Below are 71,802 nucleotides of genomic sequence, written 5' to 3'. Positions count from 1 at the left end.
TACATAATCCTCCTTCTCGACTCAATAAGTAGTCCAATGCAATTTTATGCTGGACCAAAACCTCTGCCAATGAGTTTACTTCTCTTTGTAGAGTCTCCAATCCTTCAGCAGATTGGTTGGCTAGACTTTCCATTTGGTATGACAATATTCTGAGCTGTTTTATATTCCAAGCTACCCCTAACCGGGGTGCCATAATGGCTGCAAATTTTTCTCCTCCAGTGAGGTAGGTATTATCAGGGTCATATCCATATTTTTCATCATATGCCCTTTTCCTTAATGTATGTCTATGCCAACCAAATTGTCGATCCCAGGCTTCTAGGGGTTGATCTTGTGGATGGAACCTTAGTTCACCAGCCATAAGGGTCCCAACAGTACAGGTACCATTCCACACAGGTGGTAATATTTTACCTGCCCATTGTCCACAGACCCAATACACACCCGGGGGCAGTCCTCCTATCCAATTACCTGGACCGGCAAGCGGTCCCATTTGTCTGGTCAGGGCCCCCAAAAGCGTACGACTTCCGATTTGTCCAAATAGAGTAGGTTTGCCTTGGCTAGAGCAATTCAAGGGATAGGACATTCCTGTGCAACTTTTGCTACTGTTTAAATGAACAGTGAGATTGCATTTATCATAATCTCCCAAGTTTGCACGCTTTAGTAGCATAGTGGAGCCATATCCCGAACTTAGGTTCCCTATCCACATTGTTTTTTCTACCATCTCTGATTGCTGATAATGGCGAACACATAAAGCTGCCTGGGGTCTGTCATTTTGTTCTAATAAAAATTGTGCCTTATCGAGTGTCGAGGGAGTTCCTACCCCAAAATATACCCTGGTTATATTCCATCCTGTCAAATTTAGAGTTGCTGAGACGGTAACTGGCCACCCCTGATCATGGTGTGAGGGGCCATGTGAACACATCCAACAACTGCTCTGGTTGAATTCCTTAGAGATGTTATTCACCATTTGATGAAATCTGTTTTGTCCCCATCCTCCATCACATCCTATGGGAAATACAAACATCATAACAATACATCCAATGAACCATATAATAATCATGTGCTGAACTGTGAGACATATGAGCTGTGATGATGGGGGACAAATTGTGAATGGGGGAATCTGTGGTTGACAAATATAGCTTGTGATTTGAGTATTTTTATAATGTCCCTTCATTCTTTCAGAACCATTCTCGGCCAATGGTTCCTCCCTTGCTTCAGGGCGGGGCATGGTCCCCTGACCCTGGAGAGGGGGCTCCCGTTGCGATGCTGCCCTCTCCTCCATCTGGAACCTGGAACCTTTTGAATTTTACCTTTAAGGGATTGTCCTTGTTGGGCTGCACCTGCCACTCAGGGTCTTTTGAAGTGTGGTCCTTTTTGATTCTGGTATAATGGATCCAGGGTTTTATTCCTTCAAGTTTAACAGCAGTTGGTGTGGTCAGCAGAATAACAAATGGTCCTTTCCACTTTGGTCCCAAAGTAGTGGTTTTCCAATCTTTTAGCCACACCGCCTCTCCTGGAGTAAAAGAATGTAAAGCAGTAAAGGGGAAAGGGAACTTCACTTCTCCCACATATTTATACAATTTTTGCATGATTAGGCCTAAGGCCTGAACTTCTTTTACCAATTGAGTTTTTCCCAACACCACTGGATCTGCATGCAATTGGCGGATGGCCAGTGGTGGTCTGCCATATACCAATTCATAAGGTGACAACCCAAGACGCTTAGTAGGTGAACACCGAATTTTTAACAAAGCTAATGGTAACATTTGAATCCAATTCATTCCAGTTTCCTGACACATTTTTGACAAGGTATCCTTTAAAGTTCTGTTCATTCTCTCTGTGACACCTGAAGACTGGGGTCTATAGGCGCAATGTAATTTCCAAGTAATTCCCAATAATTTGGCCAATGTTTGGACCACCCTATGGACAAAGGAAGGTCCATTGTCGGTTCCGATATGGAAGGGTATCCCACTTCTGGGAATCAGGTCTCTTAGGAGAGCCTTTGAGACCTGTTCAGCTTTTTCATTTGTAGTGGGCCAAGCATCTAACCATCCCGAATACGTACATACTGAGACCAACATGTATCTAAATTTTCCCACCTTTGGCATTTCTGTGAAATCTATCACTATGCTTTCCCATGGGCTACGTCCCACATATTGAACACCAGGGGGAAGCAAAGGGCCCTCCCGGGGGTTGTTCCTTGCACATGTTTGACATCTAAGTACAATTCTCCTGGCCAAAGCATGTAATCCATCAATGAAAACTTGTCTTTCTATTAATTTTATCAGGGCAGTGCTACCCATGTGAGTCTGTTGATGTAGAGAGTCTATCAGGGTTTCTGCTAGGGCACCAGGGACATATACTTTGTTATCTGGAAACACTAATACTCCTCCCTGTTTCCTAGCCCCATTTCCTATTGCCCAATTCACTTCTGAACTGGTATAAGTGACTTTTTCTGGAAGCATTTGTTGAGTATTTAGGACCATAATTTGTGGTTCTCCTTCCAATTTTGCTGCCTGTTTTGCTGTGGCATCTGCTAGTCGGTTTCCTCTTGTTACTGGGTCTTCTCCATGTTGATGCCCTCTACAATGCATTACTGCAACCTTTTTAGGTTTCCATACAGCATCCAATAGTTGCAATATCTCCTGATGGTTCTTTACTGGTTGTCCTGCTGAGGTAAGTAAACCTCTTTCTCGGTAGATAGCCCCATGAGCTTGTAAAGTCAAAAAGGCATATTTTGAGTCTGTGTAAATATTCACTTTCTGGTTTTGTCCCAATTCTAAAGCTCTAATTAGGGCTATCAATTCTGCTCGCTGTGCTGATGTTCCTTTTAACAGGGGTCTGGCTTCCAGTACTTCTCCTTTGTCAGTTACTACTGCATATCCAGCCCAACGCTCTCCATTTTCTATAAAGCTGCTACCATCTGTGAATAGGGTTTGATCTGGTCTGGAAAGTGGAACATCCTTCAAGTCTGGTCGACTGGAATAAACCTCCTCCATGATTTGCAAACAATCATGTTCTAGCCCTTCTTGTTCTTGTACTGGTAAAAGGGTAGCTGGATTTAAAGTGTTACAGGTGGACAAGGAGACATTAGGGTTGTCCACTAGGATACTCTCATATTTTAATAGCTTGGCATTGGTCATCCAGTGATGTCCTCTATGTTCCATTAAAGTTACTACCGCATGGGGAGACTTCAACATCACCGGCTGTCCTAGGGTCAATTTATTTGCCTCTTCAGCTAGTAGTGCGGCTGCTGCCACTGCCCTCAAGCATGGAGGCCATCCTCTCACGACGAAATCCATTTGCTTGGAGAAGTAGGCAACAGGACGTGGCCAAGATCCAACTATTTGAGTAAGTACTCCAACCGCAATTCCTTTCCTCTCTCCTACATAGAGGGTGAATGGTTTTTCTAAATCTGGAAGTCCTAATGCAGGGGCTTCCATTAGTGCTGTTTTCAATGTCTTAAAAGCATTCTCCTGTTCTTCTCCCCAAATGAAAGGGTCTGTTTTTGCACCTTTTGTAGCCTCATGTAGGGGTTTGGACATGACTGCAAAATTAGGAATCCATAATCTACAAAATCCTGCTGCACCCAGGAATTCTCGGACTTGTTTTCTATTTGTAGGTGTTGGAATAGAACAAACTGCTTCTTTTCTTCCAATGTCTAGTTTGCGCATCCCATCCTTTAGAATGAAGCCTAGATATCTCACCTCCTGTTGAACTAGTTGGGCTTTCTTTTTAGAAACTTTGTACCCCTTTTGATCTAGATGTGCCAACAGTCTTTGTGTTGCTTCAACACACTCTTCTCTAGTGGGGGCGGCCAACAGAATATCATCTACATATTGCAAGATCCCATAGGGGTTTCCTGCTTGTGTCAATGGAACCAGGTCTTGTGCTAAAGCCTGTCCAAAAATACTGGGAGAATTACAAAAACCCTGTGGAAGTCGGGACCAACTGACATGAATCCTTTGTCCTGTTTCCGGTTGTTCCCATTGGAAAGCAAAAATAGGGATACTGTCTTCATGTAACCTAATGCAAAAGAATGCATCTTTTAAATCCAAAACTGAATACCATTTTGCTTGCGGTGAGACAAGGCTTAACAATGTATAGGGGTTTGGTACCACCGGGTGGAGGGGCACCACTCTTTTATTTACAGCTCTTAAATCTTGTACTGGCCTATAACTTCCATCTGGTTTCTGTACAGGCAACAGTGGGGTATTCCATGGGGACTGACACCTCTGTATAATTCCATTTTTTTCTAATTTCTGTAAATGTCCATGTATACCTTTTATTGCTTGTCTCGGTAAAGGATATTGTGGTATTGATATGGGGGTGGCTGAAGCTTTTAATTGAATTACAACTGGCGTCACATCCACTGCCATTCCTGGAGGATTGTCCTCAGCCCAGATGGTGGGGATGTTAAAAGTAGTCCAATCTGTGCGTTCCTCAATAGTGGTAAATATCCTCCATTCCTCTTCTTGTGGAAATGTCAACATTATTTTAGTTTCTGTTGGCTTTGGCCCTCTGAAGTGTACTTCAAGGGTTCCATCTTCTTCAAATGTTAATTGTGCCCTTAATTTTGACAACATGTCTCTTCCCATTAAGGAGACTGGGCAGGATGGGATATAAATAAATTTGTGGGTTACTATATATTTATCCAATTGGCAGGTTCTTTCTTTCAAGAAGGGGTAAATTTGTCTTTTTCCTGTAGCTCCCACTATGGCAGTAGTCTGATCTGATGTGGTTGCTAATTTTTGATTTAATACGGACTTAGTTGCCCCTGAATCTACAAGAAACGGGGTTGGCTGACCACCTATTTTTACATTGACCATCGGCTCCTGGTGGCCAGCCACCATTAAAGTAGTTCCAGTGGGAGCCGGTCTGTCCTATTCACTTCCTTCTTCCCATCCATCCATAGCTGCCATGCCATATAGATCAGGTCCCAAGGCTTGTCCAACTCCCTGCGGGACCCATGAACTTGCATCTACATTCAATCCTTTTCCTCTGCCTCTTCCTCTCTCTGGTCCTCCACGTCCTCTTGTTCTTCCTCTATTTTGGGGACACTCCCGTCGCCAATGTCCTGATTCCTTGCAAATCGCACATTGGTCCCTTCCTAATCCTCCTCGTCCTCTTGATCCATCTCCTCTTCCTCTTCCTCTTCCTCCTCTGCCTCTCACTGGAGTTCCTTGGAACACTGCTGCCACTATGTGAGTCCTCTTTTTAAACTGTTCTTCCTGTTTCTTTTGTTGTTCTGCCTCTCGTCCCACGTAAACTCTTGTAGCTATTTCCATTATTCTTCCTAGGGTCATTCCTGGTAAACCTGTGTCTTTCTGCAGGCGGCGCCTGATGTCCGGGGCACACTGAGCAATAAAACTATTTTTCAAAAGTGTGGTCCCTTGTGAACCCTCTGTTTCATCATCCATATCATAAGGAGACCACTTACGGTAGCCATCCCTCAGTCTTTCCATAAAAGTTGAGGGACTCTCATCTTTTTCCTGACATATATCGGCCACCTTCTTCAGGTTTATTGCTTTTGGTGGACCTCTTTTTAATCCTTTTAAGATATAATTGTGATAATTTGTTAAAGATATTCTTCCTCCTGTAGTTCCATAATCCCACTCAGGGTCTCCAGTTATTGGTACTTCTGCTTCAATGGCTGCTAATTTTCCCCCTTCATCTCCCCGATATTCTTTTGTTGCTTCTTCTCTAGCTTGTGTTATGACCATATTTTTTTCTTCTACTGTTAATAGGGTCCCTAACAATTGGGCCATGTCTGCCCATGTAGGGCGATGGGTCCCTATGATTCCCTCAATTAGACTTGTCATTCCCTTTGAATCTTCTGTCCAACTTGGACGACTGGCTTTCCAATTCAATAAGTCACTACTGGTAAAAGGTACATGTTGATATGTATATTTAGTCTTGTATTTAGGGTCCCCCTTTGTGTCCACCCCATCATGAACTATTTGTGGCACCTGTCTCAGAGGAAAGAGACTGGCTGTGGGGAGATCAGCTACAGACATACTACGGGTTATCCTCTTCTCTGTCTCCTCAGGTCTTTTCTTTTCTTCTTCCTTCTTACTTGGCATTTTCTCCTCATATACTTCGGGGGCTGTTGGATATATTGGTATATAGGGAGGAGGCTGAGGTTGAGGTTCATCCTCAGGACTGCCTGAGTCTGGTAGTATGGTAATGTTTTTCTTTTCTGTCTCTTTATATTCCTTAATTTGAGTTACCATACATGAAACACATTTCTTAAGCCATGGGGGATTGTTATTTACCACATCTTGCCAGGCTGAGATGTAATAGAATTCATCTGGTTTATATCTGGCAGTAAATTGTACTATGTCACCTATGGTTCTGGGGTCTAGTGATCCTATGCCAGGCCAAGGATGTTGAACCGGATAAGTTGGCCAATTTATTTGACACAGAGTTTTTAAGGTACTTGACTTCTTCGGACCATGTCCTATATATGTTTTAAATTCATTCCAATTATTTAACATACAATCTAATGGGGCCTGCCCTTTAGATTCTTGTCCTCCCATTGCGGAAACTAGGGTCTTGGGCACCTCACCTAGTCCGACTTCCTACAATTGTATACTCTTACTGAGTTTTTCTAAGGCCTTTTCCTATTTATTCCAACCCACGTGATACAATTTCAACAATCACACAGGGTTAACAGGGATTCGTGGTCGTTTGAGGTAAAATGGGGAAACGACCACTTGAGGCACACAGACTGTTAGCCCAAACCTCCGGATGCACATACAGTAAGTTATGGGAAACGTAACAGCCTTATGGTTCACTTTCACACACCACACAAAAGCCTCCCAAACATTTAATAGAATTCCCTTTTTATACTTGCCTCCTCCTTGGTGCACCAATCCCTTGAAGCGGTTAATCTGGCCAGAAGTAGTCGGCACCTTCCACCGGGACGACTGCGTAGGACGGCACGAGGACTGCCAACGGTCTGAAGTCGGGGGCCCCCTCTCGTCGCACAGAAATCACTGTCGTCCGCCGAAGACGTGTCGGTGGGGTGAGGCTAAAACCTCCTCCTGAAATCTAGGCAAGGACAGCTCGGTTCCCGGTCAGGGAACCAATAAAATGTAGCGGGGACTCTAACCCCAAGAGACCGGGAGGGGTCCTTGAGCTATCCGGCACAAAAAGAAGTCAGGAGTCCGAGATGGTCCAGGTTAAAACGCTTTATTGCGCAAGACGGCAGCACGCTTGAATAGCGATACCAAGACTGCCGCAACCCCCCTTGTTTGAGTTACATACTTATACATTTTCTCTATCTATCTGTGCCTAGCATAAGCAAATTACAGAAGCAAAATAGCCAGTTCCTAATTTGGGTTATATTTCCTACTCAGTCATGCGGTGATCAAGAATTATTAAAAAAAGATTAGATTCAAAAGTTCATGAACAGGTTTCAAAGTTTGCTAGCTAGACAACCAGGTGTCTCTGCAGAAACTACTAACTGTCAAAAATAGCTTTGTGGTTAAGCTACATGAAACTAATAGGGGAGGGGGAGAGCAAAGAGCAGAATTGCCAATAGTCTTGCTGTTTAAGTGAAACATTGCTGTTCAAGCAGAGCTTGTCTACGTGGCACTTCTAGCCTCTATTCCTATTTCTTAGCATGAGCATAGCCATTTTATATTTATAAACTTCAAACCTCTCATTACCTTAGAATCAATATCAGACAGGAGATAATAAATCTTTTCGGAAATGGTATTAGATTGTAAATTGGACAGAATAGATCCCATAAATTTAGTTCTTGGACCAGTATATAGTGAGCAAGAAAACAAATAATGAGGCAAATCCTCGATTTCTGGGGCTCCACAAATTTTAATTTAATTTTTAAATATATACAACCCAGCCTTGATTTTTTATTTTATTTTATTTTTGTTATTAAATATATACAATCCATCCTTCTGGTGGTGATATTGATATTGATGGTGATATTGATATCAATCAGCCTCTGAGGCATGCGCTCACTCTTTCTGAAGCCGAAATGGTGTGACTATCCAAAATGCATTTGGGCACTTTGAATGCTAACAAGCCTGGCTTGCTTGGACAGTGATAGTGATGATGATGAGGATGGTGATACTGATATCAATCAGCTTCTGAGGCATGCGCGCAGTTTCTGAAGGCAAGACAGTGTCACCTTCCAAGGTGTGTTTTTGGTGTATTTTTTGTGCTTTCCCTTGACCAAGTACACACCTCTGAGAAATACAGTTGGTGCAAGAAATCTGAAACGGCAAATCCACTTCTTGTGAAACCACCTTGACATGTTCAATATGTTTAGCCATGTTAAACCATGCTAAGTGTTAAACCCAAGGGGTTTGGTTATGGAATAAGCCTCTGAAATATGCAAGAGGCCATCTTAAGTAAAGCCATGTTCAATGCCCAAATGTGCTGTTTGGAATGGGGGGAGGGGGGTTTGGCCAGAAAGGCAAGTACATTTCTGCCATCTGCCTAGGAATAATGCCAAAATGTCTTCCATTTTGATCATGCCTAATTTATATTAACATTTTAAAAAAATCATCCTTTTTTGCGTGTCCTCCATGTTTAAAAATGTGTCCTACATTTGAAAATCTTGTCCTACGTGTCTCCCAGTTTGGAGGTCCTGACTTATGGCAACCCTATTCTGATGCCTCATTTGGGGAAGAGTTTTGTGCCAAATAGAATGCATCACACAGTATAGGGTTCAATAACATTGGAAGCAACATTTTTTTTGGGGGGGGGGAGAAGGTTTCTGTGGAGTCCTGGGGGGAAGGGGCTCTGGGGGGGGGAGAGAAGAGCCAAAATCTAGGCCAAAGCCAAGAGGAGGGAGATGGAGGGACCTCAAAACTCTGGCAATCCCCTGGCAACCTGGGAACTAGGCTTAGAGGCCCACAGGATCCGAATTTGGCACCCTCCTTCCCTCCTTGACATACTTACCTTTTCCTTCACAACAATCCTGCAGAGGAGGACCAACAGAGAGACTCACATCCCGAGAAAGATTCCCCCCCCCCCCCCAGTTCTGAGAGCATACTGAAAGGGCCTTGGACCCCCTTGAAGGGATGTAATAATAATAATAATAATGATAATGATGATAATAATAATAATAATAATAATAATAATAATATTTATGTATATTCTGCCTTTTCTCAAAGGAATCAAAGCGGATTACAGAAATAAAATAACATACAATTTCAGAAATACAATTAAAATTCCAAAAACCCCAACCTTTCTCCTAATTATAAGAACATTAATCAACCCTTAAAAAGCTATTAATCAGCAACAAAATTTAAAACATCTAAAACACAACACAGTAAACAAGCTTTTTCGGGCAAGAAATGGATCATTTTCTGAAGGTGAGAGGGGAGGACAGGAACGACAGATAACAATTTCCATAACAGTAACAATGGCAAGGATAAAGGTCCGGAGGAGGAGGAGGCTAGTCAATAGATCTAATCTAGTCTGGAAAGAGATCCGTCTTAATAGCCTTCCTAAAGGCTTCCAAGGTGGAAATAGGACGGATCTCATCCGGAGGTCGTTCCAGAGCCTGGGAGCGGATGATGAGAAGGACCTCTGGGTCACTGCTTAAAGTCTGGTCTTCTTGAGTTGTAGCAGGTTCTTTCCAGAGGACCTGAGTCTGCGGATGGATTGTATGGGAGGAGGCGCTCCCACAAGTAGTCAGGACCCAAGCCATGGAGGGCTTGTATCTTGTATCTTGCCCAGAAACTAATGGGCATCCAGTGGGGGGGATTTAAGAACCGGTGTTAGTGTGGGCAGTTCTAGAAGTGCCCGTAACCAACCTGGCTGCCATATTCTGTTCCAACTGAAGTTTCCGAACTTGGCACAAGGGTAGCCCCATGTAGAGTGTGTTACAGAAGTCAAGCTGAGAGGTGACCTGCGCATGGACTACTCTTTCAAGGTCTCTCTGCTCCAGGAAGCGACACAGTTGGCGTATCAGCCGAAGCTGACTGCTCCTGACCTTTGCATCCACCTGAGCCGTCAGATGAAGTGATGAACCCAGGAGCACTCCCAAACTGCGGACAGAGTCTTTCAGGGGAAGTGTGACCCCATCCAGAACTGGCTGACATAACTCCATTCCCGGATTAGGGTTCCCTATTACAAGTACCTCCATTTTACCTGGATTCAATTTGAGTTTCTTTTCCCTCATCCAGTCCATTACTTCATTAAGATAGCCATTCAGAGGAGAGATGCCATCCTTAGTCACTGCCTCCGTCTGAGACATAGAGAAATATATTTGGGTGTCATCAGCATATTGATAACACCCCGCCCCATGTCTCCGGATGATCTCACCTAGCAGCTTCAGGTAAATTTTAAATATCATTGGGGACAGAATCGCGCCTTGAGGGACACTTGACTTGAGCTCCCTCTTGGCTGATCAACTGTCCCCAAGCAACACCATTGGGAATCTGCCCGAGATGTAAGACTTGAACCACTGCAAAGCAGTGCCCCCAATTTCCAACTCTCTCAGGCGTTCCAGAAGGATACCGTGGTCAATGCTATCGAAGGCTGCTGAGAGGTCCAAGAGCACCAGCAGGGTCACACTTCCCCTTTTCAAAGAACTATCAATGCTCAGATGGAGATTATCAACTAAGGCAACCGTGGTGGTCTCAACTCCGTATCCTGCCTTAAATCCAGTTTGAAATGGATCTAGAAAATCTGTTTTTTCCAAGACTGCTTGGAGTTGAATGGCAACTGTCTTCTTGATTACCTTGCCTAAGAATGGTAAGAGCCAAACTGGCCTGTAATTGTTTCTGTCCAGGGGGTCAAGGGTAGGCTTTTTTAGAAGTGCTTTAACCACCGTCTCTTTGAGGCAAGATGGAAGACAGCCTTCCCTGAAAGATGCATTAATTATGTTTTTATCAGCATCTTGATGGTATCTCCCCCTGGATGGCCAGCCAAGACGGGCAAGAATCGAGAGAGCAAGTCGTCTTTTTCATACTCCCAAGGAGCTTGGCCACATCATCTGTACTAACTGACTCAAATTGATCTAGAAGAACAGTATGGGCAGAGGTGCAAGATACCTTTCCTGTCACCTCTGTTGTAAGGTCGGCTTCGAAAGCGGCTCTTATCCGACAGATTTTGTCTGCAAAGTAGTTATTAAAAGCATCAGAGCAGGCTTTTGTAGGTTCTAATAAAGAGTTCAGGGTGGAGGGCATTTGAGTCAAGTCCCTTATCACCCTGAATAGCTCTGCTGGATGAGACTTTGCAGACGCAATAGATACAGAGTAGAAGAACTTCTTAGCTGCATCTATTGCCACTCCATAGGACTTAAGAAAAACCCTTATCAGGTATGAGTCAATATTTCTGCCAGCGGCGCTCTAGCCGTTGTCCAGCTCCCTTCATTATCTTGAGATCTTGAGTATACCACGAATTGCAATTTGAAGCGGGTTGAAAAGAGCGCTTGGGAGCGATAGTGTCTAATAACTCTGGTAAGACCGTTGTTCCAAGTATTTACCAGAGCTTCAACAGAATCGCCGGCATTACCAGCCATCAAACCCTCTAAAGCCTCTTGGACCACTCCCCCCTCGCCCACGACCCATTGCCTGCTCACTTCTGGAGAACCCGGCTGGTAAGGCCCGATCCCAGATGGCTGAGCTCTGATCACCAAGCCAGGTCTCCGTGAAACAAGCCAGGTCAGCCTCTTGGTCCAGTAGGAGATCATGGACTATGTGTGTTTTATTTTTGACTGACCTGGCATTACACAAGAGCAGGGGAAGGTTCTGTGTTTGGTTTGGTATGCTCTCCAGGTCTTTTGCGATAGCAGGGGGAATGGAAGGGGAGAGAGATATTTGTCAGGGTCCTAATTGCAGTCCCTCTTGCAACACAAAAGGCAGTACTTTGAAAAAGGAACAGCTCTTATTGAAGAAGATACATGCAATAGAAGTGACTTTTTTGTCAGGAATGAAAGAAAGTATAAACAAATCACTTTTTTAACCATATCAATTAACCCCACCCTATTAACCAATAAATCTAATTAATTAGATAGCTCTTCCTCCGGGATTCTGCCACCTTTTCTAAAGACAATTAAGCTCTCATGTGCCTTTTCTCAACCACTGCACCTGTGGCCTTGGACCACAGAACTCAGAGACACAACAGTTTTGATTAACATTATGGCTTAACTGTCTATTATCCCCTCTGTTGTAAACCGCTCGGATTCCCGGCGATTGGGCGGTATATAAATAAAACCTATTACATATATATATATATATATATATATATATATATATATATATAATGAAACCCCCTCAATCCCAATTTAATTTGGTACCATATGAAAATATAATAAGCATAAACCCATGACAATTTAATACAATATAAAAATACCAATAACTCTCTATGTTCCCCCTCCTTTTACAGAGACCAGTCTTTTAAACCCAAGCCTCTGTTGGGATGATTCCCACACATTCCAATCCTAGCAAACAATCACATTCTTTAGCCATGATCTCTCTACCTCTTTCTAGTATCTTCTATTAAAGCACATATTAAAACATATTATTTTAACTCACCATAAATCCCATCTATCTCAACTCTAATTTAAAGCTAAACCTATAACCCTTATGACATGAATCCCTAAATGAATAAATGCATGAATGAAGGGATTCATGACTTATTGTGACTTCAGGTTGGTGCTGCTTACCTGAATGGGACTGGCCCATTGTGATCTCAGGCCGATGCTTCTTGTCTGCTGCCATGAGATGGGACCAATGTGAATTTAGGCTAATGCTGCTTACCTGAAGGATTGAGATGTGACCATTTTAACCTTGGTCTGATGCTCCTTGGATGAAGGATTGAGAGGGTACTATTGTGACTTCAGGGTGGTGCTCTTTACCTGAAGGATTTAGACTGGCTCATTGCAACCTCAGGTTGATGCTCCTTGCCTGAAAGGTTGAGATGGGAGAATTGTCACTTCAGACTGGTGCTGTACACCTGAGGGATTGAGACTGGCCCATTGCGTGTCAGAAACAGTGTATAAGGGTTCTGTCATAAAGAATAAAAATATTAGGGTTTGATTATTAGAGTTAAAGTGGGAGTTACAGTTGTAGTTCATAGTAGGTAGTGTAGAGTGATGGGTTATAGAAAGCATGTGGTGGAAGATTTTAGAAAGACAGACGGAGTGGCTTTTAGATGAAGGAGGGCGTTTGGAGAGGGGCTGGGGCTGCAGCTGGAGACTGGTTATTAAGGAGGAGTGAAGCTGGCTTGGGAACACCGCTCTTCAAGGTGAGGCTGTCTGGGAGAAGGGAAGGGAAGTATACACAACCTTGGTATCTATGCAACAGAAGGAGATGACATTGTAGATCTTCTTTCCTATTTTTCTAGAAGTGAGAAAGAAAGGGAGAAAGATAGAGGTGGTAAAAAGAGAGTTAGGTATGTAGTTGAAGGTAGTTATAAGAATAGAAGGTAGAGGTTACAGTTGGGTAGAGTGGAATGAGGAGAAAGAGAGTAGTACAGTTATGAAGGAGAGAGAGAAAGGAGGAGAGAGGTGGAAAGAATGAGAAAGAAGGTAGTAGGAAGGTAGGATGACATGCAGTTTAAAGACTAGAGGGGGTAGGAAGGAGAAAGATGTGGATGGAAGAAGTAGATGGTAATGATAAGAACAAAAATGAGAACAAGTGTGATGTATGTTTGAATTGTAATTTTATTGATTGTATGGTTGTTTATTCTGAAAGTAAAAATAATTTGAACATTATTTACAGTTTGACCTCAGTATCTGCTGAGGTTTGGTTTCAGGACCCCACTTAGTAACCAAAATCCCTGGATGTTCAAGTCCTATTACAAACAATGGGGTTCTAGTATGATGTGCCTTACATAAAATGGCAAAATCAAGGTTGGCTTTTTGGGAATATATTGAGATGCAGAATCTGTGGATCCTGAGAGCGGACTGTGAAAGGTTAAAAAGCAGTTGAAATGAATCCTATTAAGAGAAAGGTAACCCATGTCATTGGACTCATGGAGAAGTGGTCAGATGGAACCAAGGAGAATGTGTTTCTTTGGTTGGTTTCCTTAGAAAGAACTGAGAATCTTGGCCAAGGTGGGAGTTGAGTCAGTTGAGGCTGAGAGAAGGAGGAGAGACCCCAGGACAAGAGCATTTCTCTGGGTTAGTTTGCCTGTTTCCTATTTTATGTTAGTGTTTTGAGTACTGTCTTTCTTACAGTGGAACCTACTCCTGCTTTGTGAAGGCATCACAAGTTGGACTGGTTGATCTCACCTGAAAGCATCCTTCTTATTCATTCCTTCCTATTGTACATTATTTGGACTGTATGGTTGTGTTATTTATTACATTTCATCCCACCTTTCTCCCATGGATGGGTCTCAAGGTGGCTTAGAATACAAAATGTAGAATGAACAAAAGCATCTTTGGGTCTCCATTAGTCAAAAATGACTTGCAGACACACCAGCACCACCACCAACAGCACCACAATGCAATGTCACACCTTCCTCCCCTCCTTTCTTTCAATGGTCAGATCCCTGATTTTGTCACATCCCTAATTTTGCTTTAGGACTAATCTGTCCAATTTTCTTCTTTCAGAGGCCAAAGACAGTGAGGCCAAAGTTGGAGATAAAGGGAACCCACCATAGGGCCCTGTCTACATTGCAGCTGGGAGTGAGCCCATAGCTATCGCGGAACAGGAGGAAGAAGAGGAGGAAGAGCAACTGGACCAGGAAACTTTTGACATTGTAAGTTTTCTGCCACTCCTAACATGCTGAAAACATGCAGAAAAGAGTATCCATTGAACTCTTCTGCAGCATCACATTTTAGATGAGCTGATTTTCCTCTTTCCTTAGCTGTCCAAAGCAATAGGCAAGTTTAAACAATACCTCCCACCTTCCCTCCCACCCTTCACTTTCACATGGCTAATGTATAGCCTCTCCTCTCTGTTTGTTCCCCTCTTCAGTGCGAAGAGAAGATGCAGCCAGTCAGGAAGGCCATACAAGATCTGGACAACCCAGGCAAGGGGCACTTGGTGGAAGAACTGGAGAATCTTATGCTCAGCTGTCTGTTGAGATAGGCGACCACATCGGCGAGTGCTTGAAAGCTTATTCCAACAAGCAGGAAACTATACTCTGGCAAAGGTAAGCCTCACTTACTTTCCTGCCAGGCCTTTTACCATGGAATCCATTGACCCCGACGGAAAACCCAGGACAAGGATATAGAAATGGAGCTTGTTTGGCTCTCGGTGGCTTCCCTTGAGGTCCAATGGACACAGCAGATTGCGGTCTGGAACATAGTTGAATGCAGGAGCAATGATGAACCTTAGCTTCCATGTCGAGGCTCATTCAACCTGTTCTCTGTTTTAATACCCTCTAAGATGCTGAGATTGAGGGATATGGTTCAGCACTGTCAATAGTTGCCTTAAAATCTGAAATATAACCCTGATTCAGCACTTCCATACACTAGTAATCCCTGGAGGGTGGGAATAGGATTGACACCTACTTCTTCATCGCACTTTGGGTAGAGGGGCTTATGCTCTGGCTGCATATACAGAAGTCTTTCTTTAGATCTCAGGAGTGTGGCCCCATTGGAGCTAGGAGCCAGAATTGGGATCTGCAATAACATTTTACAACAGGGAGTGATTATTTTGCTCATGGCACAAGCTAGCCAGGCCCTCTTCCAGAACACCCCATTCTACCATCATCAATCCTTTGGCAGCCATTACTTTCTATTCAGGATTGTTCCTCTAGGGCAGTGATGGCGAATCTATGGCACTTGGCGCCATTTCCTCGAGCACAGGGAGAGGGAGAAGGCGGATGAGACAGGCGTGTGCCCGTTCTTCCTCCTCCCTGCCTTTTCCTGGCCTCCAGCTGTCTCTCGGAGACAGCTGGAAGATAGAAAAGGGCACTCCGGAGAAGGAGCCAGAGGAGAGTGCCTCTGGCTCCTCTTCGCAGCCTTCTCCTGGTCTTCAGCTGCCTCTTCAAGAGAGGTAGAGGCTGGGAAAAGGGCGGTGAGGGGAGGAGCGACCGGCACGTACCGGTAGCGTTAGCTGGCCTCCAACTGTCTTAGAAGAGATAGATGGAGGCAGGGAAAGGACCGTGGGGAGGGAGCAGAGGGCCTGCCCAGCTCCTCTGCCCCACTTTCCAGGAGGGAGGGGGCTCCTCAAAGCCCTTTTTATATTTGCATCCTGATCCCCTCCATGGCCATGCCTCTTTCCAAGGGTCCCCCCCCACCATCTTTTCTCATAATAACCCCCCAAGTACCTGGGCCCCAAGGAATCCCCCAAGGAGGAGGCAGGGAAGGAAAGAGGGAGAGGAGGCCTGGCAGGCCCCCTGCCTTTCTTTGGGGGAGAAGAGGGCTTCTTAGAACCCCCCAAGGGGCCCCCAGAAGACCCTCCAGCCATTCCTCTGAAGGGCTCTCCCCACTTCCCTCCCTCCCTCCGAACAGACTGTGAAAGCAGCAATGGCTTCAGGTCTGAGACTGTGCATGTGCATATACTTCCAAAGGCCCCTTCTGATCATGCACAGAAATCACCAGGGCCTTACTGCTGCTGCTGCTTATTCCACTAGCGACCTTTGAGGGAAGGGAAGGAGCGCACCGGGGGTTCAGCAGCCTCCCCTTCCTTCCTTATTCCTCCCTCCTTTCCTTCTTTTGAGGAGATTTTGAAGAGGCCGCAATGGAGCCAAGGAAAGGAAGGCTCTGATTTGGAAATAGTATCTCTGTGTATACTGTATGTATGTAGATAGATAGATAGATAGATAGAGATGTATATTGTGTGTGTGTGTGTGTGTGTTTGCCTCTGCTGTTCTTATCGATGGAAATGGAGCTGAGGACTGAGGAGAGAAGAAAGTGTCAGTTTTGTGCAAATTCACAACGTCTCTGCATCAAAGAGTCCAGTGTGTTGAAATAACAAAGAACTTTATTGAAAACACATAGTGAGAAAATCAGTATTTAAGTCAGAACTGCCTCCCCAAGCCAAAAAATATATCGAAACCCCAAAACCTAAAACTCCACCTTCTATCAAACCTACCCCCCCCACCTACAATCCCCACCATCTATCCCCCACTATTAACCAGCCCCACTTTGCCATCCTTCTCACAGGCACAATCTCTCCCTGCCCCAGACATTTGAAGAAACTAGCTCCCTTTCTGTTACTACAGGTCCCCAACTTTCTTCAGCCAACATCCCACAAATTCTGAATGCTATCATTGCTATTCTAGCCAGCCACAACAAATCCCAGCCCCCCATCTAACTAAACTAAACCATGACCCATAACCCCAGCCAAATTTATAACCCAAAGCAATCATCTATACTAGTAGCAATTCAAACCTAAACTTAACAAAACATAACTTTAAAACATAAACAGACATATGGACAGAAAAACTGTACAAATAAATTCATAAGGGCTTTTTAGCACCACTGGATTGAAAAAAATATTTTTGTTTTCCATATTTACAAAAATACTGTTCGTTCACTTCTTGGATTTGTGTGGCTTCTCTCCTGTGTTGCCTTTCTGGTGACTGAATAGGCCTGACCTACAAGAAAAGCATTTTCCACACTGCTGGCATTTGTACGGCTTCTCTCTTGTGTGGATTCTCTGGTGTGTCACTAGGTGTGACTGCTGAGAAAAACATTTCCCACAATGCTGGCATTTGTATGGCTTCTCTCCTGTGTGGATTCTCTGATGTCTCACTAAGTCGCCCCTCAAATAAAAACATTTTCCACAATGCTGGCATTTGTATGGCTTCTCTCCTGTGTGGACTCTCTGATGCATGAGAAGGATCGACTTGTACACAAAATGTTTCTCACAATTCTGGCAGTTGTATGGCTTCTCTGATGTGTGGACTCTCTCATGACTGACAAGTTCTTCTGTAAGTAAGGAAAATAATACTGAATATCAGAGTTAAAAGAGGTTAGTCCAAGATTTAGCCCTACGTTCACACCTCCCTATTTGATATTAAATGAATAAAGTTGGAGTGGGTGTCCTGAGCATGACCCTGTTGCAGATGCCCCAAATCCATGAAACGATTACAGCCAGCCCTTCTTATACACTGATTTTTTATACACGGACTTAAGCATACATGGTTTGAAAATGTTCCAAAAAAGTATAAATTTACCTTGATTTTCCATTTTTATAAGGGACACCATCTTGCTTTGTCATTATATGTAATGCGACTTGAGCATACACGGATTTTGTTATACACGGGAGATCTTGGAACCAAACCCCAGTGTATAACAAGGGTCCACTGTATATCCTTACTCACAGGAGCTAGCAAAGAAGAGATTGTGGGGGAACTATCTTGAGGTAATCAGTAGAAGCAGATAGTCATACAGACTGTTGAAAAAAATATTCATTTAAACATGTGTAAAATATTTTGATTGAAAAGTGGCATCATATCCTGTGAGACTGCCATAGATTCTTAAGTCAGAGCACATGGCATGATGCAAGCTAACTGCAGAGGACGCTTCATGCTGTGTGGCACCAGATGGATCACAACCAGTACAGTATACAGGTCACATGTGGATTGCTGTGGATAGGATTGGATTGGAGTTGTGTATACAAGAAATGCTTAATGTGATGCAAGTCAGAGAGGAGAGTTTGCAAATATTTTTATTATTTTGCAACACAAGATAGAGAACCTCCAAAGATTCAGATGAAATCAACTGTGTCTGTGACTTATTTTTAAGTGTGAAATGTGGTCAGTGCATTGCCAATACCTGTATCTGGAAAGTTGTTTCCATATTGTGCTATGTTATTGTTGAGCTGCATCTGGGAGCATCGTGCTCATGTTGTGCTGTACATTGGCTTGTGAGCGGGACTGGAATTCAGAGCCAAGAAAGACCTGAGGACTGGTGTGCTAATCCCTTATGTCTGAGGTATTTGCACATAGCAGCCCTTGCCTTCAATTTGATTTTGGATCATATTTTCCCCACCCAGGAAACTTTCTAAAACAATTTAAACCTTATAGAAAACTTGGTTTCTGCCCACTAGCAACAATTTCAGTACAAATATACCAAGTGGCTGTTCTTCTGGATCAGTCCAGTTGCAGGCAGATGTTTTGTTGGTTTACATTGCTAAACCCCTCACTACACTCGCCAGCTCGACTTGCCTTGGGAGTTACTGACTTCTCTCTCGATTTTGGACCCTCAGCAATTGGAATCAAGTTCCGTCTAGGTTATGTATTACCATTAGCAAAGCCTAACATCTATTAATCACCCCTACCTTTGTTAGCTAGTTCTTGTGTGTGTGCGTGAACACCTATATGTGTGTGCATGCGTGTACAGTGCACCTGCGTCAACGCGGGCATGCCTTACGTGGATTTCAGCATATGCTAAAAGCCACACTGGGAAAAGGGGCGACGTGCCCCATAAGGGTTAATGGCGCCTGTGTCTGTGGCGGGAGTGGCCGCTCCACTGGGCAGAGTCCCATTCATTTAAATAGGGCCCAAGAATACACAAATGCCCCTGTCGCTGGGGGGGTGGGGGGGGGAGGCCGGAATGGGATGACTCCTAAGGTTGCTTGGGCCCAGAGTACTTGAGGGAATGCCTTCTTCCCTATTGTCCATCCCACACACTAAGGTCCTCTGGAAGAGATCTACTACAGCCAAAAAAATCTAGGCTAACATCAGTCTCCCAGAGGGCCTTTTCTATTACTGCTCCAAAACTATGGAACGACTGCCAGAGGAGATCCGGCACATTCCCACTCTGATAGCTTTTAAGAAAGCACTCAAGACGGATCTCTTCCATACTGAGTACCATTTGGGTGTAAAATGCATTAATATCCATGGCTTCTTCCCCTTTTTTACAAAACATTCAAAGAAGAATTAAGTGGACCCCTGCAAAAATTGTTAAATTCTATCATAAAAGAAGGTGTACCTGAAACATGGAAGGAGGCAGATATAACACTAATTCCGAAAGAAGGGAAAGATGCAAATTTAGTTAAAAATTATAGACCGATCTCACTTCTTAATATAGATTATAAAAATTTTTCGGCTATTTTGGCAACCAGATTAAAAAAATTTCTAAAGGACTGTACAGTGGTACCCCGGGATACGAATTGATCGCGTTACGAAATTTCCGGGGTACGAAAAAGTTAGATTGAAAAAAACTGTTCCGGGTAACGAAAGAATTTTCGGGTTACGAAATTCCTTTCGGCGCGTTTCGGCGCGAAATTCAAATCGCGGCTAGCGGCTAGCGGCGGCTAGCGGCTTTCCAGCGCCTTTTCGGGTTGCGAAATTTATCGGGTTACGAACGGCGCCGCGGAACGAATTAATTTCGTAACCCGAGGTAGCACTGTATTGATAAAGATCAAAAAGGATTCCTACCCCAAAGACAATTAAGGGACAACACAAGATTGGTTTTGAACGTAATTGAATTCTATGAAAAACATAATGAAAGAGAATTAGGCCTCCTTCTATTAGACCTGGAAAAAGCATTTGATACAGTAAATTGGAAAACAATCTTCGAAATTTTAGAAAAAATGAAATTGGGTGCAAATTTCATAGGATGGATTAAACAAATTTATAGTGAGCAAAAAGCCAAAATTATAATAAATGGGGAAAAAACAAACTTTATTAAAATTAACAGAGGAACTAGACAGGGCTGCCCGCTTTCCCCCCTATTATTTATTATCATGATCGAGAGACTGATTAAAAGGATCAAAAATAACAATGCCATACAAGGCGTAAGAATAAAGAGATGCACCTACAAAATCAGAGCCTTTGCTGACGACTTAGTTGTTTTCTTAAATGATCCCTGTAACAGTGCAAAAGACTTATTGGATACATTAGAAAAGTTTGGAGAAATATCAGGATGTAAATTGAATAAAGAAAAATCTACGATATTAACAAAAAATATGTCAATAAATAAAGAAAAAATACTGCAGAAAATGTTAGAAATAAAAGTGGAGAGGAAAGCGAAATATTTAGGAATAACAATTTCGAGTAATTTGGGTGAACTATTTGATAACAACTACAAAAAAGTATGGAAAGAAATCAAAGCAAAATTGGAAAAATGGAAAAAATGTAATCTGTCCCTATTAGGGAAAGTGGCAGCTATAAAAATGGTGGTTCTCCCCAAACTTCTATTTCTATTCCAGACTCTCCCAATTATAATCAAAGATAATTTTTTTAAATTATGGCAAAGGGATTTGAGTAATTTTATATGGCAAAAGAAAAGACCAAGAATTAGATTAAAAATTATGCAAGATTTGACGGAAAGAGGAGGATTGGGGTTACCAAATTTAAAACTATATTTTGAAGCATGCTGTCTAATGTGGCTAAAAGAATGGATACTATTAAAAGAGGAAGAGTTGTTGGAAATAGAAGGAGAGAACCTACCCTTTGGCTGGCACGCTTATCTGGGATATGATAAGATCAAAGCAAATAAAGACTTTAATTTACACTGTATAAGAAGAACACTTTTCAAAACCTGGAATAAATACAAATATAGAATTAGGACAAAATTCCCCTCATGGTTTTCCCCACAAGAAGCAATTCAAAGACGCGAAACAAGGCAAACTACAAAGTGGTTAACGTATGCTAAAATAATGAAGAAAGATGAAATGGGAAGGTTGGGACTTAAAACTCAAGAAGAACTAGCCAAAGAAGGAATCAATCTAGACTGGTTTAGCTATTGGCAAATTAGAGAAAGAGTTAAATTAGATTCCAAAACATTAGGTTTTGAGGAGGAAAAAAGTGAATTCGGAAAGATAATAGAAAAAGAAAACCCAAGATGGATAAAAGAATTTTACACACTATTATTAAATTGGCAACAAGAAGATGAAATAGTAAAAGGAAATATGATTCAATGGGCGAAAAATTTCGGGTATCCCTTAAATATGGACAGATGGGAAAAGGTTTGGAAAAAGAGATTAAAATATTCGGCATCCCAAAGCTTAAAAGAAAGTTATTATAAAACATTTTTTCGATGGTATCTGACCCCTGAAAGAATATCCAAAATTTACAAATCAACAAGTAACCTATGTTGGAAGTGTCAAAAAGAACCTGGAACCCTATATCATTGTTTGTGGACATGTAAATTGGTTAAAGAATACTGGAAAAAAGTGCACGAGACGATTAATTCAATTTTTCAAACTAATATAAAATTTTTACCAGAAACTTTTTTACTAAATATGTGGGAGGAGGAAGTGGATAGGAAATATGGAAAGATCTTATATTATTTAATTTCGACGGCAAGATTGGCTTTGACACAAAAGTGGAAAGGGAAAACAATTCCAAGTAGGAGAGATTGGCTAAGTAGGCTATACGAGGCAATCGAGATGGACAAAATGACATTAATACTTAGAGATCATGTAGTGGACGAAGTAAAAGACAAATGGAATATAGTTTTGAAATACCTAGAGAAGGAATGGGGAAAAATAGCAACAGTGGGTTTTAAAATACAATAATAATAAGTTAGAAGATAGAAACACGCACGTGTGAAAGATTGATCTAAAGTACAGTATGTACTTTGATCTGTGAATAAGTCGACTCAGATTTTTGGGGTCATTTTTTTAACTAAAATTTCTAGACTTATACATGAGTATATACTGTAATTCCTTTTTTAACTTTTGTAGATTAATGTTTTAGTTGGGTACTTTTAAAAATTATTCTAAGCCACCTTGGATCCCATTTGGGGAGAAAGGCAGGATATAAGTACAACCAATCAATCAATTATCTGGCTCTTAGAAGGTCTCAGCAGAAGGAAAGCACCCCCCGGACCAGCCCACATCTCCCAGGCCTAATCTATATTTTCCAGAAAGAGAGGCATCTACCTTCAGAGTCTTCCACATTCATGGATTTTGATGGTGAGGCTGCAGAAGGTCCACTGGTCGCAGGAGGGCTCTGGACAAGGTTGGCTTTTGCTTCTTCCAGAAGGGAAACATCGCTGTTGTTTGGGACAGGAGGGAAGGGGAACACCTGCAAATTGGGATTTCCCTCTGCGAGGGGAATGGGGGCCAAAGTTGCCTGGGAGTAAAAAAAGAGGCCTGTCTTGTCCTGGAAGGGGGCTGGCTGAACTGGAAAGTGTCTTGGAAGTTGGATCAGTACCAGCTGGAGTCTGGGTACGGGATAAAGGTGGCAAACATACAACTGCTCTATGATACGTCCAAATATTGGAAGCTTTTCACAGGGAAACATCCTAAGCATAGGCCTGGGAAGCCGGCGTCTTCTCCTTCTGTCCTGGAGGGAAAGATAAGGTGCAGCTTGGGTAGGAAAATGAAGCCCGAATGCTCCTTGCTGCTGAGGGTGAGGCATATAGTTAGAGCTGAAGGCTTCTTCAGAGTTCAGCGGAATGGACTCAACCTGGACAGAAGTGGCACTCAGTGATGGAGGTGAAGTTGCACTAATGCTCCAAAGAGCTTGCCCTCCGTTTGCTCTTGGCATGGTCATCACCACAAAGGAGATGCTCTGAGATGTTTGGGTTGAACCCTCGGCTGGCTGTGTGTTTGGCGACTCATCTGAAATACACACAAAGGAAGAAGACAGGCGCATCAATGGTGGCCCTTCCTGATCAGCCATAAGAAGACACATGACCTAAACTACACCAATTGATTATGCTATTGCATTTAGTGGGACTTGAGCATCCATGGATTTTGGTATGCACAAGGTATTCTGGAAACCAAACCTGAGTGGATGCCAAGGTCCCACTGTATTTCTATAGTGTAGACCCATCCTAAGAGAAAATAAACCAGGGGGATTGGGTCGATCCATCTTGCAACCAAGAGACCCCATAGAACTAGGACCACCTCATCATTCCAGAGTAACCCCCGGATCCTAGAAGGCCAGAGAATGTTTTGATGCAACATGGATTCCAGAGCAACAGTCAGTTGGCTAGAACTGAACTGAACTGAAAGTGCCTGGCGGTCTAATGTCTGTTATGCAACTCAAACCAAAACAAGAGTAAAAATCAGCATCTGAATTAAATAGTCTATTAGTTGACATCAGAACTACTCTTCAATGAGTCCGTTGTTGTGTGCTTTTCAAGACATTTCCAACTTACGGCAACCCTAAGGTAAACCTGCCATAGAGTTTCCTGGCAAGATTTGTTCATAGGAGGTTTGCCATTGCCTTCCTCTGAGGCTGAGAGCAAGTGACGTGCCCAAGCTCATCCAGTGGGTTTTATGACTGAACTGAGACTCGAACCCTGGTCTCCAGAGCCATAGTCAAACACTCAAACCACGACACAACACTGTCAGTCTTCTAAATTCAAGGGCCTCCAAACCTCCCGTCACCTTTCAAAGACACTTCAGTACTTCCCCTGTGCTATAAATAAATAAGATAACCCCCTTAGTTCTGCTGTGTCTTTGCTCCTCTTCCTCTCAATTCTTGGTGTTTTCACTCAAATTTCACATATAGAGATTCAGTACTTCTTGTCTTCTTGGTCAAGGCAAGGTCCTACTGAACCTGGAAGGTTTTGGTCAACCTAAGTCCTGCCAATCTTATTGGGGCAGCACTGTGTCCTCTAGTTCTGGATCTCCTTTACCCCCCCCCCCCCTTTTATTGAGTTACTGTCACCCTTTTCTCCTTCCGTTTCCAAGAGTTTCCCCCATCCCTAGGCTAGCCCTGTGACTTTATCCTTTCTCCAAACCTTTTTCCACCGCTAGGTTTTAACCGCAATAAATGAATTGATGGTCCATCTGAACATCTAGGTATCCTCATTGCCTACCTGCCATGCTGAAACCAAAGATCCTCTCAGTTTCTTTTATAAATGGTTGGAGACCTGGACTCCTGGCCTTCTCACTGTTGAAGTGTCCAGTAAGGAATGGCCAGTAGGAAGATGAAACATGGTTTAGTTCTGTTTCTATGGTAATTCTGGAGGTTGTGAAGGTGGGGGCATGGAGACAAAGAACCATCTAGGCTGCAAGATTCTACAATGGCCATAGGAGGAGGAAGAGGAGACCTAGGGCAACTTCCAAACACTGGGGGAAGAAGGTGAAATTGGGATCATATCACCCTTCCTGGCGGACAACTCCGTTTCACAAGCTTTTTAAAAAAATAAATACACACACACACACACACACAACAAATAATACATAGAAAAACAAACAAATCACTCATAAAGTACATTTGATACTTCCTAAAACTAACCTTTCACCGATTCATTTACTCACTGTTCATATTTGCATATCTTCTTTAAATAGTTCTTTTTCCATATTTTAATCAGCTTGCCTTTCCAATGTCTACATGATCGTCTTATCCTCTGGTACTCTGATTTCTGCTCACTTTCTTTCTTTTCCCCCCAGATACTTATAAATGGGATATCCTCCCCACTTCTTCTTTATGTAACATAGACTTCATCCCACTTTTCCAAATAAATGGGCTCCTTGAGGACACAATGCAAATGTTGGAAGGGTTCCCCCTCCTTAACTTCAGCATAAGGGACAGATGAAAGGAATAATTTAAATATAGATCCAGCAAGAGGTTGTTGCTAGTAAAGTATGACTTTAAGCATTTGCCTTGCTCAGAGTTCTATAGGTATATTGCAAGCCAACAAGGCATTTTAATGAAGCTAGCTGCATCAGAAGAATACAGTTGAGTACATAATAAAATAAGATAATTAAATAATTTAAAATAATTTAAAAATGAGAGCTAGCTTGGCTTAGTGGCTTGAGTGTTGGACTAGGGCACTCATGGCTCGGCCATAGAAGCCCACTGGGTGACCTCACGCAAGTCACACTCTCTCAGCCTCAGAGGATGGCAATGGCAAACCCCCTCTGAAGAAAGTTGCCAAGGAAAGCCAAAGATAGGTGAATGTCTTAGGGTGGCCATAAGTCAGAAACAACTTGAAGGCACACAACAACAACAACAACAACACATAATAAAATATAGTACAGTATATGCAATATTGCTGTCAATAAGCCATATGAAACGAATGTATGTAATACTGTACATTTTCTTGAATGTTCTGTCTGTTGCAGTGCCTTGTTGTCCTTTGCCGTTATGACATTGGGTCACTTCTTCGGCGTGCGGTGTAGTCTCTTCTTTGGAGGTTTTTTAACAGAGGCTGGATGGTCATCTGTCAGATGTGCTTTGGTTGTGAATTCCTGCATGGCTGAATGGGGTTGGACTGGGTGGCCCTTGAGGTCTCTTCTTCCAACTCTAGGATTCTATGATCAGTTTTCTGTCTACCAGGTAAAAATAATAGACACATTTACCAGCATGATCACTGTCCAGAGTGTTGAATCCATCAACTGGATTAAGCTAGTCTTTTTGTGTAAGCATAGTTGGAATGGAGGCAGATGCACCCTCAAAATTCCATAGTGTTCAGCCATGGAAGTAAAAATGGTGTCAAACTGCTTTATTTATGCACCCTTTAATCTCTTTCTTATACTTCGCAGGAACAATTATTTGCAGGCTCATTCCATCCAGTCCATTGTTGTGGGCCTTTGAGTCCAATGTAAAGTCGAAGGTGAAGTCAAAGGCTTTCATGGCTGGCATCCATAGCTTTTTGTGGGTTTGTGGGTGAGCCTAGGCGACTCCAGCAGCAGCTCCGAGACAAGCTGTGTCAGATCAGCTAGGGAGTCTGTTAAGCAATGGGGTGGACGGTATACCAACAGAATCCCCAGACTTTCCCTGGTCTTTAAGCTGAGGTAAATACATTCGATGTGGTCCATCTTACGGATAGGTATCCTGGCCAAAGCAAGATTGTCTTTATGGTCCAAGGCCACTTCCCCCATCGCCCACATCCCTTTACCTGCTCAGTGACGGAGAACCCGGCTGGTAAGGCCTGAGCCCAGGTGGCTGAGCTATCATCACCCAGCCAGGTCTCCGTGAAACAAGCCAGGTCAGCCTCTTGGTCCAGAAGGAGATCATGGACTATGTGCGTCTTATTTTTGACTGACCTGGCATTACACAAGAGCAGGGAAAGGTTCTGTGGTTAATTTGGTATGCTCTCCAGCTCTATTGGGATAGCAGGTTGAATGGAAGGGGAGAGAGATATCAAACATCGATCTCTCCTTCCTCTGTAACGACATTTCACCCTCTTAGCGCCATATCTTCCGTTACCCCACACAACTTGTATAGCCACTCCATAATCAATATCCCTTGCCTCCCCCAAGTCGCCATCTGAATGATATTCTCCTTGTCCATGCCCATCTCCCTCCAAGTGTCCCACCACAGATCTGTCCAAGAACATAAGAAATAATAGTACACAAGGAAAAAGAGAACAGCCAATTGGCATCCTCTGGCCTTGGACCGGTGAGGGTTGTTCCCGGGGCAGGCTGAAGGGACCCTTTATAGTGGCACCCACAGCCACAGCCACCAGTCACCACCGTGTTCCTGCCACCGGGAACCAGGGATGTTAAGGGAGAGAAATCACAATAGTACCATCTCAATTCTTCAGGCAAGAAGCATCAGGCTAAAGTCAAAATGGGCCAGTCTCCAGGTATGGAGCACCAGCCTGCACTCATAATAGTCCCGTCTCAATCCATCAAGCAAGGAGCATCAGCCTGAGATCACAATGGATTAGTCTCAATTCTTCAGACAAGGAGCATCAGTATGAGCACCCAATGGTCCTGTCTCAATCCTTCAGGTAAGGAGCATCAGCCTGAAGTCACAAAGAACCAGTCTGAAGTCACTATTGTGACAGGCAATCCTGAAGTCACTATTGTGACAGAAAGAAAATTCAAAATGACCTGAATAAACTGCAAAGCTGGGCCAAAGCTAATGATATCAGCCTTGTGGGAAATGCTTTGCTCACAGTTCAAACCTTTCAGTTCATCAGAGAGTCCACACAGGAGAGGAACCTTGGAAATGCTATGGAAGTTAAAGTGGTGTCAAACTGGATTACTTCTGCCATGCGGATGCAGCCTATGTGTTGCCACCTGGCCCACCGTATAAGCCACCAGATGGCAAGCAGGTGGCCAGGTGGGTCCAAGGCAATGCTCTCCTGGCTCCCTTTGTCACAAGAGCCTCTTTTCTCCTCTCTGTCTCCTATTCCCGAGCTCCTGGTGAAGTTTTTGGGGCCAGGATTAAGAAGCGAAGATGCATGTGGGGTATGGAAGGAAACTTGGCAAGCAATTGCACTGAAGCCAACTTGTTTATTTCAGCCTGAGCTCCATGGATCTCCATCCTCTTCTTCAGACTCCTTGGTGAAAGGCAGTCTTCCCAGCAGAGAAGGCCAGGTCCTCCTATAGACTGGGATGTTTGGACCTCCTCTGCTGGAAATGGAGGCATCATCGTCCCAGGTGAGGACCAAGGTTCATCCTCTTCAAATCCCACAAAAGGCTCCTGTGAAATGCCTGAGACTGAGAAGGGAAGGGTCTCCCTTCCTTCTCCCTACAAAGAGAGAGAGACAGACAGTGGGGCTGGACTGGGAAGGGCTACTGGATCCCAGGCTGAGGAGGAGGGACTGAGCATCCTCTTCTTCCTTTTGGCAGCCATTTTCCTCCTGGGAATGGCCTAGGTCCCCTCCTCCTCCTCCTCTTTCTTTCTCCTTCTTCTGGAGGGACTGAGGAGCCAGTTTCCTGGCAGAAACTCTTGTTTTTATCAGGAAAAAAAGCTGCTCACTGGGTACAGATTTTTGGGTGATGCTATCTATCTATCTATCTATCTATCTATCTATCTATCTACTGTTTCAGACTCTATACGGATGTTTCAGGAAAAAGAAGACTACTCTGTTGTTGAATCTCTTTGCAGACTCCTCACTGAAGGCTGAAACCTGGAGGAAGGGGCTCTGACTCTGTTTCCTTCATTGCATACAGTTGGTTCTCTTTCAACTGGGATGGACATCCTATAGCCCACCAGATATTGACAGACTATAGCTCTCATCAGCTGGGAATTGTAGTACCTGACACCTGAATTCCCATCCCTAGTTTAGGACTAAGCCTTGTGCGTAATCCCAGCTAGAGGGGTTTTGTTTTTCTGTTGAAGAAAGAAGGAACACAAGACCCTTTTCCTGTTCCTCTGTTCTGTTCAGTTGGTTTCAGTCTAGAATAGGACTGCTCAACGTGGCAGTCGGTAAGGGCCAGCATTTTGAAGGCTGAACTTATTTGGGCCGCAGTTAGGTTTTTAATGGCTCGCTTTCCAACTTTTCACTTGAAGGCGAGTGTTGACCCTTCCTCTGCCGCCAATGTCCAGCTCCTTTCCAGGAGAAAGCTGGAAAGCCTTGCGGGGCAAGCATTGAGGTCTATAGTGTAAATGCAGACTGAAAGGAAGAAGTTGGAAGCATGAGCTTTTGTAGATTTGAGCTTACTTCCTCAGATGCATGAACTTTGAGTTAGTCTCAGAGGTGCTATAAGATGGGCAGAGGTGTCTTTGGCAGTGCCTCCCCCCAGCCTTCAGAGCCCCACATAGCTGCTGCCTGGTGGGACTCCAAAGGCACTGCTGCTTCCAACCCCCAGGCCTTCAGAGTAAAGGAGAGGGTAAAGGAATAGAGGGAGGTGCCCCACTACTCCAACTTTATGCTACTTTCCTGTGGGGCCAGCCAGTGTGGCACAGTGATTTGAGCATTGGACTAGGACTCTGGAGACCAGGGTTGAATTCCCTGGCATGTCCCCCTCCAGGACTCAGGAGGCAGTGTGCATGTGGGGGGAGTGTGTGTGTGTGTGTGTGGGGGGCTCAGAATCCCATGGGGCAGAAGCCCCAGGGACTCAAGAGGGAGAGGGAGGAAGCTTCAGAGCCCCATGGGAGTCTGAAGGCTTGGGGGCAGGGCCTGAGGAGGAGGAGGAAGAGGAGGCATAGGGAGGAAGGGAAGAAAATGGCTACTAGGGTCTGTTTTGCAAGGGTTATGGGGCTTGGTGCAGGTCAGCACAACATGCAGCCTTGACCATAGCCACCAACATCCTCCAAATCTTTGCGGGCCACCTGAAATCATTTGGTGGGCCTTATGCGGCCCGTGGGCCATATGCTTTGCAGGCCTGCTCTAGAGCAACCCTAAGAACGAGGGACCTCCAAAATGCCTTGCTATTCACTGGCTGAACAAGGTCTTGCAAGCTCAACCTTTTGGCTTTGTTGACTCAGTCCACCTGGAGTGCACTCTTTCTCTTTTCCTGCTGCCTTCCACCTTACAGACCATCATCTTTCTTTCAATGAGTCCTATCATGTCGCAGGGCAGTTAAACCAGTCCCAAACTAGGTTATTTCTGCAGTGTCTTTTGGACCTCTTTTAGTCTTTGAAGTTTCATAAGGCTCTGTAGTTTAGAAGAGACTAATAATTACAAATATATTAATAATGATGAATAGAAATAAAAATAGAATGAAATAACAATTAAATAATAAAAATTGAATAAAAACATAAAAAGTAGACATTAAAATAGAATTAAAACCGAATTGAACAAACGCAGCTCCCTTTCTGGAAAGTGTAAGCAAAGAGGCCTGGAAGGGACATTAAATGGGAAGAAGGGGGAAAGGTAGGGTTGCCATAGCGCCGGACCTCCAAACCGGGAAAAATGTAGGACAGAAGTTTCAAATGTAGGGCACACGAAAAATGTGTCCTACATTTGAAAATTCTGTCCTACATTTCCCTCGCGATCGCAGCGGGGAGTGGAGGCCAAGCGGCGAGGGAAAGCCTCCGCTTAAGGAGGCTTTCCCTCCCCGCCTGGGCCCCGGGCCTCACCGCGATCGGAGGCCAGGATCGGGGCCTCGCCTTGTTCCTGGCCCCCGCAGGGACCAGGAAGGAGGTGAGGAGAGCGCCGGCCATGGCCGGGGCTTCGCCTCCTTCTTGGCCCCCGCGGAGACCAGGAAGGAGGCGAGCAGGCCGCTGACCATCACCGTGGCCTTGCCTCGTTCCTGGCCCCCGCAGGGACCAGGAAGGAGGCGGGGAGCCCGCCGGTGATCGCCGCGGCCTTGCCTCGTTCCTGGCCCCCGCGGAGGCCAGGAAGGAGGCGGGGAGCCCGGCAGCGATCGCCGCAGCCTTGCCTCGTTCCTGGCCCCCGCGGAGGCCAGGAAGGAGGGAGGAGGCTGCAGGGAGGCGGGGAGTTTGGCGCGGCTGCGCCCAAGAGGCGCCGCCTCCCTGCAGCCTCCTCCGCCCCAGGCCTCACTGCCCTCCTTTTCCTCCGCGCGGCCATGCGCGGTGGAGGAGGAGGAGGGCAGCGAGGCCCCAGGGTTGCCCAGCAACCCCGCTGCAACCGGGCTTCTCCCGGTTTTTGGCTGCACCCGTGCCGTGACCGGACAGGTGCAGCCAAAACCAGGAAAAACCCAGTTGCAACCGGGTTATGGCAACCCTAGGGAAGGGGTAAATGTTGAGGGGGTCTCTTTTCCCTATAGAGACCCATTGCTCCTTCTCCCGGTCTCTGGAAGGGTCTTCTGGGGGGAGGGAGAGCATGGAATTCTGGGAGTGGAATTTTAGAGCTATGCCTAAAGTCCCATACACTCGATTTATTTGGACTTCTAGGGAAGGTTGAGGCTTGATTTGCTCTGAGAGCTGTTGAATTATAATTTTGGTGGTCCATGGAAGACTGCATAAATGTTGCACATGTAAAACACCTCCATTTGTACTTTCTGCAGGTGTGCAAAGAACCAAGGTGGCCTCCAAAGGAAGGAAGGGAGGAGAAACTACCCTCAGTCCCTCCTTCGTGGAAGAAATTGGAGGAAAGAAGGCCTGGGACAGTTAATGTCCATCCCTTCTTTGTTATAGTGAAGCCATTGGGAATTTGACAGACTGGGATGCAATGGGAGCCAGTTATGTACAATCCTCTGTCTTTCAGTGATGTTTATCACTGCCTGATAATTCTAAATACCCCTCCTTAAAACTGCAAATCCCAGAATGCAACAGGAGGCAGCTAGAGCAGTCAAAGTGGAATAGTAGCACTATAAGAGTATAGTGTGATAAACATCAGTAATTAGCTGATCCGTGGTTCCTGCGATCTTGCCCTTGCTTCCCCTCCCAGCCAATCAGGGCCAGGGATCGTGGGAGGGACTGGGATTCCAGCCAATCAGGGCCAGGGATGGTGGGAGGGACTGGGATTCCAGTCCCAGACCATAGCGTGTCCTCAAGAGGACTTCTTCTCCTCCTAAAAGAGCATTGAACCCATGGCTTTGAGACAGCCTGCCATCTCTCCCCTTCTCTTCAGCTCACTGCCATTGCTGCAAACTGAGTCCAAAGGACAAAAGGAGTCTGCCCTCCATGAAGACAGTGAAGGAGAAAGGAGAAGAGGGGCCTTCCCAGAGGCTCAGGCAAAAGCAAACAGCTGCAGCCTCTCCTAGTTTGCCTCTCCTTACTCAGAAAGAACCTTGCAATCTTGATCATATTCTGAGGTTCCTTGGTCCCAGGCCCCCTTTTATTCTCTTGGATCCCTCTCCAAAATCTCATGGCCCCACAGAGACTCCCAAGAGAGGAGAGGAGGCATGGCAGCCGGAGACGAGGGGAGGAGGAGGTGGGCTTCCTTGCTTCAAGCCCCCAAAGCTGCCTCCCTACAGAAGACCCTCCAGACCCCCATCCTTGGCTCCAAAATGGGGCTCTTCCCCCTCAGCCATCCTTCTCACAGAGGAACCAAATTTGGGGGTCCCCCATTGTCATCTCGAGGCCCCCACCTTCCCTTTTCTGCCAAGGAAACCCAGAAGGAGCCCTTCTTCTTCCTAAGCAGCCAACGGTCAAAGCCACCAGCCTTCTAGAATCCTATTCAGGCTCCAAGCCAACCACCAGCCTTTCCCAGAATGCCACGCTCTCCCTCCTCCCAGCGGAGGAGACCGGGAGACGGAGCAATGGGTGCAAACGCCAGGAAAAGAGAGTTTGTTTGCTCAAACTTGTAATTCCAACTGTGTCCCTTTATGAGGGAGAAAGGGATATAATAATTATTATCATCAACAACAATTATGGTAATTAGTTTCTTGTTCCCAAAACCACAGAGCCTTGTGAAATCTCAAAGACTGTGTTTATCACATGGAGGTTACTGCAGCTCTTTGCAGCTCAGATCCAAAGCCACTGTGGGGCCAATGATGCAAATTCAGGCAACAACGTGAGTGTTATCCTTTCTATGGGGCTCCTTCTGTGGGGCTTCCTCAGTGATTCCAAAGTGACCCCTCATTTTGGGGAAATCGGTAACAAGTGAATTCACAGAAATGGCTTCCAAGCTCACTCCGATTCCACTCCGAATTGTCCTGGTTTGGAATGCAGCATTGCTTCTGCTCTGTTTCAACACCGCAAACCCCCCGGTTGCAAATTTCCCATGATGCAGGGCTGCAATTCCCCCCCATTTCCTTCCGGTGGTCTTTTCACTTTCAGGGTAACCGAGGGGGGGGGGAATAGGCAGCCAATGGGAGCGGAGCAAGGTCCAGGGAAAGGGAAGGAAGCCACGGCCCCTCAGGAATGGGGAGCCAATGGGAAAATCACATTAGTCCCCATAGACTTCGGTTTTATCAATCAAGAACATTCCTAATACAGCGCCGCCCTCTTGTGGATACTCAGGGCACTGCAGCCTCCTTGGGCTTCTCACCAACTTCTATCCTGCAGCGCCATCTGGTGGCCACTCTTGGCAATTCACTAATAGCAGTTAACCAAATTAAACAGTATATAAAACAAAAACATGAAACAAGCTAGACAAGGAAACTGTTACCTGGATTTTTAATTGGTTGAAAGGATGAACCAAAAGGGTGTTCAACAATGACTCCTTTTCATCCTGGAGAGAAGTGACCAGTGGGGTGTCCAGTGGGGTTCTGTCCAGGGCCCAGTGCTATTCAACCTCTTTATGAATGACTTGGATGTCAGAAATGGGGGCATACTTATCAAATTTGCAGATGACACCAAATTAGGAGGAGTAGCTAATACTCCAGAGGACAGGATCAAAATTCAAAAGGACTTGAATAGACTAGAAAGCTGGGCCAATGCTAACAAAATGAAATTCAACACGGAGAAATGTAAGGTACTGTATTAAGGGAGGGAAAATGAAATGCACAGATATAGGATGGGGACACCTGGATGAATGAAACTATGCGTGAAAAGGATCTAGGAGTCCAAGTAGACCACAAGTTGAACATGTGTCAACAGTATGATGCGGCAACTAACAGGGCCAATGCGATTTTAGGCTGCATCAATAGAAGTATAGTGTCTAGATCAAGGGAAGTAAAAGTGCCACTCTATTCTGCTCTGGTCAGGCCCCACCTGGAATATTGTGTCCAGTTCTGTCCACCACAATTCAAAAAGGATGTTGAGAAACTGGAGCATACCCAAAGGAGGGCGATTAAAATGGTGAAGGATTTGGGAACCACAATGAGACAGTCTCAATGCTTCAGGCAAAGAGCATCAGACTGAAGTCACAATGGGACAGTCTCAATGCTTCAGGCAAAGAGCATCAGACTGAAGTCACAATGGAAGAGTCTCAATGATTCAGACAAAGAGCATCAGACTGAAGTCACAATGGGACAGTCCCAATGCTTCAGGAAAAGAGCATCAGCTGCCCTCGGTTCACCACTGACATCTTTCTCCTCCGCATCTTTAACTTGGACACCATCCAATTCATAAGGTTCTTTAATTTCTTTATGTCTTCCTCCATTCAATAAACGTCTACCTGGGGTTCTTCTGTGCTGGGGCGGCTATCAAGCGACTCCCCCACTGCCAGCTCCCAGGCTGTCACTCTGCCCCCCGGCGGCCCTCCTTTCCCCAGTCTGGGGCCAGAACCCAAATCCTCCAGTGGTGGCCTGGATGGTGTGAGCTTCAGGAGGTTTCCCAGCCTTGGGCTTGGCCCTAGTTCCTCTGAAGAAGGCACCTGCTCCTCCACCACCGGGATCTCCAGAACCATTGGGTTCCCCAAGGACTCTTCTTGTTCCTGGGTCTCCATTGGAGTTAAAACTGTGAGACTTTGCAAACAGTGAGATCTGGAGTCAGTCCTGTGCTCAAAAAATAAAACTCATTTGAAACAAAAGAAGCTTTATTGATGAATCCAGGCAGAAACATCCATCAACACCTTTTTGCAAAGTCTGAAGTCCAAAGGAACTTGCTCAACCCCTCCCTAAGCCAGCCCCCAATTCCCAAGCTAAAGCAACACAAGCGGAGGTTGCATAGATACCTTTCCCTTCTCCCAGCCAGCCTCAACTTGAAGAGCGGTGTTCCCAAGCCAGCTTCACTCCTCCTTGATAACCAGTCTCCAGTTGCAACCCCATCCCTCTCTCCAAACGCCCTCCTTCATCTAAAAGCCACTCCATCTGCCCTTCTATCATTTTCCATGATGTGCTTTCTATAACCCATCACTCTACACTACCTACTATGAACTACAACTATAACTCCTACTTTAATAACCAAACCCTAACATTTTTATCCTTTATGAAAGAACTCTTTTACACTAGCTCTGACACCTAATGGACCTTTCTCAATCCTTCTGGGACACACCACCAGTCTGAAGTCACAATTCTCCCGTCTCAATTGTTCAGGCAAGGAGCACCAGCCTGATGTTGCAATGGGCCAGTCTAAATCTTTCAGGTAAAGAGCACCACCCTGAAGTCACAATAGTACTGTCTCAATTCTTCAGGCAAGGAAATTCAGGCTGAGATCACAATGGTCCAGTTTCAATCCTTCAGGCAAGGAGCATCGGCCTGAGGTCACAATTGGCCAGTCTCAGTGTTTCAGGCAAGCAGCATCAGCCTCAGGTTCCAATGGCCACGTCTCAAACCTTCAGGTAAGCAACATTAGCCTAAATTCACAATGGTCCCATCTCATTGCTGCAGGCAAGGAGCATCAGCCTGAGGTCGCAATGGGCCAGTCTTATTCTGGGAAGGAGCACCAGCCTGAAGTCACAATATGTCATGAATCCCTTTATTCGTGCATTTATTCATTTAGAGATTCATGCCATAAGGGTTATAGGTTTGGGTTTAGATTAGAATTCAGATAGCTGGGATTTATGGTGAGTTAAAATAATATGTTTTAATATGTGCTTTAATAGAAGATACTAGAAAGAGGTAGAGAGATCATGGCTAAAGAATGTGCTTCTTTGCTAGGATTGGAATGTGTGGGAATCACCCTTCTAACAGAGGACTGAGTTTAAAAGGCTGGTCTCTAGAAAAGGAGGGGGAACCTAGAGAGTTATTGGTATTTTTATATTGTATTATGTTGCTATGGGTTTATGCTTATTATCTTTTCACATGGTATCATACTAGATTGGGATCGATGGTGATATATATATATATATATATATATATATATATATATATATATATATAGTTAAGCCATAATGTTAATGAAAACTGTTGTGTGTCTGAGTTCTGTGGTCCAAGGCCACAGGTTCAGTGGTTGAGAAAAGGCACATGAGAGCTTCATTGCTTTTAGAAAAGCTGCCAGAATCCCGGATGGGAGGACACTGCGCAGAAAAGGGCGGGAGAACGCTGTGCGGGAAAGGGCTATCCAATTAATTAGCTTTATGGGTAAATGGAGTGGGGTGGATTCATATGGTTATAAAAGAATATGTTTATACTTTCTTTCATTCCTGACAAAAAAGTCACTTCTATTACATGTATCTTCTTCTTCAATAAAAGCTGTTCCTTTTTCAAAGTATTGCTTTTTGTTTTGCAAGATGGGCTGCAATTAGGACCCTGACAGATATCTCTCTCCTCTTCCATTCCCCCTGCTATCCCAAAAGGGCTGGAGAGCATACCAAACCAACCACAGAAACTTTCCCTGTTCTTGTGTAATGCCAGGTTAGTCAAAAATAAAACACACATAGTCCATGATCATCTTCTGGATCAAGAGGCTGACCTGCCTTGTTTCACGGAGACCTGGCTGGGTGATGATAGCTCAGCCACCTGGGATTGGGCCTTACCAGCCGGGTTCTCCATCAGTGAACAGGTAAAGGGAATGCCTTTGGTCCATAAAGACAATTTTGCCTTGAGCAGGATACCTATCTGTATGATGGACCACACTGAATGTATTTACTAAGCTCAAAGACTAGGAAAGTCTGGGGATTGTTGGTTTACTTCCGCCCCATTCCTTAACAGACTCCCTAGCCAAGCTGACACAACTGGTCTCTGAGCTGGAGTTGCCTAGGCTTTTGGTCCTGGCTGACCGCAACATCCCCCCTCGAGGACCCTCCTCAGCTTGCGCATGGCCTAGCTGTTGCTGCTGCTTCTTATTTCGCTAAGGCCTTTGCAGGAAAGGAAGGTATGTGCCGGGGGTTCAGTGGCCTCCCCTTCCTTCCCTCCTGTCAGAATGCAGGACCAGAATCCAGGAAAATGAACCAGTCAGCTTCATGAAGAATAAACAGAACTTTATTAATAGCTCCTGAATCAGCAATTCCACATCATTCAGCGTCTTAGCTGAGACTGACCCCTCCCCGCAGAAGCAGTAGCTAAAACCCTCAATCAGGTCTACTCCACCCCCAGCCAAAAGCACGCAAAAGAACATCTCCACCTCTTTCCCACCGTTACTACTTCGTCCATCTCTCTCCCCCCTCAGCTCCCAACTCCCTCCCCTCTATGCTGCATTCCAACTCTCTGAGAGAGAGATCTCCAAGGCCACTAAGATAAGACCCAGCTGGCACCCCTCAGCTCCTACATGCTCTAACTAAACTAGCCCCAGCAAAAGCAACCCCCACCATCCCCACCAACAGAATATAAAGCATATATCTGGTAGAATACAACTAGGATTCTAACACCTCCTTTCTTCCTTTGAGGAGACTGCAATGGAGCCCAAGGTACAGAGCTGGACTCAGGAGGGAAAGGCAGAAAGGAAGGCTCTACTTTGGACATCAAGCTCTGTGTATCCTGTATGTTTGTGTGTGTGTGTGTGTGTGTGTGTGTGTGTGTGTTTGCCTCTGCTGTTCTTATGGCTGGGAATGGAGCTGAGGACTGAGGAGAGAAGAAAGGGTCATTTTCGCCCAAATTCGGAATTTCTGTGCATCAAAGAGTCCAATGTGTTGAAATAGCAAAGAACTTTATTGAGAACACAGAGTCAGAAATTCAGTGTTTCAGACAGAAGTGCCCACTCCAAGAGAAACAATACATTAAAACCCAAAACCTAAAACTCCACCCTCTTCCAAACCTAGCCCCCACCTTCAGTTCCCACAGTCTATGCCCCACAGGAAACAAGGTCCCTTTGTCATCCCCAGAAACTAGCCACCTTTCAGTTAATACCAGCATACAACTTTCTTCAGCCAACATCCCACACATTGCAAAAGTTATCATCCCTATAACTATTAAGCCAGTTGTAAAATTATCCCAGACCCCCCATCTAGCTAATTTATAAAACGACCCATAATCCCCAGCCAAATTTAGAACCTAAAGCAACTATCTATACTATTAGCAATTAAAACCTAAACTTAACAAAATACAACTTTAAAACATAAACAGACATACGGACAGACAAACCTTACAAACAAATCAAAAGGGCTTTTCTTAGCACCACTGAAACAAAAATATTTTTCTTAATTTCCTTTTTGACAAAAATAATGTTAGTTTACTGCTGAGATTTGTGTGGCTTCTCTCCGGTGTGGACTCTCTGATGTTTCACTAGGTTTGACCTCTGAGAAAAACATTTCCCACAATGCTGGCATTCGTATGGTTTCTCTCCTGTGTGAACTCTCTGATGTGTCACTAGGTCTGACTTCTGAGAGAAACATTTCCCACAATGCTGGCATTTGCATGGCTTCTCTCCTGTGTGAACTCTCCAATGTATTGCTAGGTGTGGCTTCTGAGAAAAACATTTCCCACAATGCTGGCATTCGTATGGTTTCTCTCCTGTGTGAACTCTCTGATGTGTCACTAGGTCTGACTTCTGAGTGAAACATTTCCCACAATGCTGGCATTTGCATGGCTTCTCTCCTGTGTGAACTCTCCAATGTATTGCTAGGTGTGGCTTCTGAGAAAAACATTTCCCACAATGCTGGCATTTGTATGGCTTCTCTCCTGTGTGGACTCTCTGATGTGTCACTAGGATTGACTTCCGAGAAAAACATTTCCCACAATGCTGGCATTTGCATGGCTTCTCTCCTGTGTGGACTCTCTGATGTGTCACTAGGTCTGACTTCTGAGAGAAACATTTCCCACAATGCTGGCATTTGTATGGCTTCTCTCCTGTGTGGATTCTCTGATGTGTCACTAGGATTGACTTCTGAGAAAAACATTTCCCACAATGCTGGCATTTGCATGGCTTCTCTCCTGTGTGGACTCTCTGATGTGTCACTAGGTCTGACTTCTGAGTGAAACATTTCCCACAATGCTGGCATTTGTATGGCTTCTCTCCTGTGTGGACTCTCTGATGTGTCACTAGGATTGACTTCTGAGAAAAACATTTCCCACAATGCTGGCATTTGCATGGCTTCTCTCCTGTGTGGACTCTCTGATGTGTCACTAGGATTGACTTCCGAGAAAAACATTTCCCACAATGCTGGCATTTGCATGGCTTCTCTCCTGTGTGGACTCTCTGATGTGTCACTAGGTCTGACTTCTGAGAGAAACATTTCCCACAATGCTGGCATTTGTATGGCTTCTCTCCTGTGTGGATTCTCCGATGCATGACAAGGACTGAGTTGGAGGCAAAACATTTCCCACATTGCTGGCATTTGTATGGCTTCTCTCCAGTGTGACCTTTCTGATGTGTCACTATGTTTGACTTCATTGAAAAACATTTCCCACAATGCTGGCATTTGTATGGCTTCTCTCCAGTGTGTCCTTTCTGATGTGTCATTAGGTATGACTTCGAAGAAAAACATTTCCCACAATGCTGGCATTTGTATGGCTTCTCTCCGGTGTGGACTCTCTGATGCACGACAAGGATAGACTTGTAAGCCAAACGTTTGCCACAATGCTGGCATTTATGTGACTTCTTTCCTCTGTGGACTCTCTCTTGACTCAAATATTCTTCTGCAAAGAAGGACAATGATAGATAAGATTGAAAATCAGAGTTAAGAGAGCCCTCATTAAACCCTCCTTATTTGAGATTAAATTAATAAAGTTGCTTTGAATAACCCAAGCGTGACCCTGCTGCTTATGCCCGTAAATCCATGGAGCGATTGTATCCTTACTCATAGGAGCTAGCAAAGAATGGGGACTGCCTTGAGGGAACCAGTGGAAGCAGATAGTCAAGGACTGTTGAAACAATATTCCGTTAAACATTTGCAAAAATACTTTGATTGACAGGTGGCATCATATCCTGTGAGATTGCCATAAAGTATTGAGTCAGAGCACAAGGCATGATGCAAGCTAACTGCAGAGGTCACTTCATGCTCTTTGGCACCAGGATATGACTCCCAACCAATACAGTATACAGCTCACATGCAGATTGGTGTGGATTGGATTGGAGTTGTGTGTACGAGAGATGGTGAAGCTGAAGGAACTCGGAGAGGAGAGGTTGCAAATATTTGTATTATTTTGTAACTCAAGAGAGATAGATTTTTAGTGTAAAAAGTGGTCAGTGCATTGCCAATATTTATATCTGGATATTTGCCTCTGTACTCTGCTATGTTATTGTTGAGCTGCATCTGGGAGAGTCACCCTCAGATTGTGCTGTATATTGGCTTGTGAACACGATAGGAATTCAGAGCCAAGAAGGACTGAGAGCCAGTGTGCTAATCATTTTTGTCTGATTTATTTGCTCCAAGCACCCATTGCATTCAATTTGGTTTCAGACCATTCTTCCTCCCAGGACACATCCTAAAGCGATTTAAACCCTTTTGGACACTCGGTTTCTGCCCACAAGCAACAATTACAGCATAAATATCTGCCCTGACTGGCTGTTCTTTGACTTCAGTCCAATTACAGACAGACAGACAGTTGGTTTACATGGCTAAGCACCTCAATGCAGTCGCCAACCCCATTTGTTGCATGAGCTCCTGACTTCTCTTCCCATTTCGAACCCTCAGCAATTGGAATCAAGATCCACCTAGGTACAGTATTACCATTATGAAAGTCTTACATCTCTTGACCACTTCCACCCGTTATCTAGTTCTTGTGCGTGTGTGTGTGTGAACGTGTGTGTGTGTGTGTGTGTGTGTGTGTGTATTATGCTTTTCCCCTGAATAAAAAATAAAAAAAACTATTTCAAATGCCTTTGGAGTTCTGGGTGCTTCCAGGCCTGGTATAGTTAAGCTGAATCCCGATGTCGCTCTTGCCCCAACCAAACTTTATCTCTCCTTTCAGCTAAGTAACAAATTCCCCTAAAAGCATAGCACTTGAGGGTGTCCTCCCCAGACTCCAGCATTCTGGGTAACAAAGGGCCTCTTGAACCAACCATGGAACTAAGCAAGCTCAGGTAGGAAAAGAAACATTAGAGAACATTGCCATTGTTCTCTAAGCCATTGCAGGGCCAACAGAGGGATTTTACCCAAGAAGTCTCTCCAGAGTCTCAAAAGGCTTGAAGAGGGGCCAAAAAAGCCAGGAATCTTGGTCAGGGATGGGCTGAGGAGCATTTGGAGTCAAAAAGCATTTGTCTCCATGGTTCCTTCCCACAAAATCCTAGAATTGACAGTTTAGGATAGGATATTTAGAATCCTTAGAAAGTGGAGAGCAATAGTGACTTACTAAACTACAAACTCCAAGATTTCACAGAAAGCTGCTATGACAAACTATGTCTGAAAGGGATCTAGGAGTCCTGGTAGACCACAACTTGAACCTGGGTCAACAGTGTGATGCAGCAGCTAAAAAGGCCAATGTGATCCTAGGACACATAAATATGGGTATAGTGTTATGGCAGGGGTTGGACTGGATGACCCTTCTAGTTTCCTTCAACTCTATGATTCTATGGTATAGGTGAAGGGAAGTAATAGTGCAACTCTATTCTGCCTTGGTCAGGCCCTCACTTGGAATACTGTGTTCATTTCTGGTCACCACAATTCAAAAAGGATGTTGAGAAGCTGGAGTTTATCCAAAGGAGAGCAATAAAAATGGTGAAGGGTTTGGAAATCATCAAGCCCTATGAGGAATGGTTTGGGGATCTGGGAATGTTTAGCCTGGAGAAGAGAAGGTTAACAGTGGATAGCCCTGTTCAAATATTTGAAGAGATACTGAGGATGGAGCAAGCTTTCTTTCTGCTGCTCTAGAGCAAAGGACATAGAACAATGGAAGGAAGCCACAGGAAAAGAGGTTCCACCAAAACATTAGGAGGAACTTCCTGACAGTAAGTGCTATTCAACAGTGGAATATACTCCCTCAGAGCATGGTGGCATCTCATTATTGTTGTTGTTGTTATTAATTTCTAAAGTGCTCCTTCTTTGAAGGTCTTTAAAGGTCTTTGAAGGTCTTTAAACAAAGGCTAGCTGGCCATCTGCTGGTGATGCTTTCAATGTGTATTCCTGCATGGCAAGGGGTTGAACTACATGGTCCTTGTTATCTGTTTAAAGTCTTTGATTCTATAATTTTAAAGTGGAATCATAGTGCCATGATAATGCAGAATGAAAGGCCCCTCAGTCTTCATAGTAAGGGCAATGAATTCAGCTTCCTTACCCACAGAGGCCACATTCTCGTAATTCTCCATCATCACATCCTTGTACATAAGTCTTTGCTTCTTTGTCAACAGCTTCCATTCCTCCTCATTGAAATATACAGCCACATCCGCAAAGGTCACCTGCAATAGAAAATAGCCCTCATCCAGAGAATGACTAGTAAAAGGGGAGGGAGAAGCACATGATGCATCCCAAAAATTATTTGATCACCTCAGAATTTAGTCCAGGAAATAAACTTTAAATTCTGTTAGCAAGAAAAAAGCTACTGCCTTTGAGATCCAGTTTGTCTCAAATTCTTTCAATGTAATATACAATATAATTTAGGCCATGGCTGGGATATTAATGATGGATTAGGATACTGACTATCCCAACACGTATAGTACATTTAGCCTCCAAAGATTATAGTGCATTTAGACATCTGTTGCCAAATTTCAGAGGCAAATGTCATTTTTAAAAAGCAACAGCAGAAAGTGGTGAAGATAGACAAAGTTGTTTATGAAGAAGATCACACAAGTGGGAAAGGGCACAACAGTTTGTTTTTGCCTCAGACTCCTAGCAAGGGCAAGTCCCTGCCCCCTTCTTTCTTCTCCAACCCCCACTTTTGAGTTGATGGGCTGCAAACTCCTTGGCAATCATTATGCAGGAATTGAAATGAGTTGAAGAATTGGGAAAGTGGGAGGAGAAGAGAGAAACCAGGACATTTTAAAAGCCCTTGAAATATTGGGATGACAGAGGATTAACCAGGACTGTCTCTGCCAAACTCAGACAGTACTTTATTTGCTTCCTTTCATAAACTGGCCCAGCAGTGACCCAGATGAAACTAATAGAATAGTGACTCACCAAAGAGTTGATATACTTCGGCAGCCTCCTTCTCTTGGAGCCCAACTCCCTCCGGTTGGCCTCTGTGTTGGCCATCAGGTGGGCAGGGGTCCTTGTGGTCTTGCACTTGGGTCACTTCCAGAAAGAGAGGCCCCAAAGCCGTGTACAAGGAGTCCGAGATGTAGGTCCTGAGAAAAGGGCCCAGGGTTAGGATTGGCTTGGCAAGAAACCCTGCAGCACTCAAAGAGACAGAGAACAGCATTCTGCTGGTGACACACGCAGAAGACATATGCCTCTTACTTAGTCCTGATCAGAGTAGAAATCAAAATGGGTAGACTCAATGCATGAGGGAGGAGCATCAGCCTTAGGTCACAATGGGCCAGTCTCAATCCTTTAGGTAAAGAGCACCAGCCTCAACTCATAGTAGTCCTATCTAAATCTTTAAGGCAAGGAGCTTGAATCTGAGATCACAATGGGCCAGTCTCAGTCTTCAAGAAAGGAACATCAGCCTGATGTCACAATAGTCCCATCTTAATCTAGATTGCCATCTACTGGGGATGCTTTGATTTGGATTTCCTGCATGGCAGGGGGGTTGGACTCTTCCAACTCTATGATTCTATGATTCTAATCCTTCAGGCAAGAATCAGACTGAGATCACAATGGGACACTATCAATGCTTCAGGTAAGGAGCATCAGACTGAAGTCACAATGAGACACTATCAATGCTTCAGGTAAGGAGCATCAGACTGAGGTCACAATGGGACAGTATCAATGCTTCAGGTAAGGAGCATCAGACTGAAGTCACAATGGGACACTATCAATGCTTCAGGTAAGGAGCATCACACTGAGGTCACAACGGGCCAGTCTCAAAATGGCCTTTGGACCACAAAATGGCTGCCAGAACACAAAATGGCCACCTCAACCTTAGCGCTTAACAGTCGGCAGTTTGAGGCCTTCAGGAAACCCATAATGGAAGATGTATGGTCCCTAAAGTCAGAAGTGACCCCAAACAGGATTTCCGAACCTTAACAATACCTAAAGGTTTTCCTGATGCTCTAATATAGAGACTCCCTGAGATAGTCAGTATTCGCAAGCAAAGGAGGGCCAAGAGAGCCCTGGAGAGCCTTGCCTTTGGTGGCTCTGGATCTCTGGTGCCCAACAAACTACAATCCCAGGATTCCACAGAATGGAGCCAGGAGAGTTAAAGCTGTTTCGAACTGGATTATTTCTGCAGTGCAGATACAGCCTGAGTCAGTTGTAAAAGGGCGGAAGCACCCAAGTCTTGTTTTTACCTTCCTAATAATGGTTTTCCTTTAAAAGAAATAAGCAGTTTACTTTTCTGTCTAATTCTTATTTTTGTTGTTCTTCTTTGTTTCTATGTTTATTTGGTCATAATATGAGATGTTCTGGTCTGCCTCCTTCCTTCTTCCCTGAAAATCTATTAATAAGGAAACTGGGGAGACTTTTAAAACCTCCCAAAGGAGCTCCTTTTCGCCTTTTTTGGGGGAGAAGCCTCCTCTTAGAAGCCAAAGCCCAATGTTTGTGAAGAAGAAGAATAAGGCTTCTATTAAAACTCTCCTCCTCATTTCTGACCCCTTTTGAAACCCATCATCCCAAGAAGGAGCAGAGCTGTGTAATAAGAAAACCCTCTCAGAAAAGACACACAAAGAGACACACTTCCTTCCTTTTGGCCCAAGGAGCCTGGCCTCCTTCTGACTCTGGAGCCTCAGGAGAGAAAGAGAAGCCTCTGTTCAACTGAGACTCAGAGAAGGTTCTGGAACAATATTCCCCACAGTCACAAGCAGCACAAAATGGCCACCAGAACACAAAATGGCTGCCTCTGTCTCAGCGCTTGGCAGATGGCAGTTTGAGGCCTTTAGGGAACCCAAAATGGAGGATGAAAGGGCCCCAAAGTCAGAAGGGTCCTCAAACAGGATTTCCAAACCTTAATAACACCTAAAATGCCAAACCAAAAGAACATTCCCGGAGTCCCATAGCACTGAGCCATGGCCATTACAGTGGAGCAAAGCAAGAATGCCCAGCGATGGCGACATTAAGGGTCATTAAGGTCTGGCAGCAGCTCCATCTTCCCCACCCCCACTCCCACCCTGATATCATCATCATCTTCTTCTTCTTCTTTGCTACAGGATGAGAGCCACTATTAAAAGCAATGAAATCCCCTTTGGGGAGTCCCAGTCTCCCACCTTCAGAGAGAGTGGCTCATGCCTAGAAGGACTGCAGGGCCTCCATCCTCCCAACCTTAATAGCAGTGGCCAAAGAAAAGCAGCAGCAGCAGTAGACCAAGCCAGGCCCAGCCAGACCTCAGGGCAGCAGTGAAGCCTAGTAGTTCCAGGCCTTCTCTCTCTGCTACCACTCCACTCCCCTCTCTCTTTCCTTCTTTCCTGTCTGTCTCCTTCTCCCTCTAAAACTCTGCTGCCCTCTCCTCTCCTCTCCTCTCCTCTCCTCTCCTCTCCTCTCCTCTCCCTCCTTCCTTCCTTCCTTTCTCTTTCTCTTTCTTTCTCTCTCCTCCGCGCGCAGAACTAAATAGAGAAGCAGAGGCTCCTCCCCTTCTTGAGGCTGGCCAATAGGGGCAGAGCAGCTGGAAGACCCCACCCACTGCCCCAGACTCACATTTTGTTTTCTGGCGGCCATTTTGTTTTCTGGCAGCCATTTTGTGTGCTGCTTGTGACTTTTGGGAATAATGTTCCAGAACCTTCTCTGAGGACTCCTCAGTTGAACAGAGGCCTCTCTTTCTCTCCTGAGGCTCCAGAGTCAGAAGGAGGCCAGGCTCCTTGGGCCAAAAGGAAGGAAGTGTGTCTCTTTGTGTGTCTTTTGTGTCTCTTTTCTGAGAGGGTTTTCTGACACAGCTCTGCTCTTTCTGGGGAACATGGGTTTTAAAAGGGATCAGAAATGGAGAGGATAGGTTTAATACAAGCCTTATCCTTCTTCTTCACAAACATTGGGCTTTGGCTTCTCAGAGGATTCTTGAGCCCCCAAAAAGGCCAAAAGTAGCTCCTTTGGGAGGTTTTCAAAGTCTCCCCAGTTTTCTTATTAAGAGATTTTTACTCATGAAGGAAGCTGACAAACCAGACCATCTCATTTTACCAAGAATGAATCAAACAAACAACAACAAAAATAAGGATTAGACAGAAAAACGAAATGCTTAGTTTTTGAAAGTAAAACCATTATTAAGAGGGGAAAAACCAGACTTGGGTGCTTCAACCCTTTTACAACCAGCTCAGGCTGTATCTGTACTGCAGAAATGTTCCAGTTCGAAACTGTGTTAACTCTCCTGGCTCCATCCTGGGGAATCCTGGGATTTCTAGTTTGTTGTGGCACCAGAGATACAGAGCCACCCCAAGGCAAGGCTCTCCAGGGCTCTCTTGGCCCTCCTTTGCTTGCGAATACAGTGGGCCCCTGGTATACGCAGGGGATCCATTCCGGACCTCCCCCACACATATACCAAAATCTGCGTATGCTCAAGTCCATGCGCGCTGACATTGGGGACAAAAGTCCCTCTCCTCCCCTCCCCAACTTTTTCCTTCCTTGCCGCCACGGTCGGTGGAAAGGTTGCTTTGGGCTGTTGGAGGCCACGAGGCCTCCAGACCACCATCCGGCCCTTCTGTGGAGGTGGCAGTGATTGCGGTGGTGGCAGCGAAGAGGAAGCGGAAGAGCAGCGCCAGAGACCTCCACTCTACCTCGGCCTGCAAGCCCCTGCTGCCGCCACTGCGGAAGGGCCGGGTGGTGACCCGGAGGCCTCTTGGCCTCCAACAGCCCCACATGGCCCTTGCGCCATGGCGGTGGTGGAAAGGAGGCCGAGGAGGCCTGTGGCACTGCTCCTCAGCCTCCTCTCCACTGCTAGCACACTGCCGGGGGAAAGGCCTCTTGGCCTCCAGGAGCAACACCCGGCCTTTCCCCTGGCCTTGGCAATGAGGAGGCCGAGGTGGTGGAGCAGCAACACCAGAGGCCTCCTTAGCCTCCTCGCCGGCACCGTCGGCACAAAAGGGCCAGGTTCGCATGTTGGAGGCCAAGAAGCCTCCAGCCCGGCACCCGGCCCTTGCACAGAGGCAGAGGCAGCGGCGGAGAGGAGTCTGAGGCTTGGCCTCCTCGCGGCCACAGCTCCACTGCCGCTGCCAACGCGAAAGGGCCAGGTGCAGCCAGGAGGCCTCTTGTCTAGCTTGTTTCATGTTTTTGTTTTATATACTGTTTAATGTGGTTAACTATTCTTAAGAGACATATCTATGAGATTCTATGATATGGGGTGCACTATAAACCTTTTAATAAATGAACAGGTATTGCAATCCTATACACTCTTACCTCGGGATACGAATGCGCCGGGATACGAAATTTTCGGGTTACGAAAAAAATAAAAAATAAAAAATATTTCCGGGTTACGAAGGTTATTCCGGGTTACGAATAACCTTTTGGTGCTTTTCGGCGCTATTTCGCACCAAATCGCGGCTTCTCTCCATTAGCGCCTATGGCTTTCTCGGCTTACGAAGACTTCCGGGTTACGAAAATGGCGGCGGAACGGATTAATTTCGTAACCCGAGGTAAGAGTGTATATACATATTATCAGACATAACTCCAGAGAATGTCATCCTTTTGGATGCCACAAGGTTCCCCTCATTGTTCAGTGCAAGAAGCAACACTTCAGCTGCCTTCTAGAAGATAAAGCAAAAAGGCTTCCAAAAGAACTGAAGCCTTGGGCAAGTCTAACTCTCTCAGCCTCAGAGGATGGCCATGGGAAACCCACTCTGAAGGAACCTAGAATCATAGAGTTGGAAGAGACAGCAAGGGCCATCCAGTCCAACCCCTTGCCATGCAGGAAATCCAAATCAAAGCATCCCGACAGATGGCCATCCAGCCTCCGTTTGATGACCTCCAAGGAGGGAGACTCCACTACACTCTGAGGAACTATGTTCCACTGTCAAACAGCCCTTACTGTCAGGAAGTTCCTCCTAATGTTGAGGTGGAATCTCTTTTCCTGCAGCTTGCATCCATTACTCTGGGTCATCGTCTCTGGAGCAGCAGAAAACAAGATTGTTCCCTCCTCAATATGACATCCCTTCAAATATTTAAACAGGGCTATCATATCACCTCTTAACCTGCCAAGAAAACCCCTTCAGAGACTCCCATAATGTCACCATAAGACCTGGAAACAACTGGGAGGCAGACCCCAAGAACAACATTGGGAAATAGGTGCAAGCCTTGCCTTGGGAAAGTGTAATGACTGGGCTCCAGTCAATGGAGGTCTTCTTCAGGCAGAAAAGGGAGGTTTATGCAAATGCAGAATGACATCACTGCTACGGAAGGCCCACTTGACCAATCAGAGAGCAAGATGAAGGTTCTTCTGGAAGCTTCCGTGAGAAGGAGATATAAGGCCTGAGAGACCAAGAGACAGTTGGGGGAATTGTGTCGGTTGGAGATCGAGAGAGAGAGAGTTAAAGAGCGGATCTTGGAAGTTAGTCTTAGAATTGGATGTTTAGGTCTATTTAATATTTTATAGGTTGTATGAATTGAATATTATATACTTACAAATATTGTACCTGCAAGACTCTTAATACCTTGTAGGACTTATATTTTAGTTATATTTTGTTATTTATATTAAATATCTCCTTGGAGTATCTACTAGACGCTCCTTTTACACGTGTTTTGGCTCAGTTGATGCTTGGGAAGATCAGCAAAGAAGTAGAAATAAGGTTCCTTAACTGGGCCTAGTGTAGGTTAAGGGAAACCCTTTTATAATTCACTGGATGATGGCAGCATGATTTCAGGAATTTAATGGTCTCCTGGGCTAAGAGCCATAATGTCTAAATGTCTAATTAACAATTTGTAATCCACTCTGATAGCCTTTTGGCTGAAGAGAGGGGTATAAAACTATTATTATTATTATTATTATTATTATTATTATTATTATTATTATTACAGGGCCGTAGTTCGGCTGCTTGGACCACCGGAGATCATCACAGTGAGTCAGTTGGAAAAGCCCATCTCACTCCAGAAAATAAAGGTACTTGAGGAGTTTGCACTCTGCGTCTTTCTGTAATAATAGCTACAAAACTATAATAGCATTTGGGACATTTAGTCTTTTATTAAAATATGGCAGATTTAAATGCTGCTTTAAAACCTCTTTCCATCTGCCAGCTTTGTGCTGGTTTTGGGGGGAAATGAGAAAGTGTTGGGAGGGGGGGACTGCCAACAGAATTAGGAGATGCATTGCAGGCTATGGATAGTTTGCGGCCAAGAAAGGTCCAAAACACATGGCAGCAATAGTCCAGTTTGAGAGCGTTTTAACTGCCCTGGCCCAGTGCTAGGGAATCCTGGGAATTGGAGTTCATTATGGCCCCAGAGCGCTCTGAGAGAGAAAGTTGAATGTCTCACAAAACTACATTTCCCAGAATTCCCTAGCACTGAGCCAGGGCAGTTAAAGGGGTCTCAGATTGGCTTATTGCTGCAGTGTGTTTTGGACTTAGGTGACCCATTGCAAATCACACTCTCTCAGCCTCAGAGGATGGCAATTGCAACCCCTCTCTGAAGAAACCTGCCAAGGAAACACCATGATAAAGATGCCTTGGGGTCGCCATAAGTTGGAAACGACTTGAAGACACACATGAAGAACAGGAAAAGTCTGCAATTATTTCTCAGGTTGTACATGGGAATGGGAGGCAGTGTGGTGCAATGGTTTGAGTGTTGGGTTACAACTCTGGAGGCCAGGGTCCAGTGCCCCATTCCTCTATGAAACCAGCTGGGTCCCTTGGGCAAGAAGCCACACTCTCTCAGCCTCAGGGAAGGCAATGGCAAACCTCCTCTGAACAACTCTTGCCAAGAAAACCCCAGGAGAGGCTCCCCAGAAGTCGGCCATGACTTGGAGCCGCTCCACAAAAAACCACAAAGCGTCAAGAAAGAGCCAGCTTGGTTTAGTGGCTGGAGCATTAGCCCAGGGTTCGAATGCCCTCTTTGCCATGGAAACCCACTGAGTGACCTTAGGCAAGTCACACTGTCTCAGCCTCAGAGGCAGGCACTTCCAAAACCACTTTTGGACAAATCTTGAGAAGAAAAGCCTGCAAAGGGCTTCCTTTACGATTGCCATTAAGTCAGAAACAACTTGGAGGCACACAATGACAACAAGAGCAGTAACACCACTAACAGGGCTTTAATCACACCTCAAAACCCAGATATCGAGAAAGAAAGAAAGAAAGAAAGAAAGAAAGAAAGAAAGCTATTGACCATATGTCTGGTGAATAGGTTTTCCATAATTGTCCACTATTACCAGGGAGAAAATGTGGAACAAATTTGAGACCAAACTGTAGGACAACTGCAGGACAAAACTCAGCCCAAAATGGAGGACATTTAAGAAAAATGGAGGACCTTAAATGTCCTACATTTTGGGCTGAGTTTTGTCCTGCAGTTGGTCTCAAATTTCTCCTACATTTTGTCCCTGGAAATAGTGGACAATTATGGCAACCCTACTGGTGAAGAAGACATGGGATTTTTTTATACTTTGTGACAGAGACGTAGCCAAGCCGGGGAGGGGGGTCCAGGGGGTCCGGACCCACCCTTCACACTCCCTCCTCCTCCTCCTCCTCTTCCTCCCAGAGCAGGGCCTCCCTTCCTGCGGCTTCTTTCCCTCTCTTTCTCCCTCTTTCCCTCTCTTTCTGCTTCTCCTCCTCCTCTGCAGTTTTGGCAGAAAAAAAATTTCCATTCCTGCAGGAGAGGAGGAGCAGGAAGAGGAGGAAGAAGAAGAAGTGATGGAAGGAAGACAGGAAGGAAGGAAGGAAGGAAGGAAGGAAGGAAGGAACAACGATAGACAGGAAGGAAGGGAGGGAGGGAGGGAAGGAAGGGACTCTTTCACCCCATACCCACCCACCCTTCCTGTTCAGTCCACACTTTCCCTCTCTCTGGGGGAGATAAAGGGGCCCTCCCTCCCCAGTATTGGTGCCTTTTTTGAGGGAGGGAGGGTCAGGAGGGAGGGCAGGTAACATCGCCGTTCCCTCTGCCTTTCTCCTTCCTTGCTGGGTGGGCTCCTGGTGCCTCCAAAGCCAGGGATCATGGGGGAAGGATGGCTGCAGGGCAAAGAAGGCCCAGAGAAGACCAAACGGATTGCCAACATTTTGCAGGGTTTTTGGGGTGGGTGGGAAACGAGCACATAGACCCCTTTTGCAAGGCAGGACTGGGGGAAAGAGGGCCAGTTGAAGGCTGGAAGGGGGCAGGCTCTCCTAGTAAGAGGGCTCCAACCCGGGCAGAAATACAACAACAGCAACAATAACAATAATAATAATTGATGGTTGTGATGTTTGTATCCCACCTTTGTCCTCAGATTGGGACCCAAAACAGCGTTGGGCTATTTATTATTATGGCTCTTGATACTATCAGTCATGTTAACTGTGTGGTTATTATTATTATTGCTGCTGCTGTGTGTGTTCTGTGCCTTCAAGCCATTTTCTTAATTATGGCAATCCTATCGCGAGGTTTTCTTGGCAAGATTTCTTCAGAGGGAGGTTTGCCACTGCCTTCCCCTGAGGAGGCTGAGAGAGTGTGGCTTCTTCTTGCCCAAGGGACTCCATGGCTGCAGAGGAGGTTACATCTAATCTGCCTCCATTCATTTAGAGCCGGAAGGGACCCTCAAAGGCCATCTAATCCAGCCAGAATCTGCCATGTAATGACAGGGTCATTTCTGTAAAACAAATGGGGTCCTGCCATTGCCATCCTCAGAGGCCGAGAGCATAGGACTTGCTGTTATTTTACAAGACCTGAGGCTTTGTGACCTTGTTGTGTGTTTAGACTTATACGCCTCAAATCAATATAAACCACAACAAACCATTGAGGCTCTGAGACAAGTTTGTAAAGATACCTGTTTTTAGGTCTCTTCCTTGGGAATAGGACTAATATTTAAATGATTTTTCGTATTGCTTTTCATTTATCATGTTTTGTGCCTTTATATTGTCATTATTTTGTCATGTTTTAGGCGTCACTTATAAAAATAGGCTGTTAATATTGAAGGAGCTTTAACCTTATAAGAGGAATAAAGTGCCTGTATGTACATTCTGAGGAATGTCTCTGAGGCTTGTTGGCAACACTCAGCCAGATTGGGGAAGGAGTGAGGGCAGCAGAGCTGCTGAGAGGAGGAAGCCAGGGAGCAAGCCCTCTCTTCTCTTCCCCTCCTTCCCTTCACTCCAAGGGCAGACTTCTCCACTGACTCAAAGACTTTCTTTATGTCCCTTCCCCCAAAAGACAGCTCTCCTGACTCTCCTTCCCCTGAATGAACCTCAGGGCCCTTGGCAATGGGGCTGGAATGGAGCCCCCTCCCCCCCTCTTTCCCTTTCCTCAGGTGAACGCTGACCCTCTTTCTGTGTCTCTCAAAATGGTGGCACTTAGTCTGGACCCCCCCTTCCCAAAATCCTGGCTATTTTCCTCTTTATGATGGCTTTATGATATGTTTTTAACACATGATTTCCTCCTGAGGACACTCTGAGGGCTGCCATTGGCTGGAATCCCCTCCCTCCCACCATCCCTGGCCCTGATTGGCTGGAATCCCAGTCTCCTTCTGTCCCAGCGGCCATTTTGTGCTGCTTGTGACTTTGGGGAACAATGTTCCAGAACCTTGTCTGAGGCCTCAGTTGAACAGAGGCTTCTCTTTCTCTCCTGAGGCTCCAGAGAGAGAAGGAAGCCAGGCTCCTTGGGCCAAAAGGAAGGAAGTGTGTCTCTTTTCTGAGAGGGTTTTCTTATTACACAGCTCTGCTCCTCCTGGGGATCATGGGTTTTAAAAGGGATCAGAAATAGAAAGATAGTTCTAATACAAGCCTTCTTCTTATTCTTCACAAATATTGGGCTTTGGCTTCTAAGAGGAGGCTATTCCCCCAAAAAGGCCAAAAGTAGCTCCTTTGGGAGGTTTTAAAAGTCTCCCCAGTTTCCTTATTAAGAGATTTTCAGGGCAGAAGGAAGGAGGCAGACCAGACCTTCTCATATTATTACCAAATAAACATAGAAACAAACAAGAACAACAAAAATAAGGATTAGACAGAAAAGCAAACTGCTTCTTTCTTTTAAAGGAAAGCCATTATTAGGAAGGTAAAAACAAGACTTGGGTGCTTCTGCCTTTTTACAACTGACTCAGGCTGTATCTGCACTGCAGAAATAATCCAGTTCGAAACCGCTTTAACTCTCCTGGCTCCATCCTGTGGAATCCTGGGATTTGTAGTTCGTTGTGGCACCAGAGCTCTGTGGCAGAGAAGGCTAAGTGTCCAAAGGTACAATCCCAGGATTCCATAGCAGTGAGGGTTAAAGACAAACCTATTACTCGCATTTACCATCCGCTGCTTCCAAACTACCAGACTAACTTTTATTTCTATCTCATTTGTTTTTGAATTATCTGTTAATAAGTAAAAAGCAAATATATATTGTTCTACTTATCCTTATCCTTACAAATCATTTATTTTTCTCTTTCAGTCCTCGTTTAAATTGTAAAACAGTTGATACAAAATCGCTCTCATTGGATTAAACTAAACATCATTGGGCTTTTAACCTCCCAAGATACTTCTGTTTTACAGCTGTTATATTTCTTTGAACAAATTAAAACACTTCAACTTAAAATAGTCCTATCCCTAAAGTAGCATTTTCCCTCCATGCTTCTGGAGATATTCAATTATATTACACCAGTCTCCTTTATATAAATTTGATGCTCGTTTCTAATTCCTCTTGAGAGTTTGTCCATTTCCATCATGTCCAGAAGCTTAAATATCCAGTCTTGTTTTGAAAGTATTTCTTTAGTTTTCCATCTCTGAGCAAACACTATTCTTGCAGATGACAACATATAAAATAATATTTTACCATGTTTTTCCCCTATGGATTGTTCTATTATATTATGCAAAGAATTTCAGGTGAGAATTTAAAATATATAGTTACAACTTTCTTAATTTCAAAATAAATCAACTTCCAAAATTGTATCTCGTTCCCAGAATTCCAAAACATTTGATAGATTGAGCCCTGCTCCTTTTCACATTTCCAACACAATTCTTATACATTATGCTTATTCTCTCTGGTGTTAAATACCATCAAAAATGTTTTATAATAAGTCTCTTTGATGTTTTGGCTGCAAGTATAGTTCAATCTGTTTTTCCAAGTGTGTTCCCACTGGTTTAATTCAATTGCAAAACCAAAGTTTTGAGACCATCTGATCACATTTTCTTTAATAACTTCCTCTTATATACAGATTTTAAGAATATAGTTATAAAGTCTTGCTAATAAGGCATCTTTATTCAACATTATTTCCTGTTCTAGATCAGAGTCTGATTTGCCAATACCGTATTGTTTTTATCCATTAGGAAGAGCTCTCTAATTGTCTGTAAAAGAACCATGAAAGATCATAACCCTGATCATTAGGATCTTCTCGTCTCTTTATTCTATAACCAGTTCTATCTATTTGCATTGATTCTTTATAGGAGATCCAATTTGCGTCCTTTTTTGAATCTCTGGTCTCTTTTCTCTGGGACTTAATCTCGGCCTCCTTGGACACAGCTTTAAGGCACCTTTTGCTGGAAGTGACCCAAGAGCAAGACCACCAGGACCCCTGCCCACCTGATGGCCGACACAGAGGCCAAGCGGAAGGAGTTGGGCTCCAAAAGAAAGAGGATGCAAAGGTACAAGAACTCTTTGGTGAGTCGAGGTTCTTGACTATTAGTTTCATCTGTGTCACTGCTGGGCCAGTTCATGAAAGCAAGTGGAGAACATATGCTCCCAATTTAGCAGAGACAGTCCTGGTTAATCCTCTGTCACCCCACTTTTTCAGGGGCTTTTAAAAATGTTGCTCTCTCCTCCTCCCACTTTCCCCCTTCTCAGCTCACTTTAGTTCCTGAATGCCATTCAGTTTGCCCCCCATCAACTCAAAAGTGTGGAGAGGAGAGGAAAAAGAGAGGCAGGATATTGCCCTTCCCAGGAGGCTGAAACAAAAGCAAACTGCTGTGCCCTTCATAGCTTCTGTGATCTTCCTCATAAACAACTTTGGCCATCTTGACCACCTTTTGGTGTTTCTTGCCCACATGTGTCTTCCTTTTCCCATCTGTGAAATGTTGGGGGATATGGGAGAACATCTCTGGGTCTAAATATGGGGTGGGCCCAGTGGCCCTCAATCCCACAGTGCTCCCCAGAACAGTTTTTTAAAATTAACTTTTGCCTCTGAAATGTGGCAAGAAATTTCTAAATGCACTAATTCTTTGGTGGCTAAATGTACTGTATGTGTTGGGATAGTGAGTATCATAACCCATCCTCTATATCCCAGCCACGGCCTAAATTATATTGTTTCCTATATTGTATATTATATTGAAAGGATTCGAGACAAACTGGATCTCAAAGGCAGTAGCTTTTATTTCCTAACAGAATTTAAAGTTTATTTCCTGGATTGAATTCTGAAATGATGAAATAATATTGGATGAACCATGTGCTTTCCTCCCCTTTTGCTTAGGCACTTTCTGGATGAGGGCTATTTTCTGTTGCAGGTGACCTTTGGGGATGTGGCAGTATATTTCACTGCGGAGAAATGGAAACTGTTGACGAAGAAGCAGAGACTGATATACAGTTATGTGATGATGGAGAATTATCAGAATGTGGCCTCTGTGGGTAAGGAACCATAATCCATTTTCCTTTCTATGAAGACTGAGGTCCCTTTTATGCTAAATGAGCATGGTGCTATGATTCCACTAGAATTATAGATTCATAGAGTGGGAATAGACCACAAGGGCCATCCAGTTCAACCCACTTCTGCCATGCAGGAATACACATTCCAAGCACCATCCAGCCTCTGTTTAAAGCCCTCCAAAGAAGAGGACTCCACCAAACTCTAAGGGAGTATATTTAGACTTGCCATATCTCGCCTGGGGGCGGGACTTTCTTGGTTTTGGGTGGGTCCACACGGTCGCGCCCCAGTTTGGCCCCGCCCCTGGGATTCCCCCTCCCCCCCAGCGAGGCCCTGGAAGGCCTCGCTGGGGCTTAGGAGACACTGTCTCCCAGGCCCTGGCGAAGCCTTGGAGCAGCTCCGCAATCGCAGAGCCCTGGAAGGCCTCTCCGGGGGCTTGGGAGTCAGTGTCTCCAAGCCCCTGGCGAAGCCTTGGAGCGGCTCCGCAATCGCGGAGCCCTGGAAGGCCTCACCAGGGGCTTGGGAGTCAGTGTCTCCCAAGCCCCCGGTGAGGCCCTGGAAGCGGCTCCACGATTGCAGAGTCCTCCAAGGCCTCACTGGGACTTGGGAGACGCTGTCTCCCAGGCCCCAGCGAGGCCTTGGAAAATGTTTTAAAATGTAGGACCTTTTTTTTTTTTTTTTTTGATTTCCCGGCCAGGAAATTAAAAAAAAAAGGTCCTACATTTTTCCCAGTTTGGAGGTCCTCGGGGATGGCAGCCCTAAGTATATTCCACTGTCGAAGAGCTCTTACTGGCCCAAAGTTCCTCCTAATGTTCAGGTGGAAGCTCTTTCTATGTGGCTTGCATCCATTGTGGTGCCTCCTTTTCTCTGTAGCAGCAGAAAGCAAGCTTGCTCCATCATCAATACGACCTTTTCCAATATTTAAACATGGATATCATATCCACTCTTAACTTTCTTTTCTCCAGGCTAAACATACCCAGCGCTCTAAGCCGCTCCTCATAGGGCTTGATGGTTTCCAGATCCTTCACCACTTTGGTTGCCCTCCTCTGGGCATGTTCAAACTTTTCAACATCCTTTTGAATTGTGGGGCTCAGAACTGGGCACAGGATTATTCCAAGGGAGGCCTGACCAAAGCAGAAAAGAGTGGCACTATTACTTCCCTTGATCAAGAAACTACTCATATTGATGCAGCCTAGAATGACATGGGCCTTTTTAGCTGCCGCATCACACTCCTTGCCCATGCTCAACTTGTGGTCTACTGGGAGTCCTAGATCCCTTTCAAGTGTAGTTTAATTGAGATAGCAGCATCCTGTAGAATATTTGAATTTGTGGTTTAGTGAGGCATTATTGCTCGCCACTTTATAAGGATACTAAATACCCCATCGTAAACTGCCAATTGTCAGAACCAGCCTCTGTGGTTCATCCAGAATGGTATTGAGGTTTAGGGGGGAATTGTTAGTAGTTTAAATGTTAGTAGTTTTAAGTCGTTGGTAAGTATAATGGGGCCTAGAACGGTTTGGGGGAAGAGAATCCGTTGCGGAGGCTATTAACTGACTAGTTTTTGAGATTTGGGTGGCAGGCATGTCCCAGGGGGAGAGGCGTATAAGAACGGTGGAAGAAGAAGGCAAGAGGTACCTTGGCAGCTGGGTTGGTTAGGGGATGAAGGGGGAGGAAAGGGAGGAGTGTGGAGATAGAGAACGACAAAGGGAAAAGATTTCGATGCTTCAGAGACTGCTTAGACGTGTTAATGGATGCTTCTGCCAGAGTTTCTCAATAAACCCTTTGGTTCAAGCAAAGGACTTTTTAATTCTGAAATTTAGGATTTTGTGGGAAGGAAGCATGGAGATTAATGCTTTTCTCACCCAAGTGGTACTTAGCACATCACTGAGCAAATTTCCTACCCTTTTTGGTCCCTCTTCCATCCTTTTGAGGCTCTGGAGAGGGTTCTTGGGGAAAATATCTCCCTTGGCCATGAAATGGATCAGAGACGGCTCAACAGTGGTAAAACGGCCTCCCCTTCCCCAAAGGGATGTAATGGGATACTGAGGGGCAAAACATTATTCCATATTTTTAGGCAATACAATGTGGGGTGCCCCTGAGATCCCCTGGGAGCCAATGTGACCCCCCATGTGACAATAGTCCATCCCTGTCTAAGACATGTCTTTAGGTTGTTTTAAGGCTGCTCTCTGGTGCTTGATCCTCACCAAAATTCGAGTCCAGTTCCCAGTCCCCTTGCTCTGCCTTTCCCAATGAATCATTTGTATATTGATTAGCCATCCATTCTCAACAAATGGGCCTCAAAGTATCCCTTTTATGCATCACACTCTGTGGGTTTGTGTCTGTAACAGAGAGATGGAGGGAAAGTAAAAAATAGAAAGGCAGGGAAGAGATGCTGAAAATGAGATGCTGAAGTGGTGCAGATGGGCAAGAGGGAAGGCTGGAGAGCAGAGGGAGAAAGGAAAGGGGATCAGGCCTCTGGGAGCCAGGAGGGCAAGGCAGGAGCAAAGCTAGGATCACCTAGCTCTGTGCGGAGAGGAAGGGACCTCTGGGAAGGGCCAGGAGAGGGGCCTTGGGGATTGGGAGGCAGCCACCAACTTCACAGATTTTAAGAACTGAACTGGTGAGAACCGGCTCAGACCCTTGTTTTCAGACATATTTAGGGGTTCCATTTAGCAATTATGAGCAATGCATACGAAGAGAGGAAATGGCAACACATAAATTCCTTTTTCTCTAATGTATCTTTTCCAACCTGAGCCTGCTTAGCTCCATGGTTGATTCCAGAGGCTCTTTGTCACTCAAAAGTCTGGAGTCTGGGGAGGACACTCACAAGTGCTATGACAGTGATGGTGAACCTATGCCATGCGTGCCAGAAGTGGCACTTTGCCCAGCCCCCTTCCTCCCCACTTATCCTTCCTGCCCTCCAAGTGTCCCAAATGGGGCACTTAGAGGGCAGGGAAAAGTCCGTGGGGAGGGAGGCACAGGGGCTGCCCTGCTCCCTTCCTCTCTACTTACTCTTCCTGCCCTCCAAGTATCCCAAACGGGGACTTGGAGGGCAGGGAAAGGTCTCTGGGGTGGAAGAGAGGGGGACTGCCCATTCCTCTTCTTCCCCTTTTGCCTTTCCTCAGGATTCATCCCAACTATACCAGGCTGGGAAACACACAGAACTCCAGAGGCATTTCAAATAGGTTTTTGTGTTTTATTTAGGTGGAAAGTAAAACACACACACATATACATATATGTGTTCACGCGCACACACACACACACACGCACAAACTAGGTAACAAAGGTGGGAGTGGTGAATGGTATGAGACTTAGCTAATTACCAAGATCAGTGATGGCGAACCTTTTAGAGGCCGAGTGCCCAAACTGCAACCCAAAAGGCACTTATTTATTGCAAATTGCTGTGTCCCTCTGGCTTTCTAGGAACAAACTCTGGCAAAATCTGTGCTTGGATGATGGCACATGTGCCCACAAAGAGGGCTCTGAGTGCCACCTCTGGCACGCGTGCCATTGTTTCGCCATCACTGACCTAGATGGATCTCGAATCCAATTGCTGCGGGTCCAGAATGGGGAGAGAAGACAGTGACTTCAATGGCAAGTGGGGCTGGCGAGTGTAGAGAGGTGTTTAGCAATGTAAATCAACAGAGGGTCTGTCTGCAACTGGACTGACGCTGAAGAACAGCCAGTTGGGGCTGATATTTATACTGAAATTGTTGCTTGGGGACAGAAAGCGAGCATTCAAAAAGGTTTAAATTGGTTTAGAAAGTATTTTGTATGGGGAAAACATTGTCTGAAACTGAATTAAATGAAATGGGTGCTTGGTGGAAATACTTCAGCCAAAAAGGATTATCACACCAGCTCTCAGGTCCTTCTTGGCTCTGAATTCTGGTCCCATTCAAAGCCAATGTATAGCACAGTCTGAAGGCGACACTCCCAGAGCTCAATAATAACACAGCAAGAACAGAAGCAAATCTCCAGATATAGGTATTGTCAATGCACTAACCACTTTCCACACTTAAAAATAACTCACAGACACAGTTGATTTCCTCCAAGTCCTTGGAGGTTCTTTAGCTTGAGTTGCAATAGAAAACAAATATGTACCAGCTCTCATCTCCTACTTCCATCAACTTCACAATCTCTTGTACACACAACTCCAACCCACATCATTCCACATGTGAGCTGTATACTGTATTGGTTGTGAGTCATTGCCTGGTGCCACGCAGCATGAAGCATCCTCTGCAGTTCACTTGCATCATGCCATGTGCTCTGACTCAACACTCTATGGCAGTCTCACAGGAAATGATGCCACTTTTCAATCAAAGTATTTTTACATATATTTATTGGAATATTTTTCAACTGTCTGACTATCTGCTTCCACTGATTTCCTTATGGCAGTTCACCTACAATCTCTTCTTTGCTAGCTCCTAGGAGTAAGGATACAATCATTATATGGATTTGGGGCATCCAGAACAGGGTTATCCTCCGGTCACTCACACCAACTATATAAATTTAATCTCACATAGGGAGGGATGAACGTGGGGCTAAATCTTGGGGTAACACCTTCCTCTCTTAACGCTGAGATTTAGTCTTGTCTGTCATTGTCCTTGTTTACAGAAGAATTTGGGAGGAGGCGCAGCAGCAGCGAGGGAGAGAGGCAGCGTTTTTGGGGCTAAGCAGGCCCCTGGAATATCCCCCCTCCCACCTGGCAGCCCAGCAGCAGCGAGGGAGGTAAGGGCACCGCCCAGGGCCCTTTAAAAAGAGGCCCAGGAACAGCAGCCTCGGTGAGGCGGCGCAGCAGCAGCGAGGGAGAGAGTGTTTGGCGAAATTACTGATATGGGCAATAAAAAACGCTCTAGAACAAGCCCTGATACAAACAAGCAGAACAAAGCTTCCAAACAGCTTAAAATCGATGACTTACTTGTTAATGAGGAAACTGTGAGTATTCCATCTACATTGGCAAACTCAAACTTAGAATTTATAATTCCAACTGCTAACAACTTTCTTGTGTTGGGAAAAGAAAATGAGCTTTTATCTGAACTTTTAGTATCTTCAGGGAGTGAGCCGGCTAATATTCATGAAGGGGTGCCCCTGGAACTAAATGTGTCCGTATGGGAGAAACAGCCAGATACTGAGAAGGAACAACTCACAAAGCAAAACAAGTTAAATCCTCCTGATTTCATGACAAAACAATGCCTTTTAACAGCTCATACTGTTATTTCAATTTATGAGCGCTTAGGGAAAATTGTTAATCAGGTAGAGCTTCTCAAACATTCTTTCGAGACTTTCATGCAGAAGCAATTAGTGGCAAAAGAAAATTCAGATTATGTCAACAGAGAAATATCCAGTAAAGTGAGGATTCCCACTATCAACAACCCCAGAGGCAGTCTACCAGTAACTTCTAAGGAGATGGGGGAAAGAAACCACAGCAGGGTTTTGCAAGTAAACCAAGTTATGTTGCAAATTGCTTATAACAGTATAAACAACGGCAGATGGAGATCCAACGGTACCATTAGATCTTCGCTGAGCCAACTTCTACAGGTGCCCTCTTACGATATTGATATCCTTGCTGTGGAATGGCTTCCTAATATATCAACGTATAAGCGAATCTTGTTAACTTTTGAACAATCTACAATTCCTCTCATGTTGTTGAAAATGAAACCCTTTTTATTCATATTTCAAATAATTCCAGTACAGGTTTTTCGTGATCAAATTATATCTCCCCTGTTCCCTAATAAGCATGGTAATGGGGGGCTTGCAGATCAAAGTAATGCCCACTTGACAATTCCTAAAGGAATCCCTAAAGGGACCTTGAGTAAGACCACACCGAAGCCCAATTCAGTTAAAACCTTCAACAGTACGGCAGAGAGGCAACCCACAGAGAAACAGGCCACAGATTCAAGTGACTTAATAATCAATATAGAACAACATGACATCACATCCAGAGTGGACGACCTTAGAAATATGCTGCTTACTACAAAGGATTTGGCCATACCACTGTGGAATTCAATAACTACTGCTGAGGCCCATGATGTGGAGAGGGCTTTAGATATGAGTTCTATTGATGCTCTCTTATCAATGAATAAAAAGGACCTTACAACTATAATTCCAGTACAACCTTTGGAACCTAAGAGAGTTAACACTGTACCCTCTCTGCATGAAGCATCCAACAAACAAAAGGATCCAGCTCAAACAGAACTCTTGAACATTGATGATGACATGGACTGTACATCAGCTTGACAACTAAGCTTATTATGTTGGAATATCATGGGCTGGGGAAATAAGTTCCATGATGCAGATTTTGCAAATTACCTTCAAACTTTTAAAATTCTATGCTTACAAGAGACATGGGCTCTTGAAACTAATTTGCCATCTCTTTATGGATTTCAAGCATTTTCTGTTCCCGCAGTTAAAAGTTGTATAAGAGGCCGAGGTAGTGGTGGCCTCACAATATTCATATCTGTTGATTTGCAGACGGAGATTCAACCAATAACTAGTGCTCTTCCACATTGTATACAAGTGCTAGTCATCAAGAGCAGGTGTTTTGGTTCCTTAATTTGTATAAATGTTTACTTTCCCCCTAACTTAGCAAAGAACATAGGCCCTAACAATATTTGGGATAGCTTATCTGAAACCATATTTTCTTTGGAGAGTCAATATCCCTCTACAAGGCTTTTACTCTGTGGAGACTTTAATGGTAGAATTGGAAATGACTCAAGGCAGGTGGAGAGTACTAACCAAGGATCAACTGCTTATATTGTACCTGTTCCTAGGGTCTCAAAGGATATAATTACCAACAAAGCTGGCTTTAAGCTTTTAGAAATTCTTTCCTTGCATGGCCTGCAGTGCCTTAATGGAACCCATTACGATCTGACATCGGGTCCATATACTTATGTTACCAACGGGAACAAGTACAATAGATTATATAATAGTATCTGTAAATCTGGTTCCTGATATTTGTAGATTTGAAGTTATTAGTCGTGTTGAAAGTGATCATTTCCCATTGTCATTATTATTTAATACTGGGTCATTTCACCCCCCTTGTACTCCCCAAAATTTAAATTTAAATCTAAATGGAATTCATATGGGAGAACAGAGAATACGGTGGTCAATTAATTTGGGCATCTCAGTCCATCAGATGCTGGAGAGTATTACCTTCAAGTCCCTACAATCAGCTATTTTAAACTCCACTGCAGATATTTTACATATTTTTCAAACCATCATACAAATGCTTAGGCCCAAGTTGGTGAGTAACAAACAATTTAATCCCAACACGGTAGCAACTAACAGATGGTTTGATTTGGAATGCCGAAATGCTCGGAAAGCACTGATGAAGTGCTCTCGACAGGCACTTAGAAACAATGACAATATCTCTCCTGACATCTTAGCCTCTATGCGATCATCCTATAAGGCACTCTTAAAACACAAAAAAGATGAATATATTAGAACACAATGGAAACAACTAGCGCAAGCTGTTACAGAAAAAAATGAGAAACAGTTTTGGGATATTACTGCTTCTGGCATGAATAAGATTAGACCGGTTATTGTTGGGCATATTACATCACAACAATGGTATAGCCATTTTAGTAAACTCTATGGAGCTACAAATGCAGAGCATCACTCTTTTTTTGATTTAAAAACTACCTATCTGCCTCAATGGCCCCCAGTTTCAGAATCTGAGATAAAAAAGTTGATTGCAGCTCTGGCATTGAACAAAGCCCCAGGAGAAAATATGATGCCCCCAGAAATATATAAAAAATTTTCTGAATGGTGGGCTCCAATATTAGCTAAGGTGTTTACCCAAATCAATAAAACTGGGATAACTCCAGTAGGCTGGAAACAGAGCGTAGTTGTCCCCATATATAAAAAGGGAGATAAGCAAGATCCTAATAACTATCGGCCCATAAGCCTTCTGGACGTGGATTCTAAGCTATATAGTAGACCAGGGGTAGGCAATCTTTTTGAGCCGGGGGCCGGGTTGTTGTCCCTCAGACAACTGGGGGGCCGAAGCCAAAAAATAAATAATTAAATATTTTTAAAAAACAATAAATATATAAATAAACCAGGACAAATGTAGGACAAAATTTTCAAATGGAAGTCACTTTTTTTAAAAAAAATGGAGGACACACGAAAAAATTTGCTGATTTTTTAAAAAATGTTAATATAAATACATGTTTCTGAGGCTTCAATAGATAATTGCCCCCCAAAGGCCCCGGTGGCAATTGGCGGCAGGACCGGGCTGGGGCCGGTCCCAAGGCCTCGCCGGGCCGCATCCGGCCCACGGGCCGCAGGTTGCCTACCCCTGTAGTAGACATTTATTAAATAGATTGGAGGACTGGGAATTTAATAACCAGATTATTTATCCTGAACAAGCTGGATTCAGGGAGGGCCAGAGTACTATTGATCACTGTTTGACTCTTTATTATTTAGCCCTGAAAGGAATCGAAGGCTCTACAAAACATCTATTTGTTGCCTTTATTGATCTAGCAGCAGCTTTTGATTCAATTGACAGAAACTTGTTATGGCATAAATTGGCCAATACTAATATAGACAACTGCTTACTGTTTCTGATTAAGGAACTTTATACCAATACAACAGCAAGGATAAGAGTTGGTACCTCTGGTTCACTAACTGATCCTATTCCTACAAATAAAGGAGTTAAACAAGGATGCCTTTTGGCACCAACACTTTTTAATTTATATTTAAATGACATCATCCCAGCACTTTCTGGCCCAGAATTTTTTCCACCTACACTTGGATCAAAAAAGATCTCTATTCTGTTATATGCTGATGACATGGTTTTAATTTCACTTACACGTATAGGTCTGAGAAGGTTACTTTCCAAGCTGGAGGCATTTTGTTCCAAGGAAAAGCTTGTTATCAACTATAATAAAACAAAGGTAATGGTTTTTGGGAAAAGACACTCTGATTTTCGTTGTTCTATTAACAGTCATCAGATTGAACAATGCAGAGAATTTAAGTATCTCGGCATTTACTTCACAGAAAACCTCTCTTGGAAGCCCCACATAGAAGCTAGCAGAGCAGTAGCTGTGAGATCAATTGGAGCAATCCTTAGATTCTATAATCAGGCAGGGGGTCATTTAGTTGCACCTGCTGTTAAAATATTTCAGAGTAAAGTTATAACCCAGATTCTTTATGGCGCTGCCGTGTGGGGTTGGGATGATTCCCAAATGGTCAAACTGGAGGCCATCCAGAATATGTTTCTCAGGAAATTGCTCCTACTCCCTCCTGGCACACCTGCAGCCTTGGTCCGGGCTGAGGTTGGCCTCCCTTCCATTAGAGCTCGCATTCATTTTACTTTACTTAATTATTGGAGATCTGTTAAAGAGTCTACGGTTAAAGTTTTTCCTAAGTTGTGTTTTCAATATTTATCAAGCTGCAAAGTCTGGAGCTCAAGACACCAGAGGCTGCTTGAATCATATCCTGCTCTAATTGAAAATTCTTCCAGTTGGAACTCAAGAGAGAAACTCCGTGAATATATTTTTAACCATGATGTGCATCTGGATAGACTGGTTATTAATAATTCGAAATTTTCCAAATGGTTTAGATTATATAAATTGGACCATCAGATGGCTGTTTACCTAGGGAATCTTACATTTCTAAAGCTTAGGCAGGCTTTTACAGCTCTCCGCTTCCAAACAATGCCCTCAGCTATGATTGATGGTAGATATTCACATACACCTAAGGATTCCCGTTTATGTATTTGTGGAGCCTCAGAAATTGAGGATTTGCCTCATTATTTGTTTTCTTGCTCACTATATACTGGTCCAAGAACAAAATGTATGGGATCTATTCTGTCCAATTTACAGTCTAATACCATTTCCGAAAAAATTTATTATCTCTTGTCTGATATCGATTCTAAGGTAACTTATAAGGTTTCACTGTTTGCTTCAGCAGCAATCAAAATTCGGGCAAGGGTAATAGCAGACATTGCAGTTGATTGCCAGGGGGATGACCTTATCTAAACTTTGAAGCCGTTTTTTTTTTTTTTAAAATGTTTTTAATGATTGTTAGGTGGATGATTTTACCCAAACCTTGAAGTGGTTTTTTTTCTCTTCTTTTAACGTTGTCCTATTTAATTGACTGGAAGTATATTATGTATTAAATCTGGATGTTATTTGATGGAATATTTTATAATTCTGAATTGCTGTTATTGGTTTTATATTTTATCATGCGAATGGCCTTTGGCTTAAGCATTAATAAAGATTGATGATGATGAAAATGCAGAATGACATCACTGCTACGGAAGGCTCTCTTGACCAATCAGAGAGCAAGATGAAGGTTCTTCTGGAAGCTTCCGTGAGAAGGAGATATAAGGCCTGAGAGACCAAGAGACAGTTGGGGGAATTGTGTCGGTTGGAGATCAAAAGAGAGAGAGAGTCAAAGAGCGGATCTTGGAAGTTAGTCTCAGAATTGGACGCTTAGGTCTCTTTATTATTTTAATAGCTTGTATGAATTGAATATTATATACTTACAAATATTGTACCTGCAAGAATCTTAATATCTTGTATGACTTATATATCAGTTATATTTTGTTATTTATAATAAATACCTCCTTGGTGTATCTATTACTCGACGCTCCTTTTACACGTGTCTTGGCTCGGTTGATCCTTGGGAAGATCAGTAAAGTAGAAATAAGGTTCCTTAACTGGTCCCAGTGAAGGTTAAGGGAAACCCTTTTATAATTCCCTGGATGGAGGCAGCGTGATTTAAGGAAGTTAAGGGTCTGCTGGGCTAAGAGCCATAATGTCTAAATGTCTAATTAACAATTTGTAATCCACTATGATAGCTTTTTGGCTGAAGAGAGGGGTATAAAATTATTATTATTATTATTATTATTATTATTACAGGGCCGCAGTTTGGCTGCTTGGACCACCGGAGATCATCACAGAGAGTCAGTTGGAAAAGCCCATCTCACTCCAGAAAATAAAGGTACTTGAGGAGTTTGCACTCTGCGTCTTTCTGTAATAATAACTACGAAATTGATAATAGCATTTGGGACATTTAGTCTTTTAAAGACAAATATTTCAGATTTAAATGCTGCTTTAAAAGCTCTTTCCATCTGCCAGCTTTGTGCTGGTTTTGGGGGGAAATGAGGAAGTCTTGGGAGGGAGGGACTGCCAACAGAATTAGGAGATACATTGCAGGCTATGGACAGTTTGCGGCCAAGAAAGGTCCAAAACACACAGCAGCAATAGTCCAGTTTGAGAGCGCTTTAACTGCCCAGGCCCAGTGCTATGGAATCCTGGGAACTGGAGTTTATTGTGGCACCAGAGGTCTCTGACAGAGAAGGCTCAATGTCTCACAAAACTACATTTCCCAGAATTCCCTAGCACTGAGCCAGGGCAGTTAAAGCAATCTCAGATTGGATTATTGCTGCAGTGTGTTTGGGACTTAGGTGACCCTTGGCAAGTCACACTCTCTCAGCCTCAATGGCATTGGAAACCCCTCTCTGAAGAAACCTGCCAAGGAAACCCCATGATAAGGTTGCCTTAGGGTCGCCATAAGTTGAAAAATAACAACAACAACAACAACAATAATAATAGGTTTTATTTATATACCGCCCAATCACTGGGAATCCAAGCGGTTTACAATAGAGGGGATAATAGACGGTTCCCTGCCCTCAGGCTTACAATCTAAAAGACAGGACACAAACGGAGAAGGGAATGGTGAGGGGGGGAGGGGATAAGGTCCAGCATTTCTTCTCTGCCTCTGAGGCCTGGACCAAGGCAGATGGACCGGAGGGATGGCTCTTCTTCTTCAGGCTAGCCCTGGTGGAACTGGGCCAGCCTACTCTCCCCCTCAAAAAATACTTGAAGACACAAATGAAGAACAGAGGAAAGTCTGCAATTGTTTCACAGGTTGTACATGGGAATGGGAGGCAGTGTGGAGCAGTGGTTTAAGTGTTGGGTTGCAACTCTGGAGGCCAGGATCCAGTGCCCCACTCCTCCATGAAACCAGCTGGGTCCCTTGGGCAAGAAGCCATACTCTCTCAGCCTCAGGGGAAGGCAATGGCAAACCTTCTCTGAACAACTCTGGCCAAGGAGACCCCAGGAGAGGCTCCCAGAAGTCAGCAATGACTTTTAGCCCCTCCACAAAACACTACAAAGCCTCAAGAAAGAGCCAGCGTGGTTTAGTGGCTGGAGCATTAGACTATGACCCTGGAGCCCAGGGTTCGAATGCCCTCTTGGCCACAGAAACCCACTGAGTGACCTTAGCAAGTCACACTCTCTCAGCCTCAGAGGGAGGCACTTGCAAAACCACTTCAGGACAAATCTTGCCAAAAAAAGCCTGTGAAGGGATTCCCTTAGGGTCGCCATAAGTCAGAAAAAACTTGGAGGCACACAACAACAACAAGAGAAGTAACACCACTAACACAAGGCAGCTAAGGAGAAAGAAAGAAAGAAAGAAAGAAAGAAAGAAAGAAAAGAAAGAAGACGTGGGAGTTGTAGTCCTTGGTTCAGAGGGATTAGAGGGGCCTTACTGCAGGGCAGGACCCCTCCTCTTTCTGGCCCTGTGGATGCTGGGAGATCCAGTCCAGGAAATACACTTTAAATCACATTGGCAAGAGAAAATGCTACTACTGCCTTTCAGATCCAGTGTGCCCCAAATCATTTATGAGTCCAGAAACCCCTTTGTTAGGAGGTGAACACCAAATATCTCAGGAAGGCCCTATATCTCCCAATGCCCCCTCCCTCCAGGACCTCCTTCCACTCTTCCCTCAGTCTCTCTGTCTCTCCCCTGAAGGCCTCAAATGTCAACTGCCAAGCGCTCAGGCAGCCATTTTGTATTCAGCTGCCATTTAGTGTTCTGGCAGCCATTTTGTGTTCTGGTGGCCATTTTGTGTTCCAGCGACCATTTTGTGCTGCTTGTGACTGAGGAATAATGTTCTAGAACCTTCTCTGAGGCCTGAGTTGAACCGAAAGGCTCTTCTTTCTCTCCCTGAGGCTTCAGAGCGAGGAAGCCAGGCTCCTTGGGCCAAAAGGGAGGAAGTGTGTCCCTTTGTGCCTCTGGTCCTCCATTTTGGAGGAAAGGAATGAAGGAAGGAAGGAAGGAAGGAAGGAAGGAAGGGGAGGCAGGGACTCATGGCCAGTGGGGAGGCTGGGCTTTGGGGGCTGTGAGAGAGAGGTGGGGAAAGACACCCTCCCTTTGGGCCCTAGCTGGGGAGGATCCACCGGTCCTTGCCTCCCCCTTTGGGAAAGGAGACCCCCTCAGCCCCCTGGACTTACTCCTGCCACTCATTCCTAGAATGGCTGGGACTCAGAGGAGTTTCCTAGGCATTGTCACCTTCTGCCCTCCATGGCCATTGGCACTGACCTTTTCCCATTGCCTTCCCTCCCTCAGCCCTTGGACCTCCTCCTCCTCCTCACTCAGAGCAACCCTTCTCTACGGCTGAGCAGACGGCCTCTGACCCGAGGAAGCTCCGGCCTTAAAGGACTGCAGAAGAGCCCTTCCTAGGGCTGCAGGAATCAGGGTCTTTGTATTGAAGGTAGGTCTTTATTCCTGGAACTAGAAGAGGACCTTTGTTTAAATGTTTCAGCCCAGGATTGTGTGGAAAGGTTGCAGCTGAGAGAGTGAGCCATTGGGAGAATGAGTAACCACCAGGCCAGACAGCCTGACCCAGCAGAACCCTCTATTCTCCAGTGTTGCTCCAGTTGGAATCAGGCTAAAACTGGCCATTCACTGACACAGGTCCCACCATAGAATTGTGGAAGTAATCCCACATGGCCATTCCATGCCTGGTGAGAGTGTTGGGTGTGAGGGATTGAAGAAGCATCCAGCTGTGTTTATGTAGTGAGAAGCAAAATGAACACATCTTCCTCTGAGGGTCACTGGGGAGGTCAGGAGGTTTCAACAAATGATACACTCATTGCACATCTAGTTACGGGGACATAACCAGGGCCCTCTCCAATTCCCCATCCCCTAATCCCCCACCACTCCAAGAAGGCATGGAGTATATCTTGTGTAGGGGAGCTGCAGTGAATCTATGCTAGCTCCAGGGGGCTTTGTTTGGTGCAGAGGGAGGAAGGGGATGCCCAACTCTGCATCGGCCCAAAGGAAGCATATGTCACCTGCGTATGTCACCAGCAGGATTCTGTTCTCTGTGTCTTTGAGTGCTGCAGGGTTTCTTGTCAAGTCAATCCTAACCCTGGTACTTCTCTCAGGAACTTCATCTCAGCCTCCTTGTTCACGGCTTTGGGGCCTCTCTTGCTGGAAGTGACCGAGTGCAGGGCCACCAGGACCCCTGCCCACCTGATGGCTGACACAGAGGCCAAGCGGAGGGAGTTGGGCTCCAACAGAAACAGGCTGCTGAAGTTCAACAGCTCTTTGGTGAGTCACTATGCTATTAGCTTCATCTGTGTCACTGCTGGGCCAATTTATGAAAGGAAGCAAATAAAATACTGTCTGAGTTTGGCAGAGACAGTCCTGGTTAATCCTCTATCAAACCGTTTTTTCAGGGGCTTTTAAAAATGTCCCGGTTTCTCTCTCCTCCTCCCACTTTCCCCTTCTCAATTCACTTCAGTTCCTGAGTGCAATTGAGTTTGCACCCCATCAACTCAAAAGTGGGGAGAGGAGAGGAGAGAAGGAGACAGGATATGGACCTTCGCAGGAGGCTGAAGCAAAAGCAAACTGCTGTGTCCTTCCTAGCTTATGTGTTCTTCCTCAGAAACAACTTTGGCCATCTTTACTGCCTTCTGGGTTGCTTGTCCACATGTGTCTTGCTTTTCCCATCTATGAATTGTTGGGGACTATGGGAGAACATCTCTGGATCTAAATATGGGGTGGGCCCAGTGGCCCTCAAGCCCAGAGTGCTCCCCAGAACTATTATTAAAAATGATGTTTGCCTCTGAAATGTGGCAAGAAATGGCCAAATGCACCATAATTCTTTGGTCGCTAAATGTACTGTATGTGTTGGGATAGTCAGTATCCTAATCCATCTTCAATATCCCAGTCATGGCCTAAATTATATTGTGTATTATATTGAAAAAAAATCGAGACAAACTGGATCTCAAAGGCAGTAGCTTTTTTCTTGCTGACAGCATTTAAAGTTTATTTCCTGGACTGAATTCTAAAGTGATAAAATAATATTTGGATGCACCATGTGTTTTCCTCCCCTTTTGTTTAGTCACTCTGTGGATGAGGGCTATTTTCTGTTGCAGGTGACCTTTGCGGATGTGGCAGTATATTTCACTGAGGAGGAATGGAAACTGATGACGAAGAAGCAGCGACTTATGTACAATGATGTGATGATGGAGAATTACGAGAATGTGGCCTATGTGGGTAAGGAAGCTGAATTCATTGCCTTTCCTATGAAGACTGAGGTCCCTTTCATACTACATTATCATGGCACTATGATTCCACTTTAGAATCATAGAGCTGGAATAAACCACAAGGACCATCTGGTTCAACCCCTTGCTATGCAGGAATACACATTGAAAGCATTTCCGCCAGATACCACGCAGCCTTTATTTATAGACCTTCAAAGACCTTTAAAACCCATCAAAGAAGGAGTGCTTTAAAAATTAATAATAATAATAACAATAATAATAATAACCATAATGAGACACCACCATGCTCTGAGGGAATATATTCCACTGTTGAATAGCTCTTACTCTCAGGAAGTGCCTCCTAATGTTTAGGTGGAACCTCTTTTCCTGTGCCTTGCTTCCATTGTTCTGTCCTTTTTGAATTGTGGTGCCCAGAATGGGACACAATATTCCAGGTGGGCTCTGAGAGTGGGACTATTACTTCCCTTGATCTAGACACTATACTTCTATTGATGCAGCCAAAAATTGCATTGACCTTTTTAGCTGCTGCATCACACTGTTGACTCATGTTCAACTTGTGGTCTACTTGGACTCCTAGATCCCTTTCACATGTAGTTTCATTCAGCCAGGTGTCACCCATCCTATATCTGTGCATTTCATTTTTCCGCCCTCAGTGCAGTACCTTACATTTCTCTGTGTTGAAATTCATTTTTTTAGCATTGGCCAAGCTTTCTAGTCTATTCAGGTCATACTGAAGTTTGATCCAGTCCTCAGGGGTATTAGCTACTCCTCCATCTGCAAATTTGTTAAGTATACCCTCAATTCTTTCA

General features: G+C 44.6%; 2 protein-coding genes across 2 annotated transcripts; one reads left to right on the top strand and one right to left on the bottom strand.

The window, feature by feature from the left end:
* Positions 1–37,681: 37,681 nt before the first annotated feature.
* On the bottom strand, positions 37,682–46,836 carry LOC149301607 (uncharacterized). The gene is made up of 2 exons (XM_089484254.1): positions 46,590–46,836; positions 37,682–39,659 (listed from the first exon to the last, which is right to left on the bottom strand). The coding sequence occupies exons 1-2, from the start codon at positions 46,834–46,836 to the stop codon at positions 38,254–38,256; spliced, it is 1,653 nt and encodes a 550-aa protein (XP_089340380.1). The 3' UTR covers positions 37,682–38,253.
* Positions 46,837–61,949: 15,113 nt separating this feature from the next.
* On the top strand, positions 61,950–65,668 carry LOC149301606 (uncharacterized). The gene is made up of 2 exons (XM_089483916.1): positions 61,950–62,487; positions 65,601–65,668. The coding sequence occupies exons 1-2, from the start codon at positions 61,950–61,952 to the stop codon at positions 65,666–65,668; spliced, it is 606 nt and encodes a 201-aa protein (XP_089340042.1).
* Positions 65,669–71,802: the final 6,134 nt, after the last annotated feature.

This window comes from Sceloporus occidentalis, unplaced genomic scaffold (assembly GCF_023333645.1).
Source record: "Sceloporus occidentalis isolate IW3139 unplaced genomic scaffold, rSceOcc1.0.p SCAF_21, whole genome shotgun sequence".
Classification (NCBI taxonomy): Eukaryota; Metazoa; Chordata; class Lepidosauria; order Squamata; family Phrynosomatidae; genus Sceloporus; species Sceloporus occidentalis.
Note: the sequence above shows the minus strand (reverse complement) of the source record. Positions and strands in the feature narration are given on the sequence as shown.

Excerpts from the sequence above, each read along its gene's own strand:
- LOC149301607 (XM_089484254.1), bottom strand. The coding sequence starts at position 46,836 with ATGTGGGGCTGTTGGAGGCCAAGAGGCCTCCGGGTCACCACCCGGCCC. Across the intron at positions 39,660-46,589 it reads TGGCGGCAAGGAAGGAAAAA|AAGAATATTTGAGTCAAGAG; the intron begins GTTGGGGAGGGG and ends CCTTCTTTGCAG.
- LOC149301606 (XM_089483916.1), top strand. The coding sequence starts at position 61,950 with ATGGGCTGGGGAAATAAGTTCCATGATGCAGATTTTGCAAATTACCTT. Across the intron at positions 62,488-65,600 it reads TATAATTACCAACAAAGCTG|CAATCAAAATTCGGGCAAGG; the intron begins GCTTTAAGCTTT and ends TTGCTTCAGCAG.